The sequence below is a fragment of the Hevea brasiliensis genome, chromosome 10, assembly GCF_030052815.1.
Source record: "Hevea brasiliensis isolate MT/VB/25A 57/8 chromosome 10, ASM3005281v1, whole genome shotgun sequence".
Lineage (NCBI taxonomy): Eukaryota > Viridiplantae > Streptophyta > Magnoliopsida > Malpighiales > Euphorbiaceae > Hevea > Hevea brasiliensis.
Genome location: NC_079502.1, coordinates 6,569,490 through 6,641,177, shown reverse-complemented (window position 1 = coordinate 6,641,177; position 71,688 = coordinate 6,569,490). Strand labels below are relative to the sequence as shown.

At 33.0% G+C, this 71,688-nt stretch overlaps 5 protein-coding genes across 12 annotated transcripts in view; 1 reads left to right on the top strand and 4 right to left on the bottom strand.

Moving 5' to 3' along the window:
* LOC110666266 (myosin-6-like) overlaps positions 1–12,700 on the bottom strand; it is a 14,870-nt gene extending 2,170 nt beyond the window's left edge. The window contains exons 1-32 of the mRNA XM_058129081.1: positions 12,288–12,700; positions 9,967–10,095; positions 9,559–9,702; positions 8,889–9,034; positions 8,631–8,787; positions 8,459–8,517; positions 8,198–8,357; positions 7,596–7,745; positions 7,376–7,512; positions 7,146–7,292; positions 6,899–7,000; positions 6,302–6,359; positions 6,107–6,208; positions 5,637–5,674; positions 5,385–5,511; positions 5,110–5,280; positions 4,899–5,030; positions 4,683–4,792; positions 4,539–4,599; positions 4,041–4,218; positions 3,731–3,936; positions 3,492–3,611; positions 2,766–2,864; positions 1,976–2,188; positions 1,709–1,848; positions 1,465–1,570; positions 1,334–1,378; positions 1,153–1,236; positions 891–1,061; positions 627–782; positions 284–475; positions 42–170 (exon numbers count right to left, since the gene is read on the bottom strand). Of these exons, the coding sequence (XP_057985064.1) occupies positions 42–170; positions 284–475; positions 627–782; positions 891–1,061; positions 1,153–1,236; positions 1,334–1,378; positions 1,465–1,570; positions 1,709–1,848; positions 1,976–2,188; positions 2,766–2,864; positions 3,492–3,611; positions 3,731–3,936; positions 4,041–4,218; positions 4,539–4,599; positions 4,683–4,792; positions 4,899–5,030; positions 5,110–5,280; positions 5,385–5,511; positions 5,637–5,674; positions 6,107–6,208; positions 6,302–6,359; positions 6,899–7,000; positions 7,146–7,292; positions 7,376–7,512; positions 7,596–7,745; positions 8,198–8,357; positions 8,459–8,517; positions 8,631–8,787; positions 8,889–9,034; positions 9,559–9,702; positions 9,967–10,095; positions 12,288–12,290 (3,972 nt within the window). The 5' untranslated portion in view covers positions 12,291–12,700. The remainder of the gene's footprint in view (positions 1–41; positions 171–283; positions 476–626; positions 783–890; positions 1,062–1,152; positions 1,237–1,333; positions 1,379–1,464; positions 1,571–1,708; positions 1,849–1,975; positions 2,189–2,765; positions 2,865–3,491; positions 3,612–3,730; positions 3,937–4,040; positions 4,219–4,538; positions 4,600–4,682; positions 4,793–4,898; positions 5,031–5,109; positions 5,281–5,384; positions 5,512–5,636; positions 5,675–6,106; positions 6,209–6,301; positions 6,360–6,898; positions 7,001–7,145; positions 7,293–7,375; positions 7,513–7,595; positions 7,746–8,197; positions 8,358–8,458; positions 8,518–8,630; positions 8,788–8,888; positions 9,035–9,558; positions 9,703–9,966; positions 10,096–12,287) is intronic.
* An 11,017-nt stretch (positions 12,701–23,717) lies between these two features.
* Positions 23,718–30,918, bottom strand: LOC110666267 (receptor-like serine/threonine-protein kinase ALE2). 4 transcript variants are annotated; one of them, XM_021826690.2, is made up of 9 exons: positions 30,518–30,918; positions 29,242–29,322; positions 27,391–27,492; positions 27,197–27,310; positions 26,744–27,112; positions 26,398–26,658; positions 25,404–25,793; positions 24,998–25,238; positions 23,718–24,707 (listed from the first exon to the last, which is right to left on the bottom strand). In XM_021826690.2, the coding sequence occupies exons 1-9, from the start codon at positions 30,579–30,581 to the stop codon at positions 23,996–23,998; spliced, it is 2,334 nt and encodes a 777-aa protein (XP_021682382.2). In that variant the 5' UTR covers positions 30,582–30,918; the 3' UTR covers positions 23,718–23,995. The 4 variants fall into 4 exon arrangements, with proteins under 4 accessions (XP_021682382.2, XP_057985057.1, XP_057985059.1 ...); XM_058129074.1 differs by lacking the exon at positions 29,242–29,322; XM_058129076.1 differs by lacking the exon at positions 29,242–29,322 and having other exon boundaries at positions 30,634–30,918.
* Positions 30,919–32,332: 1,414 nt separating this feature from the next.
* LOC110666268 (protein WHAT'S THIS FACTOR 1 homolog, chloroplastic) lies at positions 32,333–35,553 on the bottom strand. Of its 5 annotated transcripts, none has more exons than XM_058129078.1 (3): positions 35,360–35,552; positions 34,366–35,065; positions 32,333–33,835 (listed from the first exon to the last, which is right to left on the bottom strand). In XM_058129078.1, the coding sequence occupies exon 3, from the start codon at positions 33,818–33,820 to the stop codon at positions 32,546–32,548; it is 1,275 nt and encodes a 424-aa protein (XP_057985061.1). In that variant the 5' UTR covers positions 33,821–33,835; positions 34,366–35,065; positions 35,360–35,552; the 3' UTR covers positions 32,333–32,545. The 5 variants fall into 5 exon arrangements, with proteins under 5 accessions (XP_057985061.1, XP_057985060.1, XP_057985062.1 ...); XM_058129077.1 differs by having other exon boundaries at positions 34,366–35,029; XM_058129079.1 differs by having other exon boundaries at positions 34,366–35,004.
* An 11,842-nt stretch (positions 35,554–47,395) lies between these two features.
* LOC110666270 (uncharacterized) lies at positions 47,396–54,349 on the top strand. The gene is made up of 14 exons (XM_021826697.2): positions 47,396–47,668; positions 47,999–48,160; positions 48,227–48,343; positions 48,426–48,510; positions 49,622–49,730; positions 49,846–49,913; positions 50,044–50,169; positions 50,247–51,301; positions 51,607–51,807; positions 51,919–51,979; positions 52,651–52,764; positions 52,966–53,079; positions 53,158–53,247; positions 53,934–54,349. Exons 1-14 carry the CDS (start codon positions 47,571–47,573, stop codon positions 53,958–53,960), a joined length of 2,427 nt encoding a protein of 808 aa, XP_021682389.2. The 5' UTR covers positions 47,396–47,570; the 3' UTR covers positions 53,961–54,349.
* A 4,316-nt stretch (positions 54,350–58,665) lies between these two features.
* LOC131169478 (uncharacterized) lies at positions 58,666–59,580 on the bottom strand. Its single transcript, XM_058128706.1, has 2 exons — positions 59,207–59,580; positions 58,666–59,051 (listed from the first exon to the last, which is right to left on the bottom strand). The coding sequence occupies exons 1-2, from the start codon at positions 59,287–59,289 to the stop codon at positions 58,778–58,780; spliced, it is 357 nt and encodes a 118-aa protein (XP_057984689.1). The 5' UTR covers positions 59,290–59,580; the 3' UTR covers positions 58,666–58,777.
* Positions 59,581–71,688: the final 12,108 nt, after the last annotated feature.

Below are 71,688 nucleotides of genomic sequence, written 5' to 3'. Positions count from 1 at the left end.
ATTTAAAAGACAATTAGAAGAGAAAACAATGAAGCTCATACAAAATTTTGTTTCAACGTGCTGAGAAGAATGTTGAGACTATCGATTATGCTCTGCCAATGACTTGCAGGAGAATCTTTACTGAAGGAACGCCCAGATCTTAGTACACCTCCTTTAGATGTTCTAGGGGCCTAAAGTTGGAATTAAAAATAACACGAAGTTACAGTTGTCGACATTGGCATGAAGAATTGGGATAAAAAACACGGAGTTCAACTTCAACAGAACAAACTGAAGTGCAATATACCTGTATGCATAATGAAAGCAAAGATGACAATTCCTTCTTCAAGTTGTCTCGAATAATTCCATAAATTTTCTCCACATATGCCGCAAGCTGTTGCTTGAAAAGCAAGGCTGGGTATTTTGCCTCTACTTGGCGCACTACTGATAGTGCAGCAGCAGCAGCAAGATTGGAAGATGAGGGAGAAGAACGAAAACCCTACAATTGACCAAGAACTACTAAGCCTTAATTCCAAACTAGTTGGGTTCAGCTATATAGATCTTTTTTCGCCATTCAACTCTGTTGGACACCAAGCCCACATCAATATCCAACATCATAAAAAACCTGAATGAATAAAAAAATTGAATACCATCGTCATCCTCCCAAACAAGGATGCTGCAGAGGATGACTTCCTATTTGGAGTTGCACCACTAGCACCAGCTGCCTTCAGACTTCGTTGCAGCAAAAACAATAAAGTAGATGTATTTGATAACCAGTAAGCCATATGATCATTGTTATCTTCATTCTGCAATCAAGAAGTGAGCTATCATTGGCATTCCTTGTTCAACAGATCATTGTATTCCATTGTGCTTTTTCTAGGAAGAACTACCAATAATATAACGTGGCCAGTTACCTCAATTGCAGAACCAATCATTTGAATTAGACGATCAAACACACTAGTCTTTTCTGCTTCAAAGGATTTCCAGTGGAGAAGACATTTGTATATGGTAAATGCTGCCACAGGCTTTCCATGACTATACCCAATGTTATTCGCAACACAATTGATAAGAGCATCAATATTCTCCTGTTGCAAGAATAAGATTCAAAATGCTGGAATTTCACAGCTACCGTTGAACATATTAGATGAAGCAAATCCTAATTTTGTAAGCACATACATTTTGGCGTTCAATGTGGGATCTCCTAAACTTGCTATCTGACTCTGTGCCAAACATCTTTACAGGTGTTGTACTATGTGGTTCCTGCAGAAAGAAATCCAATCAACAATCAGTAAACAGAAACAAAGTATGACTGCACAAAATCAAATTGCTATATTAAGATATCAATGAAATAGATTACATTGGTTTTGTGCTCTTCATTCACATGGTGACCATTTTCCAAAATCTGCAATTAAAAGGACGGTTAACATGGGAGAGGGAGGGAGGGAATGCTGAGATCTATATAATTTTTCTTTGCAAGAAGTAACATACATGAGTTGCTGGAATAGGTGGCTTCTCGGATGTCTTCTTAACAGGTGTCTGAAACTGTTTAAGAATTTGGTTCTCAATTTCCATGTCTGAAAATTTTTCTTCCAGCCTGGAAGCAAGTCAAGAAAAGGGGGGAAAAAGAGCATCATTATTAACGCATTAACAGGAACAACCCACATTGCATTTAATTAGTCATCTAATAATATCATTGCCCATCTCAGCAGTGTAGCTTAAACATGCCAACAACCTATGCATTGCAGTCTTCAGTTCAACTATCCTCGACTCTGCCTCCAAAGCTTGCTTCAATCTTTCTTCGCTTATTTTGTTTGTCTCTTCAAATCTTTTTTCTGTTTCATCAATTTTCTGTTCCAGTGAACTAACCAGAGCCTGAAATTTATCAGGAGAGCATAATTAATAAGTGAGAAAAAAAAATCCAAAAGCTGCTCTCCCAAGTTTAGAGAACACTTTCTAGATGTCTGCTACCAATACATGGTACCACTAGTCAGACTCCTACCTTGAGTTTCTCATTTTCTGTAGTAAGCTTATCCAGCATCGCAGGATCAACTACAGGAACCTCCTGTATAACAGGGACAATCTCTTTGGCCTTCTTGGTAGCCTCCCGTTCCTTTATGAGCATTTCTTTAGTTTCTTTGAACTGAAGTTGCATTTCTTGTAAAGCAGACTGCAGCTTTGCATTCTCTTGTGTTTTAGATTCTTCTATATCGGCCTACAAATATGATATCATATAAAAATTTGAGGACAAAACAAGAGAGACTAAAAGAATTCATGATGAACTATCATGAGAGAGGCAAACAATATGAATTGATTCAGTGTTAAAACTAAAGAGTGATCAAATATGGTCTCTCTTTCACAGAGTTCTTTTAATTTTATGTTTCTCAAAGCTCTATGCTTAATAATTATTATCTCCTATGCATACTTTAAAGATACATAATGTCTTTCCCAGGTAAAAGATAATAACAAAATTGTACTCTTACATGCCCACACAAGGAATAGAGGACAAAAACAAAGCAAAATTTTTTGTTAGAAAAACTAATCTATTTCTCTTCGTGATTCACTGTCTATACTTCATCCAAACTTAAGCATGTTTCAAAAAAAAAAAAAAAAACTATTGAAAAATATTGCTATGATGAAAATACTAAATAAATGGTTTAAGAAAATAAATAAACGGTTTAAGAAAATAAATAAACCAAAGCCGATAGCTAAAACCAAACTAATGAGTTTTGATGAGATAAACGTTGCATAATTACTACACCACAAATTTCCATTAATGTATTTATTAATACCCTCATGCGTTTCTCCAGCTGAAGTCTCCATGTCAATTCTTCAACCTGCTTTTCCAATTTATTTTTAGCAGCTTGAAGAGCACCAGTTTCTCTTGCAGCCTGTTAATAAAATATAACAACGCAAAGATCACATAAAAAACAACAAAGATAGCCCCCAGTTTAAACTGCAGAAGAACTGAATAATTTCAGAAAACAAATTAAAAAGAAAAAATGAAAGGGAATTACTAGCAGGCAAAAGGCTAAATAATATGAACAAGTGCAAGCAACTTTCACTTAATAATTTAAAAGAACTGAAAGCAAATTATCATTCTAAACTATACATATAAATGCACTTTCAATCGTATGCAAGTTTCCCTAAGCAAATGTTCATAGTCCGGACAAGTTTTTCCCAAAGAAAAGTATATACAACACCACATGCCCATCCCTTGAAAGTACTAGATGAAGTTGAATTTTGGGGTCATTAACAAGTATTCAAAAAATCTTCCTATTGGCGTATCAACATGTAAATTGATCATTACAGTTTAAGAGAATCAAAGATAACTACCAGGCACTTTCCCTAAAAAATAAGAAGAACAAGAATCTTATTCCATGGACCCTATTCAGGCAAAACAATTGCGTTCAAGTAAAAGACAAGACATGTACAGAAGAGATTCCATCCAAAGCTGTTTCTCAAACAATTTCACAACATCAATGAGAAATGAAAGAAGAAAAAAAACAGAAGCTGACCATTTTAAGTTTCCGCAGTTCTTTTCGAGCAACTCTCACTCTCCATGCACATTGCGTCACAACTGCTGCTTTCTTTAACTCCATATAATGTAACCGGGCCAAGTATTTGCGACATTGGCTCTGGGCAACAAGGGGAAGGGACATCAATTCATGCACAGAAAATTTGAAAAGAGCCCCAAAAATTGCTGAAACAAACCCTTGCAACATACAGAAGCACAAAAAACAACAAATAATTTTACCTGAATTACAATTGCTGCTCTAGTCTGCCTTCTGAAGCGTAACTCATCCCTAGCAGCCATCCCACGCATACCCGTTTGAATACAAATAGCAGAGCAACACAATTCAGTATAAGCTTTCCTAGCAAAATACATTCGCAAACATCTTTGGATCCTCAGAGAAGCAGCCTCTCTTCGCATGTTCTCGTAAACTTGCCGAGCAAGTTGTCCTGAATTGAGCACAGGCAGAATCAACAGAGTTATACACAATCCTCATTGCCTAAGCAAATAGCACTGCCAACTAACACAAGGAACCAAGAATGAAACCAAGCACCTCTGCATGCTGCTTGAATCTGTACTGCAGAATGACGGACCATGATAAAACTTCTGCGAGACAAATAAGACCGCACTTTTCTCTGAATAATGCTCGCTGATCTTCCTAATATGTCACTCCTACGAGCATCCAGTTCAGCCATTTGACCAGCCCTAAGGAATACTTTGGTTTTACCAATCTTCAAAATCAAATGGAAGTGTAATATTAGCATAAAAAGGAAAAAAAGATAGATGTCCATCTCACGTGACAATTTGGCAAGCAAAAGCAAGTTAATTAAGAAAATGATGGGCTCATAAGGCTAGATACTATTATAAGATCAACAAGGAAAAACAACAGCGATAAATTCCGCAGCATTACAGTGCAATAAGCATGGCATAATGCCTGGCAGTCGAATGAAAATAATATTTCTCCTTTGAGTTTGATAGGTACACTAATAATGAATCTATAAATCATACAATTAAGCTTAGAAGAGGAATTATTCACTTCTCAGAAAAAAACCTGATAGCCTTTAAGTTCCACTTTCTCCAGAAGCCTTTTGCATGCAGTAACTTCATCACAACTAACACAAATGATATTACAAAAGAGTAAGAATCTCCAATGCTTGAATAGAAAAGCTCTCTGCGAAGAGAAAGAATGGAATACCTGCCATCCAAAACTTCCGGTGCAAGGATTCCAAATCGGTCTACAAATTCATCAAATGGCCTTCTAGTAGGGTATCCTGCACAACTAATCCTAATTGCTTCCATAACTCCCTGAAATGAGACACAAGATAGATTAAGATTAACAAATATTTAGGCAATTCTTGTCAGAACTTTAGCATAGTGAAGAACCAGATGTAATGGACATTAAAAATCTCACCCCACACCGTAGTTGTTGAAGAACATTTTTATTCTCAAAAATTGCTGGCTTAAGAAGATTGTTGGGCTTCACACAACGAATGTAATGCGGCTCAGTTGAACTGAGAGTTTCAAGCAATGCTTGTAGTTGTTGCTGCATGAAGTAGAAAACAGCAATTCATACCCACAAGCACATAAATTGGGGGGAAATACGAACAGAAAATATATAATACCTTAAACCGAGAACCGATTGAAGAGAATTTTGACTGTTTAGAGGATTCTTCAGCTAAAAATGGAAACATTCCCGAAACAAAGGAACATTCTGAAGCACTTAAGAGTGCCTGATGTTCAGCAACAACATAGTCCTTGTTTTTGTCCAGAAATAGTTCAGTTTGATATGTAACCTGATTAATAAATTAAAGTTTTTAAATATACTTCAAATTCCAAAAATTATTATTTTTTCACAACACCATTACTGAACCAGAAATTAAAAAGAAGAGACACTTACATCACCAGCATAATGGCAAATTGTGAAGTCACTTCGAGCTAATTTTGGTTTGGTGAACCGTTTATGATTTTTAAATGTCTGGTACAACTTTTGAGCAAAAGTTTCATGGGTTGATCTTGGAAACATGCTATGGAAAACAAGTCACAGCTATGTTACCATGCAGAGTGGTTGAGAAGAATTGAAAAGAACCCTTGTACCAACTCAAAGAATTATCCCACTAGGTTTCTCAATAGTAATTGATAATATCCTTACCATGATTCATCTAGCAGAGCAATTATACCACCAGGTTTCTGAAAATTAATAGGAAACAATAAATCTCCAAAATAAGTCAAACAAAAAATGACAACCACGTGAATGAACATCATAAGGGGGAAAAAAGGAAATCTTGCAACTTCATAGATATGTATAATTTGTTTTATCAAAATCCAGAAAAATAGTAAGCATGTGATTTTTAACACAATAATAACATTTTATAAAAACTTTAAAGACAACGTTGAAAGGTAAACTATCATGAGTACAATGAGAAGAATGTCACCAAGTAGACTACAGTTTTAGTTGTGACACGAGCTTTACCTACTGCATTGCAGTTAATAATATATAAAATCAATTACACGATGTCTGGCCAGGATTTACAATATCATTTATTACTAGATAAGAGAAAATTACAACAGAACAGACTAAATAACCAGTAATACTTGATGCAGACGTAGGAGAAAATAAACCTTTTCAATGAGATCCAGAATATCTTGATTATCAACAAAATCAATGTAGCTCCAATCAATTTCTTCTTTTGTATATTCTTCTTGCTCCATTTTGAAGACGTGCTGCCCAAACGATATTTATGCATCAAAAAAATGCAGTAGAGTGAAGAAATGCTAAGGCATCTAAAGGGAGTACCACTGACTTTCCAAATATACCTGATTAAAATGTTGCTGAAGTTTCTCATTTGTCAAGTTGATGCAAAACTGCTCAAAACTGCAAGAATGAAATAATACCAACAATCAGATGAAAGAATCAAACAAGCATCCACCAATGCTCATCTCACTGTGACTGACTCAATTAGTACAAACCAATCCATTGTGCATCATGGAAAGAACTATGACCGTTGTACTCTCCACAAGATCCTCCAAATAGTAGGTAGCCATTTATGTTCTAGGACAGCCTAGAGTGGCAAGGAGATTAACTAGGTGATGAGAAATTCACTTGATGCCCACACCAGGAAAATAAACCCCTCTAACAATGGCACATCAAAGAACCCAATATACTCAATGGAGTTTCATGAACTGGTATAATCATAAAAACAGCAATACTAAAAGCTGCATAGTAACAATCTCAAACTGGCACACACTAGTATTGTACTCAACTAATGCACATGACTAGAATCAGTATTGATAAATCCAAATTCTCCTCCTTCATGGTAAGCATCCAATTAAGACAGTTAAAAAGAACAATTGTTCTCTTGAAAGAACAAATCCCTCTAAATAACGTAAACAAAAGGCATACCGGCTAAGCACCTGTTTGTCTTGAAACTCTCAAATCCATAAATATCCAGCACGCCAATCAAGAACTTTGACTCAGGGTCTTGACCAATTGAACTATTAATTTTACCCACAAGCCTGCAGAAAGAAGGGAAATATTAGAGCAATGCTGAACAACATAGTCCTAATGCTCTAAACATGTGTTCATTATTTAACACTGTAACAACTAATTTGCAATCAAGGAAACAAAGGAGCTTTCATCAGACAATGGAAGTGAACTTACCAATCAAACAACCTTGAGTACAAAATTTTAGCCAATGCATCTCTACTAACAGCGGCAGATTCTGGATCCAACCACTTTGTAATGGTTTCATCACGAGTTACAATTACACGTTTGCAGATAGAGTCTTCTAGTGCCTTCACATTGCACCTAAACAAATCTGATTTCAGAAGCCGCTTATAACAACAGCATACATTGAGTGTGAAGAAGTGTAAATAAAATTGCTCAGTTACATTAAAAGCTCAGCAGCAGTTTTTAGATGAAACCGAGACTTTTCATCTTTAGGCACAGAGGAGTCTATTTCCTTTCCTTTTGCAAATTCAATATTTCCAAGATGAAGGATTGCAGCCACAACTCGAAATATGGCATCCTGAAAAAGGGAGGAGAAAAATTCACGAGATTTTAGAACTTGAATAACTACATTTTTCATCTAAAATAATCATTATAAAATACCTGCTCATCAGAACTTATTCCAACAATATCCATTGCCCTCCTTGTTGCAATGTACTCCTTAGAATCATCAACACCATCCAATTCATAGCAATTTGATTGATTTAGATAATGAAATGTTCTTGGGTTTCCCAATTTGTATCTCTGAAGATCCTGATAAATTATAAAGGAAAGGAATTATGAGACAATGAAACAGGTGTGGAAGTAAGAAAATGAGCATTGGAAGCTCTCTGTTAGCTTCTGCTAACTTTGCTGATGCAATACATGGTTCCATATTGTATTGCTACCATCAATCAGCTATTCATGAACAGTACTGGGCAATGCTGACAAGGTTTTTACCATGATGAGGTTCACTATGCACAGGGGAAGGAACAGCAAGAAGAACATTATTCTTTTAACCATGATGAGGTTCACTATGCACAGGGGAAGGAACAGCAAGAAGAACATTATTCTTTTAAACGCTAGCTGCATAATATCCATTACACACACGCACACGCACACGCACACACAACCATTATAAATCCAGCTCATAAAAGCAACTAATATTGACACTTGATATGGATCCTTTATCCATGAAGTAACAATCAGTAATCTAGGACTATTACCTCGAGTGGTGCAGCACAAAGCATGTAGAAGCAGTGATAATTTCTCTCAGGATCAGAAACCTGACACACACGTGATCTTTCTAGCAAATAAGTTCTGATTGCAGCTCCTGAAATCCTTCCCCTCTGATCAAACTGAATCTCCACAAACTTACCAAAACGACTGCAGGGGTCCAACGCATGCAAATAAGAACACAAGCCAGTCAAAACAAGATTCAACATTTGCAACTATATGAAGAAAGGATTTATCATAGATCTTCCCACCTCGAGTTATTATTTCTAACAGTCTTGGCATTACCAAATGCTTCTAAAACAGGATTGGACTGCAAAATGATGAAAAGATACAAATGCAAGTATGTTGTCAATCATCAAATGGCATCAAATTTCCTGAATTTTTATATCTGCCAGTCACAGACAAATCATAAGACAAGTTCACCTCCAGGACTTGCTGCTCAACAGTTCTCCCCTCAGCAACAGCTCTCCCTCCCATGTAGGCAAGATAACGCATAAGCAATTTTGTGCTTTCCGTTTTACCAGCCCCACTCTCACCACTAACTAAAATTGACTGACTGACTCCTTCATTGATCATTAGCCTACATCCACAAGCAGTGGCATTTCCTGTTGTCAGATTGATTAAAGAGAGGAATAAAATGGACAACTACTAATTGTTAGGAAAAAAAAAAAAGAAAAAAACCTGTATGCAGAATCTGCAACAGCAAAGGGATGTGGACTCAGCTCACCAAAGGCTGCACCTTTATATTGTGCCATCATATGACTATCATAGAGATGTGGCAACTTTCTAAAAGGATTCACGGCAATTAATATATTCCCTGTGTAAGTCTGGAGGCACCATTTAGTACATCAGCCTTTATAGATCAGAAAGTAGAAAATGTAAAGGAAAACGATACAGATATCCAGCGGCAGATGTAGCTTAAAAAAATGAGGGGGTCAATTATTGAACCTCATAAATTTAATTAGAGAACCCTCTTTTTGATAAAAGTTAAATCTGAGTTGCTTGTTTGTGTGACTTGCTTGAATCCAACTAGTTCCTTCTCTTCTTTTCAGATGAACAGGTTGGTTAGATTGGCTTAATTTTATCCTATTAAGTTTTTAGATGTTGAGCCCCTAATACTTGAAAATCAACTTGAAAACTTCACTTTTTTGATATGCATATTTTTTATATGTTGACCCTTGAAAAAAAAAATTGTATCTGCCACTGAAGTTATCTCAATATCCATCAAAACATAACACAATAGTATAGAAACCATAAAAGTGCACATCCAGACAAATCTAACTACCCCACATCCAACCTCCCAACATGGAGCATAAGAAGGAAAAATTATCTATTGCTTGCAAATACTCACATAAATTTCATTCATATCATATCTTGATCTTAAATTCTGCAAGACTCCTGGTTCATGCAAATAAGCCAGTTTTGTCATATCATCCACTCCACAAGGTGGGGCTTCAACATCTTTAGCATAAACATTGGAAGCTTTAACAACAACCTACAGTTTTCCAAAATTACAGGGAAAAAAAGGATACAAGGTCAGCATCTCAGCATATCCTCCTTCATCGTGTTATAGATTCTCAGACAAGAAAAACAACATTAACATAAGAATAAAAGATGATGCAATAAGAAGAAAAGCAACTAGACACAACGAGAAGCTAAAAATAGTGAATTGTCTCTTCAACAGTTGACAAATATAAACAAATGAAGTTGACAACTACATTAAACATAGCCATTGAGAAATGTAAATAAAAACACCCACCGTCTTTCCTGATGTGCAAAGGACCTTAATATCTTCCCCCTTAATGTCCACAACTTCACCATCAACCCAAGCTTCATCAGGATCTTCTAGCCAAACAGGAGATCCAACCACCAGACCAACAGCAGCAGCCTGCAAAGCCAAGAGTTTTTAGAAGTTCTGCTTCAATGTAATTGTATTATTTTGTGCCACACATATAAGACTTGAGCAAGCTACAAATAAACACTTTCAACTATCCAAATCAACTGTTGAAATGGAAAATATATGCCAAAACTTGGGAGCAAATGTAAGACACCAGGGACCAATCCACCAGAAACACATTGAGCATAAATATCATGACCAATAAAATAAGAGACATCTTACCAACAAAGAAGATGGTTAGTACTAAGAAATGCTGTGATGAACTGTGTCTTTATTAGAAGGAAAATAAGTACCTATTAAATACCCCTGCCACAGATCTTCTATTCAATATTTCTGAACTAATCAGTCAGTTTGCCATGAACATTTCAACTTAATCAGTCATTTTATTACAGAGGGGTCACCTGAATTCACACTCTTTTGAGTTTTGTTGAATAACTTGTTGAAAATGGGGGAAGCAAGTAATATTTGCAATTTCAAAAGCATTGATCATGATTTTGGAATTGTAGAGAAAATGAAAAATGAAAAATTTTTAAAGAAAGGTGCAAGATCATTCACGTGGCTTGCAGATGTGGTTGGAATTGCCTCAAGTCACAATTGAGTTCATTTGAATTATCAAAGCAATTGAATTCACTCGAATTATCAAAGATAAAGCATATAAAATTATAAAGACTACTAACTTTTGTGCAAATTTCAGTCATGGCCAATGCTTTAATTTGTATTATCTCTATAAATAATTTTTTAATATTGGTTTCAAATATATCTAAACTTGGGAGCAAAACTCCCAAATTTCTGACATGGCATATATTTATTTTAAAAAATTATAGTAGCAGATGATAGGACACATTTAGGAAGAGAAAGGACATAATGAAACTATCTAAAATTTTCTTTTTTCCATTTTACTTTTAAATATTAAATAATAATTAACATCTTTAACATATGACTTATCATTTCAAAAGGGGCCATTCATTTACATATGCCAGAACAGATGCTAATGTGAAATTGTTCCAAATAAATTATATGCCATGTTAACAATTTGGGAGATTTGGCACATGCCCTCTAAGGTTTGGAAATAATTAACAATGTTAAACGAATTATATTATTGACACAATTTAAAGCTTGGGCCATAATTTAAAATCAAACAAAATATTTGGATTTTTCTAGTCATTAACCAAAATTGCAATGGTAAAGGCCATCAATTCCAAGTTTCCATTGCAAGGCTCTTCTATCATGCAATAAAGCATAATCTTATTCATATTTGATGCCTAGTGAAGCTATAAAACTCTGACCAGGCAATAGACTAACATCATCACAAATTGCACATCAATAAATTCTAAACTCGTTGGAAGTAAATCCTTAGGGCTAAACATTTCAATGTCATTGACTCATTCTATAAACACCTTTACTCAACATAGCAAAAAATAGAAGTTCATTTCCTGTATTGCTACTTGCAAAACTAAAACAGTCACATCCGAAGAACCGTTTAAGCACAGGAATGACCAACAAAAATGTAAGCATAAGCCATCATTGAAAGTTGGACATTTCCAGCCATTAACGCAAATCATAAACATAAATGATCTCCATTTTCATTTCATGACCCCAAATTTTTTGGATAAAGGCTTAGTTGAGTTGAGTTGAGTTGACTCCAATATAACATAATTGAATTCATACTTGATGCCTGGTGAAGCTATAATCATGAATTGCTGACTAACACTGGATGGGAGCAGAAGCTATAACTACACTATCATCAGCAACCCACAAATTGTGCAGTGATAACTAATAATCTGGCTGGAACAAAACGACAGGACTAACCATTCCATTGTTCTGTAAATAGCTTAGCTTGATAGGACTAACCATTCCATTGTTCTGTAAATAACTTAGCTCAACGTAGTTAGCATAGAAGTTCAATGTCTGCACTGCTACTTCTAGAACTCAAATGGGCACATCCACAAAACAGCATAGGTGCAAATATACTTAAGCACAAAAAAAAAAAGAGAAAATGGCAATGTGAAATAAGCATATAATTTAGCTTCAAGTTAAGCACAGATCAGTCAACCAACGAAATAAAACAACCACAAGCCACCAAATTATCAATGAAAAAATAAAAAATAAACATAACAAGGACAAAAATTCCCAGAAAATAAAAATAAAATGAGATAAAAACTAAAAATCAAAGCACAATGTACCATTTCCACCGAGATTGATCAGATCAAAACTTGGGTTGCTCCTCGATCTACTTCTACAGTCTTCAATAACAACCATTCAAAGTCCAGAACCAAAAAAAAGAACTTCCCTTCCCTTTTCCCTTTCCCTTCTTGGGTGCAACTTAAATCGATTTACACTAACAACAACAACCAAAAATGAAAAACTTTCAAAAAAAAAAAAGCAAAAAATTGAAAAGCTGAAACCCAGTACAAATTTTTTTTTTTTAAGAAGAGAATAAGCTCTGTCTCTCTCTCTCTCTCTCTCTCTCTCTCTCTCTCTAGGGCCCTCTTTGCTCTGGAAATCCAATCTTTTGTCGTTTTTTTATTTTCTTGTTTATATTTTTGTGTTCCCTGTTTCCTTAACGTGTGTGAGTGTGTTCCTCTCTTCCCTCCCAGCAGATTTGGGTTTCGAGTCAAGAATTTTATTGACTGATTGCTGAATTAATTAAGAAAATTAAAGCGTTTTCATTAAATGTGGACGGAATTCCGATGCTGCCCTTGTTTATCGGCTGTAATTACGAGATGTATGAGTGAGAAGCTGACATGGGTCCCATTTGACTCCATTTGTTTGGAGCTGTCCGAATCTTAGACAAATCAAAACGCCCATAGCGCCACCGTTTTTACCTGACTTTGGAAGTTATTATTACAACAGAAAAAAAATATGGTTACGTTCCTGTAAGAACTTCCCTTTCCATGCAATTGCAATAATTAATTTATTTATTTATTTATTTTCACTTTACATATTATGAAAAAGGGGAAAAAGGTTTCACTTTTATGAAAGCAATTGATAGGGTTGTTGAGGGGAAATAAATTATATTTTAATTTTTTAATGAGTGTTCTTAGGAAACTAATTTATTTGCTTAGATTTTACTTACATGATAAATTTTTATCATAAATATTATACATTGATTTACTTTTAATTATGATAAAATTCTATTAATATGAATAAAATTTTAATAATTATTTCTTAACTTTTTAAATACACTCAATAAAACCATCAATGTCTATTCTTACCATTTTCCATAACTATTTGTAATGAGACAACTTTTGATTTCAACTTTTTTTTTTTTTTCCATAAACTATATTGTAAGTTACTTAAAAGTGAAATTCAACAAAATAATTATAAATTTGGTGAAATTTCTTGTTTAAATTTAATTTATTATAAATTTAAAATATAAATATGTGAGATTTATGTATTTAATAAATGAATTTTATTACAGGTCTATGCTAATTATTACTTACTCTAATGGGATTTTGAGCCTTTATTAAATAAAAAAATAACAAAATTATAATAACAATTATTTCTGCATAACATTTTATATCAACTTATTATCCAATGGACAATGATTAATAAAATATTATTATTAAAATTAAAAAAAAAAATCTCCAACAATAATATGTATATAAACACACACATGTGATAGGAAGCAATCATACGATTAAACCAAAATTTTATAATTTACTTTTTATATTTTTTTATTAAGCTAATGATTTAATTATGAAATTTCTTTTAGTATTTATAATTATCAATATTTTTACTCAATTTTTAAATATTAAAATTAAATATCTTTTCTAAACAATTTTAAAATCTCATTAAAATGAATAAACTAACTGAGACACATATAAAACTAGTCTAAACACATAATATATGATCATAACTAAATAAATGAATATACTTATTTTATTTCAAGTTTCGCTATAGGAAGCAATTATGTGATTAAATAAAAAATTTGTAATTATTTTCTTTTTATAATTTTAGTAATATTTTTAATATTAATTTCAATATATATATTAACAAATATATGATAACTGAAATTTTTAAGAAATATAGAGAACTGTTGTGGTATAAATTTTGATGCTTTGATGGGAAATTATTGTTTACACTCGAATTATCATAGATTTAAGATATAAATATGTAAAAGTCATATATTTAATAGATGAATATCATCATATATTTTGTGTCTTAGGTCTAAACTCGAAAATAAATTTTATAATTTTTAAATTAATTATTTATATTAAAATTTGTGTAAAATTAATTAAAATGTATATAATAAATACATAAATATAAATATTTAATATTAGAGCTATTAAAAATATTAAAAGAAAAAAAGGCTACAGGCATAATAATAATAATAATAATAATAATAATAATAATAATAATAATAATTTTATTCATTTTCACATGAAAATTTTCACTATTTTAAGATTGATATTAATAAATGAAATTAAATGTTATACATGCAAGTTTTGTGTTTTAATAAATTAATTAGTAAAATATAGTGTTAAAATAATTTATTTTGCAAAAAATGTGAATTTCAACAAAAATAAAGAAAGAATAATAACATTTTTCAGATAATTGTGATGCTAAAAATGGAACAAAGAATATATATATAAAAATTAAATAAGAATATATTCTCATCATATTGTCATGTGACATTCTCTTCTATGGTATTATAATATAACATTTTCCATTTAATTATTTTTTACTCCTTTAAACTATATAACAAAATTTTGATATTTAAAATGGTAAAAATAATATCATATGATTAAACAAATTTTAAGTGATTTTATATTTTTAAGCAATATTATGACTATATTATTAAATTTTTATTAAAAAATTTTGATATAAAAAATTAATAAAAAATATGAAATAATATTAATTGATAAAAAATGAAATACATAGAAAATAACTATATCTTTAAACAATGTTACCATTATATTATTGTGAAATCTTCATTAAAAAAAATTGAGAGATAAAAAATTGATAAAAAATATGAAATAATATTTAATGAATAAAAAATAAAATATATAAAAATAAATAATTAATAATTAATAAAAAATAAAAAATATTATTTATTTTTCATATATTCAAATTAAAAAAATATAAAAATTAATATTATTTATATATTAAAATTATTAATAATTATGTGTATTATCACGAATAATTCTCTAATTATCTAGAAAAGTTAAATATTATACTAATTGATTAATTAATTTTGCGTATCAACTTTTCATAAATGTACTTCAATTGCAAGTTTTCTCTCTCTATATATATATATATATAATTAAATGAGACACAATAAATTAAATAATAATTAATAAGTTATACAGTAAAAAATATAATTAAAAATAAATAATTTTAAAATAAATTAATAGAGATTAAAATCTAAAATTTTCTTATTTATTACACCTTAACATGTAAAGAAAAATGAATCAGACTACTCTCTTATTAATTGAATATTATTCTTTTATTAAATCATGACTTTAAAGAAATGATATTTTCTCCAACCATTTATTAATCATAACTAATAAGTCTAATATGGTAATTAATAATTAAAATCTCTTATTTTTCAATAATAATGAGTTTTCTCCCAAAAACAACTTGCCCTATTATTATTTTTGTTTTTTTTCATTTTTTAGACTCTAAGGTAGCACAATCGTAAATCTCTGTTAGAAGTATGGGCATTAAGGTAAAAACGCATAAATTATTATGGATTTAGTCTAGAAAGAAAGGAATAATAAATGATGACTCCATATTTAAAAAAAAAAAAAAAGATAAATCCAGCGAGAAAATAAAGAAAATATACTCTGCAGTTTGTCACATAAATGTGGAGAACAACCCAACCAAAATAAGCCACGTATCAAACCCATATCCTTCATAGCCTACGTGCCCATGAGTAACGCCGCAAGTTGCTCTGAAGGCGAGCCGCACTTTAACAATCACTCAAATTGAGAGTATCTAATGAGACTGGAATAGGTCGTTTATTCTAAAACACGTTGTAAGCGCGTTAAGAACACCAACACTATGTTTGGCAATATTTTAATGGGAGGAAAAAGAACAAGGGAATAAAATAAAGAAGAAAATTATTATTATTATTATTATTTTTTAATCGTATTATTTGGATAAAAAATAAAAAAAGAAATAAAAATTAATGGTGTTCTATTTTATTTTAAAAGCTAGGAATAAGAAAAAGGAAAATATTATTTATTAAATTTATCTTTTTATTTATATAAATTTAAATTATATGTGGACATAATTATAATTTTATCTAAGGCTGTATTTATTTGATGAAAAATAATTTTTATATGAAAAATATGTTTATGAAAATTGTTTTATAAAAAAATATTTTTCATGAAATATTTTTTATTTTTTTTATTACAATATTAAATTTTGATATATATTTTTATTATACATATATAAGTATTGTCACATTTTAATAAGGTTCTCAAATATGAAAATAATTTTCTCTTAAAAAAAAAGAAGTTATTCTTTAATTAAAAAAATATTTTTCATTTATCTATTTTTTAAATATTTAAATGTTGAAAAATATAAATTTTTTTTGATAAAAATATATTTTATAAAACAAACATAGCTTAAATAATATAATTTTCTTTATTTTAATTTCATTCTAAATTAAAAAAATTTTACCAAATAAAAATAAATAATTATTTTCTTCTGTCCCTTTATTTTTCTTCCCTTTACTTTTTACCTATATTTCCAACTCTTATTTTCTTCTCTCTTATTTTTTACCAATCTAAACATACTGCAAGTTTTCTATAGATATTTTATCTTAAACAATATGAAATTATTTTATTTTATAAAATTTATATATTTTAATTTTTTAGGCAATTGATAAATACTTTTTTTTTTAAACAATTCCTATAAAAAGTTTGAGAAACTATTTATTAGATTAATAAAACATAACGAAACTTTATAAAAATATATATATTTTTTATAAATCATATAATAAATATTATTTTAAATTAATAGTAATGACATTATTGTTTTATTATTAGAAAAGTAATTCCATTAATTATTATTCTAATTATTATATCAATTTATCAAATTTATTATATTTATAAATATATTTTTCATTAATTTAATATATTCTCTCTAAATTAATTATTTAAATCTTTTATAAAAGAAAATAAAACAAAGTGAAAAGTAAAATGACGGCTCAGATAAGGGGAGGGTGTGTACGGCGAATGATAGCCGTTGGATGGTGAATAGACTTGTGATGGGGTTGCGGAGGGAGACATTGGGCATTACCGCCTTGACGTGCGGAGTCAAATGCTTAACAAAGGGAACAGAAAGGATGGAAATAAAAAGGCGAAGGAGAGAGGTGGGCCAAGAAATTGCTACATTTTACCAATCCATTTTTAGTTTTGAATTATTTTATTTTAATGTTCTTTTTGCCCTTTCTTTCCCTTTATTTGAAACTAGTGGCCCCTCTTCTCTCTCTTCAATTACAATTTTGTTAGGAGAAGTCACTTTCTCATCTTCCTTTCTATTTTTTAAGTTCCCTCATTTTATTTGATTGATTTTTTATCTCAATTTCTTAAAAGTCTTGCTTCCTTGACTTTATAGACAGTAACTTACTTATCCATAAAGAGTGAATTACTTTTTGAAAAGTGAACTTAAAAGTAAAGAATTTAAAAATAAGATCTTACTTTTTAGGAAGTTTTTTTGAGAAGGAACTTACGCTATAAGATAAAAAATAGTTAATAACACAACTCATTCATGGCAATCAATTTGCACATTTCTGAATAAAAATTGAACACACATCTTAAACCAACATACTTAATTATTTAAAGAAAAATATACTATTGTCATTGATCGGAGATAATTCAGTGGGCTAGCATTTTACCTGATTATTTTCGGCTCATGAGGCTTGGGTTATTATGTTATAGGGAGTTGGAGTTGCGTCTCTACTATCAGCTCAAACTTTTGGCATGATGGTAAGCTTGATCTTGCAATTAGTATTAGAGCCAAAGTCATAGGTTTGAATACCTGGCAAGTGTTAGGGATTGTTGACACTGAATGAGATAACTCAGTAGGTGGTCTATAGTGTTTGGGCTGATACGTTATAAGAAATTGAAGTTGTGTCTCGGTTAACAGTTTAAGTTTTTGACACGATGGTAATTACTCAATCTTACCGGTACACATCATACTAAAATGGAACAGAAATTACAAGGGTAAATAATTACATAAGAGTAGCATTTATGTCACGACCCAACCTATGAGCCGGACAGGCACTAGGACCTGGGTCAGCCTAAAGCCCCCGAGACCCGTAGTAAGCCTAACTATTCTCCAATCCTACTTTAAGGCCCAATTCAACCGGACAGAGTCCGACTATAAAATGGACTATTTAACGGAGAGTTTTTGACTCGCTCAACCTGTAAACACAATATAATATAAACTGGAGAGCTCAGCTCATCCTCCACATAATCAAATGTCATAAAAATAAATGGAAGTTTGGCTCCCTCATCCAATCCAACCATACATGCATTTAATAAGTTTACAGGTCCAACATGATAAATATATTACAGACCTAAATCAAATAAATATTTCTAATACATGCAGAAATTCTAGGAGTTAACCGAACTATACAAACATTACAGACATTAATAGACGACCTGCGAAGAAAAAAAGCAGGTTAACCACAACAATAATCCTCCTATAGCCTGAAAAAATAATGAACAGGAGTGAGCGTTCGACTCAGAGAGTAAAATATCAATTTTAACCATAATCTCTATAGCTATCTAAAGCTAATGCACCCTATGGAGTGAAATGTAACATCGTCATAAATTTCATACAAATCACATCAAAAAGGCAATTTAGAGCACTCACACACCCAATAATGTCAAACACTACATATATCTCTTAATCCAACCTCCATAATCTCTATAGCTATCTAAAGCTAATGCACCATGTGGAGTGAAATGCAACATCGTCATAAATTTCATACAAATCACATCAAAAAGGCAATTTAGAGCACTCACACACCCGATAATGTCAAACAATACATATATGGAAGCTGATCCCCTATACAGCTCTCTTAATCTAACCTCTGCCAGCGAAGATCTCAGCCGGACTTTCGCTTAATAAATCAAATACGGGATCCCAGCGAAGAACTCAAGCCGTGTCTACCCCGAAGGACCGGGTCCCAGCGAAGATCTCAAGCCATGTCTACCCGTCCTGTCCATATCCAACACTATATCACACGCACGCCAATGCACACACACTACTCCAAATCACCACAAACAACATCCATGGCACTTCAACATTTATAAATGCAATGTAAAACGTGCTTAGTATTTAACTACATAGATATATACATATAAGTGATGCATGGACATGCTTGAACATATAATAATATCGAAATTATAATTAAAATTAATATTTTACTCACAGACTCAACCAAAGTCACTGTAGCGGCTGGGGGGAGGAAGAAGGCTGTCCCGGCTTAGCCGATAATTTTTGTTACAATTATTTATTACATTTGACTCAATACAAGCTAAGAAAAAACTAAAGATGTCCTAAGTCGTGTCAAAAATCTGACAGAGTCTCCCCTATACCTAGGACCTACCCAACCTGCAAAGGGGCTTAAAACACACTTCTATATCCACAAACCATATACCCACAACTCAATCACATCATACAGCTCCTCCTAGGCTCATCCAAACAGTCATCAATTACAACATGTAAAATTATAGTTTAGTCCTTATAATTGACCCTTTTGCAAAAACTACCCAAATGAGCTCTAAAAATTCTAAAACTTTGCCCTGCGGTCCTTAGCAATATTACTAAGCTAATGCAAAAGGGATCATAGTTTTATGAGCTACCATGAGTATTTGAAGGATTTCTAATCCAATTCAAGCACTAAACAATTAAGAAAAAGTAAGGTCCGGATTCCGACTCCGGGGACATGCTCGAGACGTCTGACAATGGTGGGGTAGCCAAAATCTCGACCCAATTCCGAAACTTTTTCAGTAGCTTGTTTGTCTGGCCGGAAATTCACAGACCCGGGCACCCGTCGAATTTCCACGAATTGAAGGTACCTACATGAAGCCCACAACACGGGGGTTAGTACAAAATTTTTACAGAATTTTCTAAGCTCATTTAGTGCTCAGAAAAACACTACGAAGTTTCATAGGACCCACTGAAAAACGATGTCAAAAAATTTTGAAATTTATATTGCCGCGAAGCTTTCAACGAGTGGAGCGCTCAAATATTCTCGATTTTCTCGTGGAATTCACGGTTTGCGAGAAATCTAGCCCAAAAGTCGAAATGGGCTAAAACTTTCTGGACAAAAATTGGACAAACCGCTCGATGGATTTTGGTGTTCTTGGTGTCTATGGAAAGCTCTAGAGGTGTAGATGAGTTTAGATATAAGACCCGACTCAAACGGTGGCCGGATCGACCGGATTTTGGCCGGGAAGCCAAAACGGAGCGCTGCAACGTTTACGGCCCCTAGGACGTTGGCGGCCGTGCGTTTTCGGCCCTCGATGTCGGTGGGGAGGCACTGGGACGACACGCCGGCGAGGTGAGGAGGGCTGGGTGGAGGCGGTGCTGCCTGGGGAGGAGGGAGGAGAGAGAGAGAGAGAGAGAGATACTGGAATGCGCGGGGAAGGGAAGAAAAGAAGAAGAAGGCCGGTCCGATTCGACCGACCCGATCCGATCAGTTCGATTCGGTCAGTCCGATTCAAGATATAAAATTTTTGTATTTTTACTCTGCCTTAGAACCGAAAATGAGGTCAAAAAATTTCGAAAAAATTCTAAAAAACTTTGAAAAATTCGTAGTGTCCAAATATATTTTTAGTTTTGCCACGTGGTCTTTAAATTAATTTTTAAAAATCATAAAAGTTTTATATTTTTTGAAAATCGAACCCGATTTCTAAAATTCGAAAAATTTCAAATAATTTCCTAAAATTTAAATAAAATAAAATATTAATATTTACTCACAAAATAATAAATTTAAAAATTTGGGGTGTTACAATTTAGATAGGAGCATTTGTTGTTTATAATTACAGAGCCATTTGAGGAATACTTGGCGGTTTCTGTTAAGGACCATGTTTGAGCAGGAAGAGAGGAGACAGCGGACAGAGTTTTGCTTCCAATGACTGCAATTAAGAGACGTAACCATGACAAACAAACAAGTGGTTTCTAGGTGGTTCAATCTTGATAATCATTTTAATAGTGCAGTTGAGTCGAAAATTATGACAAGATTTGGATGTGGGTTACCGTGTGCTTGATGAGGCTACAATGTGTTGTAGTGATGTTAGACCAACTGCAAAATAGTTGTGGAAGATATTATTATACGATTAGGGAAGAAACAAGCGGGGATCTGAGCGGTATGGAAGACCGGCTCGAGCTCCCAAGGCTCTGCAGCCAGCAGCTGTCTACAATCAGCCCCACATCCATAGGGTCAAAAATAACTTGCTAAATCAACTATAGAAAGGTTTTGGAATGTTGAGGGCATTGTTTTTGAGGAGCATGATCTGCCTCTACATGGAAATATGCTTACCACTTGAGCAGCAAACGGCAACATTTTCTCTGCTGGCATGTTTGCACAGATAGCAAGAAAGAAACATTAAAAATGAGTTCTAAACCCCTCAGAGCCAAATGTATGTTAATAAAGATGCATGCGGGCATGCACATATTTAAGGACATATGTGGCGCGCACACACACAAAGAGACCAACCCTTCACAAGACACATATGCACAATTGCACATTCGTTCATATGCAATGGTAAAAAAATACCATAAAGAACTGATCCAATAAAGGCATCTCCAGCACCAGTTGTATCAGCAAGTTCTGGTGGGGATATCTTTTCTGCTGTTCCTGCATACAATTTCCCTTTCATTGCTCCTATCCCATTTGCTCTTACCTTTGTCGATGACTGGAAAGAGAAGATGGAAAAGCACATTAGTTCCAATAAATTGGAAACACCCTTCACTTTAAATGCTAAATGGGCTTATCAGAAACATAAGCAAGTTTATGACAGGCATCATAGTTTCTTTGGCTGGTTGAATAAGCAAATCGCTCTGCTTCTAAGCCAGGAAAACACATTATTCAATGGCTTCCACTGCTCCAGCAAATGCTCAAACAATATAATATTGCAGTTAGCATTCATTTCAGCCTTTTCAGGTTGTCCAGACAGTACAAAATTAACCATGGATTATAGTTGAGTAAAACATCTATAAGCACAAATAGGTGAAAATCGACGGCATATAGTTTTGTGCTTATAAGCTAGTTTGATCAAATATTTTACTATATTATCTTTATTTAATTTTTAAAATTTTATTATAAATCTTATTTAATATTATTTTTATTCATTTTAATAACAACTGTGCTTATAAGTAATTTTTTATCAAACATATTAATTATTTGTCTGTTCAAGTATTTTAACCAAAAGTATAAAAGTTTAAAATTTTAAATGTTTATAAGTTTAAATTAGCTTATAAGTTTTAAATGCGTATAATCTGATTTTCATTGAGTTAAGCCAAACACCTTCTAATTTTCCTCAGCATTTGACCCCGTTAAAAAATTGTTCAATTGAAGAGCAAACATCATCCTCCATAATGTAACAATAGGTCTGAAAGAATAATCCCGTCATTCTGTCTTCTCCTGGCTCTTTGAGAGGGCGAATGGCAAAAGCAGGATGTGATTGATTTCTTCTCTAGTCACAGGTCTGGTTAGTTGCTATTCAACAGTATAATTACATGACTTCATAAAATGCCAGCTTAGTTTGTCATCTCTTTCTGTCTAACTTGTTTGAAGGGATGAAATATGGCCTGCATCCGTGGGAAAAATCATGCTCTTATCTAGGCTGAAATTCCAACATCTCATATCCTGATCAATCAATTGAAAGATCCCATCATAATTTGCTTTTCCCCAAGGTTTAAAAAGATATGCAGAAGGTAACTAAGGATCTCACCTTCCATGCAAGCTATGGAATTACCATTCCTCAATTTCCATCGAATTCCCTCCTTTTTAAAAAGATTCGCAACCCCTAAGAGAGATTTCCCCAATCTCAGCTTGCATAAAGGAAGTCTTCAGGATCTCTAAATAAAAGGGATTTGGCATGTGAGAATTTCTCCATCCATATTTACTAAGGATGGTGGATTTAAAACTCTCTAGATCCTTGAAGGAAGCCAAGCCCTTCCTCCATTTTCTTTATACATAACTATTTCCACGCAATCCGATGTTGTTTTCTTTCTCCACTTTTCTGCCCACAAAAATTAAGCTTTCATCCTCAGGGTGATGATCAAATGGAACCTTTAATTTAAAATTTTAATTTAGTTTATTTAAAAAGTTTGATTCAGTTGGATTCTAATTTATAAAAACTATGGTTTAATTGATTCGATTTTTAAATCAAATCAAAATATTTTGATTCAATTTGATTAATTATCAAAATTTTATAAAAATTTAATTAAATTGATTTTTCTAGTCCCTGCGCTTTATGGATAAAATAGAAGGCCACAAATCGGTCAATTCAGTTTTTTGAAAATTTTTACAAAAATAATCGAATTGAAAATCAAAGTCCCTTGAAATTACTAACCTAACTAAAACGTATAACTGAAACCAAACTAAATTAGTTCAATTAAAACCATGTACAGCAAAACCGTAGTCCCAGAAGGCAGTTGTTAACAATTAGAATTGATTTCCAGTTCAATAAATGGGGCCAAATGTCATTCTGCAAAGTTGGATACAGCAGCAGACCATGAGAAACTAATAAACAGATATACAATACAAGGTGTATTCAGCTTACATCTCCAACTTCGTGTATTAATGAATCAAGATTTTCAAAATCAGAAGCAAATGTCTCTCCAAACATGTAAATTAACATGAAATCCCCAATGCCTAAACCAACTGTACACTTGGAAACAACTCTCAAAAGAAACCTCATACCCAATATCCACCGTTCCAATTTCGCTTCGAAAGGAGCCCACCATGCTCACTCATGCTCCCTCTTAATCTATAAAATGCTGTTTTACTTCGTACTGTTCTCAAGGGACCTGATCTGTTCCCCTGCCTAATAGCTAAAGACAACCGATCCCCAACCAAACTTGAAGCTGAAAACGGTCTGTTTTCCATCTCTTCAAGTGGACCTGAACTGTACTCCATTGTGATGAAAGACGAGGCTTGCCCATGAGTTATTCGAGGGGATATCCCACCAGCATTCCACCAACTACCATAGGAAGGGGCAAGATCAACTTTAAAGTCAGAATCCGGAGCAGAAGACTCCTTTTGACTACAGTTGTCTCCACAAGTCTCATCCATGTCATTGTATATTAGCTTTAGAGCCTGAACAACTTCACCCATGAAGGGTCTGTTAGTCACCTCCGGATGAACACACATAGAAGCAATGGCAGCCACCTTAGCCACGTCATCAAAGCCATAAGTTCCTGCCAAGGAAGGATCCACCAACTGCTCCAGTCCTTCTCTACTGGTTAGCAATGGACGTGCCCAAGTTACTAAATTTTCCTCCCCAGGAGGCTGGGACATGTCCACAGGTTTTCTTCCAGATAGAAGCTCAAGCAGCACAACCCCATAACTGTAAACATCACTCTTGACAAGCAGATGCCCTGTCATTGCATATTCAGGGGCAACATACCTGCAAAAGGAAAACTTCAGAATTCAGACAGGGACAAAATCGTAGGTAAATTTTGTACATTTATGATTTTATAATTTAGAAAGGTATCATTTGTTGTTGTCAAGATCATAAGGCTTCTCAAATAATACCCATTTTTTCAAAAAAAATAATAATAATAAGAAACTGGTAGTAACATTCAAGGGAAAACTTGGGAACAATATATGTATAAAATTAGAATGCCACAAAAAAAATGGTGATATATCAGGACTTCTAAAGAAAGAAGTATGATGTGATGAGACTAGTACAATTACCCAAAAGTCCCCATGACCCTGGTAGAAATATGATGACTTCCTTCAGTTGCTTCCCTTGCCAGACCAAAATCAGAGACCTTAGGGGTGAAGTCATCTTCTAATAAAACATTGCTAGCCTTGAAATCTCGATGAATTACACGAGGGTTAGAATCTTCATGAAGATAGGCCAATCCTCTAGCTGCTCCAAGGGCAATCTTTAACCGTGCATCCCAGTCAAGAGGTCCGCTTCTCTTGTCAAGGCCTGAAACACAAATAAAGGGTATTGCATAAGATTTAAGTTTATAGCATGCTGGTTTCTGTGGAAAATATAATATAGACAGGAGGCTTCTGATCAATATGATGAAAAGGTAGAAGCAAATTTACCAAAGTATTACACCATAAATTTCAAAGTTCCTATAGAACATACCATGCAAGTGGGATTCAACACTGCCATTGGGAACAAGTTCATAGACCAAGCACCGAGTGCGTCCTTCTATGCATATACCAATCAACTTCACGAGATTACGGTGATGCAATCGACTTAACATCTCAACTTCTGCAATAAATTCACGGTCTCCATTCTGATTATCTCGTGTAAGCAGTTTAACTGCAACCTCAGTCCCATCTTCCATAATCCCATGGTAAACACGTCCAAACCCTCCTTCACCCAAAATCCTCTTTGAACTGAACTTCTCTGTTGCTTTCTCAAGCTCAGCATATGGAAATGTTTTAACAGAAAGCATGCAAGTAGCCATGGTTGACACAAGGGACATTGATGTTGAGCTTGCAATACTAGTCGACATGAGAGACCCAATGCCTGCATTAACAAGTGAAGATCTAAAATATAACAAACTTGGCATATGATTTGTTTCATTTGATTATACTTGTCTAGAGAACATCATCAATCGACCAGCATAAAGCTCCCTATATCATACAAACTAAACCCAACAAAGCACGACTACTAGAAATAATATTGTGTACCATTCCAAAAGGGTCCTCTGTGAAATAAAGATTATGGTACCACATGTTTCTGTAAACTTTCCCAACTGCTTTCTTTATCAGAGACTACAAAAGAAGCTCCCATGCTCAACAAAACAAAAAAAAAAGCTATCAATGCGAACAAATCAAGAGATGGAAGCAATCTAATAATTATTATTATCTTATACCACTGGCCTAATAGGTGTTAAAGCAACCTTCTGACATTAATTCACTGAATTCAAGTTCATATTAGTGATGATAAAAAAGATGTTCAGAAAAAAATTTCTATTGTGGATGATTGAGCCAAACAAATTAGCAGGAAGTACTTTGGTCCTAAAAGGATGGACATAAAAAGGCTGCCATGAGGAGCAAAAACATTGCATGGCACTCCTCCATAACATGTACATGCAAAATACTATATAAGAACATAAAAATTGACATACCAGATCTTTTGTTTATGGATGATGCAAATGTAGGACCAACTGCACTTGATGGTCTTCCAAACTTTCTCCATCTTAGGAAAATGAAGACAGCCCCAATGAAAACCAGTAAGACCACAAATGCTGATAAAGCAACGATTGCGATGGTTCTAGCATTCATCTTCTGGCTCTTGCTCACAAAATGTGCAGTGATGGGAAGATCTCCAGCACTTCCACTAGGACCACTCCCCATGTAATCTGAGTATGGTGGTGAAGAAGGAATCCCTGGTGCATACTCTCTAGTCATGACCATTGCACAGTAATACAATGGTAAAGCAGTAAAGACTTCAGGGATAAATGAGGTTATTACCTGGATAGCTAATTGATATAACTTCATAATCACCAAAAAGAGTGTTATTTAGAGGTACCTTCTTATGCCAAAATCTATCATATGTCAGTATTGCAGTAGTATTATCAAACTTATCTCCCAATGGAACCAAGTTAATATCCACAACAGTTTTTCCCTGATTTTCACTATCAGCACTGGCCCCCATTATTTTCACTTGACTTTGCTTCAAATATGTGCCTGCTGCAACCTCAATTTCTAGCTGATTCATTAAAGGAAAAATAGCATAAGGAGCCATGCCTAAAAGAAGTCTGACTTTCATAGGAAAAACACAAGCACAGGGTGAGCCAAAGGGAGCTGCCGTAAGTGGCTCACTGCAAACTTGACCACAACCTGCCAATGATTCTTTTTGTGAGCATCATAAAGTCAAAAGTATCTGACAAGGATAGAGAACTAAGATTAATGTCCGAATTTTACTTTGGTCTTCGGAAGGGGAGGAAGCAACCACAACAGGTTTCACACGGTGATGATGATGACGATGGAGACGATGGTGTCTTGGCAAGGGAGCATTGCTGGGACCAAAAGCAGATGCTGCAATAGAATAGATAATATGAGCAAATTCCAGCAACAATAATATGGAAAAATGCCGCAATTGTGACTATGAGTAATACCCTGATAAACTGGAGAAAGTGCAGGTGCAAGAGAAGGCTTAACCATGTGCATTGGAGGTGGCTGTGATTTACCAAATGGCACACTCATTGAAACCAACCTTGCTGAAAGAAATATAGAATCTCATTTCTGTTACGAGTTACCATTAACAACAAATATTACTGTAAAATGAAATTAAAATAAGCTTAGAAATGATATATGATGGACTTAATGATTCCTGTTTTACAAATGATGCTTTTTGTTGACATTTACTGTTAACATAAATCAGCTAGCTGAGCTCACAATAGAGAAGGGATTAGCAAAGCATGCACTGGTCTTGACTTCATAAAATTCAAATTAAGCCCCAACAGAGAAAGACTCCAACAGTGCCTCGGGTCAAGCTGACCAAAAAAAAAAAAAGGAAAAGGTAAGGAGATTTAATTTCATGAGTAATACCATGATTGATAAGGAATGCCTGTTTATTGTTCAATAATGTTCAAAATTTTTATCCAGTTGTGGAGAATTAAGAATTCCTCCGTTAAAGAAAGATGATGGAAGGAAGACACTCATATATGCTTAAAAGCACATGATTTGTTATGTTAGCATCAAGATCGGATTTATAAAGCTGAGTAAAACTCCTGTTTAACCTTTGTCATTTTCTGTCATTTGAAGGATATCTCAGCCAAATCATTTGTTTAACGTTCCCTGATCCCCACATATTCATATTACACTTCACTCAAAGGTGCCAATCCGATGATATATTACATGTTATGCACAAAATACTTATTAGTAAATGATTTTTAGAGCGCACATTACTGCCTGCAGTTAAAGGCCATATGAGTGATTTGGATATACAATGCCGAACAGATTACAATCTCAGACTGTTCAAAAAGACGATTGCAAATAATTTAAAGAAGATTGTGCCTATATGAAGCTATACAGAGATATCAAAGTTCTATAGCTCGTGATAAGCAGTTCATTTGAAGGAATGCAACATCAAAGATGTGCTACACAATTGGGAAAATAAAGAATGAACAAAAGAAAAGTAAGGGAGTGTGACTTTAAAAAGCAAGACGATATGGTACAATAGTGCAGATTATTGCAAGATTTCCAAAAGCTCATGTCATCTAATTTCACTTTCAGTATAGGGTACAAATTGCTGTCAAAATGGTATAAGGTTTCCCAGGTTTTAAACCATTTTACCAGAGAATCATCAACTGTAAGCCCCAAATCATCCACAAAATGTTCCATTCTAATTAGAAAGATAACCCATCCAGCAGCACCTGGTTGTAAAAGTGGGAGCCCATTTCCCATACCAACCAGGTTTGGACTTAAAGCTAAGACATGCCTGGTCAGCAACATGACTACTGACTAACCCTAACCAGAAGATAAGCATTCAAACTCTTATTTTGACATAAAAGAATAAGTTCATTCCTATAAAATTTCTAACAGTGAACAATTTGTAATGTCCTATAAATCTAAAAATAAAGAAAAAAAAGGGAAATCAGCAACATCCAAAAATGAAAAAGGAAAAAGAAAAGAATGGAAGAGCACATGGAGACGTTTATCTTTGTCAAAGCTTGCATACATGCCACAGTTCCAAGAATTGCAACCATAAGCGAACCTTGATGGCATCCGCCTTTCTTTAGCCAGCATTTCTAATATCCCTAGTATGGTTGTAGCATAACTGTATGCTATGGCATGTAATACCCAAAATCTCTTCGGAACCACATCAGTAAGCTTGTATGGGTTAAATTAATACCATCTCCTACCCTAAGCTATTTAATCAAAGTTAAACTAAAGGAATCACCAGCAACAAGCATAGAATAAAATATTTTGCTGTCATCTATAATCCACAATATTTGTAACCTTACCATGTTCCACCAAATTTTCCTTCACAGATAATTGCCAATTTGGCTGAGAAGGAGACAAGTGTATATGCAGTAGCGGATGCCCTGAAAAATGAGAACTAAACTGTCAGTTTTTCCCAATGAAGCACATGAACCTTGTGATGAAAATTTCAGGGCATCATATATGAAAAATGATAAGAGGTAATGATATGTACAGCATCATGAACTTATCTAGTCATGCATAGATATGCATATGACGAATGCAAAATAAGAAACTTCAAAAAGTTAGTAGAGGAAATCAGTTTCGATCATTTATCGAATTGGGGAAAAATACAAAAATTAAAACAAAAATACAAGTGATATCATTAGTGTACTTTAAGAATGTAATTGGCAGCTGCAATTTCATTTTTTTTCCACAATTTCATTTTCTACTGAAATCCTACAAAAATAGAACTTTTTCCCCGTTTGGAGCAAAACTGTTCAAGCAGCTGACTTGTTTTCTCCAAGTAATACCTCATCACCATACGTCTAATTTACATTCAAGGTGCATAGTATTTTGGACAAAAGTCCAAGCTTAGACAAAACCAGTTGTAGTTAAAACTTGGACCTAGAAATATGGGAACTCATTACAGCTACTGACTTATCCTACAAAATCATAACAGCTACCCGATACACATTGGGCATGTGAAACAGATGGTGCTAGTTGCTCATTGGAAGGAGTAATACATTTATTAACTTAAAGTGTAAAAAGACGAGCCTACTGCCTACCTCATCTAATTCCAAATTTAAGCCATCAATTTGTTAGTTTCCTTAAGTTCAGGGGCAATTAACAATTAAACATTATCCATTGTGCCTTTTCTTACGTGTTTTATATTATGTTCCAACTCTGTATGTATCAAGTTAACTCATCATTTAAAATCAGCAAAATCATTTTAATCTGAAGAAGCAGAAATATGAATGCGCAATTAATAGATTGCTCTACCATGTCTTTCCAAGATTGCTAAGACAATCCTCCACAACTCACAATGGGGGCAAACATATAATCAATGGTGGGTATAAGTAGGAATTTCAAGGGCATTCCTTCAATTGAAGATAGTTGAATGACAAAACAAAATTGCGCAACTAACTCATTGCGTAATAACTCCAATCTAAATTTTTTGCGGGCGCAGAATCAGCAGATGCTTAGGCAAAAGACACAATAAGCTAAATAGCAATTGCATCAAAATAACAGTCTAAGATTAACCTCTGAAAAAGCTTCAAAGCACTTGTTTCCTAGAAATGCAGGAAATTAAAGTGATACCTAAACAAGTAAAAACGAAGGTAAGCAAGCCAAGGAGGAGCAGCAGTGTGAAGAATGGCATCATCTCTCAAGCCAAAGCAGAATCCACAAAGACCATTGTCAGAAACCAAGACGACCTCGAAGCAGAACAGCAGCCTGATCAGAGATGCACCAAAAGTTGCTAAAGTTCCGGCTAGCCACTCCATGGCATTTTGGAGTCACATTGAGAGATTGCATAGCTAAGAGTAAAACAGCAAAAGAGAGTAGCAGGAGTGGGTAAAGCCGTAAACCCTAGGAGAGAGAAAAGAAGGGCAATGCGCGTATGTGGGGCTGCAGATCCACAAAATGAGGTAAAGATCTAAAAAGCCAAATCCAAACACACGTTCTACAGTCCACAGAGTGTGTGTGCGTCGAAGAAAGACGCAGTGGAGCTTCCAGGGGTACAGAGAGAGAGAGAGAGAGAGAGAGAGAGAGAGAGAGATGCAGAAGATGGAGAGATTGAAACAAGAATTTTGATTTCGGAAGCTTAAATTTTGGTTCAGAGAGAGAGAGACGCCGGGGGAGAGAAGGAGAGCAAGAGGGAAGGAGAGGAGCCTTTAATGCTAGTGAAGTGAGGTAGTGTGTTGCAATAGCAAATACACGCTGCTTTTCGAAAATGATGATGGCTGTCTCCTTCACGCCTGTCTCGGCCGCGTGATTCCCACGCCCGTCACTGGGTGAAATGTATATCCGCGCCAATACGTTCCCTATGAATTTCCCAAAATACCCTCTGCCGTTTCACCAGATGTGCGCAACTGAAATTATTTGGGAAGTTAGCAGGATAACTGATGCAGCACGTATTTGTCGTCAAATTAAAGTATGGGTAAATAAATCGAGCCGCTCACGTATTGATCGAAATTTAACTCAATAAAAATTCAATTTGACCTGATTTATTTTTTAAGCAAGCCGGTCTTTAACGTACTTTTTGAGCATATATGTTAAAACAATTAAATTTATGAAAATATTTAATTTAATTTATAGACCGATAAAATTTATAATAAGAAAATTATAAGTTATAACATATTTGTGTTTATTTGTGTTTATAAATTTAAAAATTATTTAAGATAAAAAAGAAATAATAAGAATATAGTATTATTTATAACTTATTTATTAGTTTTAATATTATATTTTGATCAAATAAAATACTATATTATTTTAATAACATTTAAAAATATTAATACTATCCTTATTTTAATAATCATAATACTCAATAATATATTATTTTTTATTATTTTAGTAAATTAAATTCTTTTTAATAACTTTTTATCTAGATACTTAAATTACTCAATTACTTATTTTTAAATAAATAAATTTATAGATTAAAAAGTATAATTTAAATTAAAAAATAAATAATTAATTACTTATTTTTAAATAAATATATAAGTCGAAAGATATATTTTAAGTCAAAAAAATAAATAACCAAGCTAAATTTCCTCAAAATCTCATTTGTTTTAAAATAATAGGTTGAAATTGGAAGGATTGTTTATTGTGATGCGGAGGCAAGGAAGTGCTTTTCGGGTGGCGGCCTCTTTCAAACTGTTCCTTAGTCAAGTTACCCAACAAAAAACAAGGCCTGAATCTCAAAAACACAATGGCTAGGATGGTGTGGAAGCAATTTTGCCTAGGTAAATCAGATAGATGCCTTGGTAAAATGTCTTTCTAGGAATGTGAATGAATAACCCTCTCGGACAAAAACTAGCTTTGGTATCTTCAATTGCTATAATCTCAATTACCATTGCAATATTCTTAAACATATTGACAGAAAAAACATTCTCTCCTTCGTAGACTTGAAGAAAGTTGAGCTGTTCAGATCTTTGGGTGATACTTTTATTCAACACTACACTATATAGTACATAATGCAAGTCATACAGAACTACAGAATATGAAAAATATTAGCAACAACCTTTCTGAATATGGATTACTAGCAGCAAATGACCCAAAATAGGAATCCGAAAGGGTAACAAATTCAGGGTGAAATGTGGTGAAAAAAAAATAAATATATGATTTATTTCATGGGGCATCACCCAAAAGAACTTTATAAAACCGTTTTCTTTCCTCAGGGTTGAACAAACCCCCTACATCTCCAGTATCATCTTGTTCTGACACTTCAATGCTATTATCCTTCCTTTTCTCTGATCTTACAGAAATCATTCCTTTCTTCTTCATTTTTTCTAGATTGAGTAAACGGTGCCTTTGATTATACTCATGAAGTCCCTCCTGCATTAATTCCCCAAATTTATCCTTCACAATAACAAGTGGATCCTTGTCAATCAATTCTGCCCCATTATATCCTTCTCTTAGAAGAACCGTATAAATCTGATACTTATTTGAGACGTAAAAGATGCCAGGATGCTTGAGCAGCAAAACATTCAATTTCTCTGGTAAACTGAACTCTCTTCTAAAATGACCAAGTTTCACAATTGATACCTTCTTCCATAAAGTCAGCGAGAGCAGCTCATGTACTAAACCAATAGTTCTTTTCTCCATCTCTTTTGAACCTTCCAGTAAACCTATTGGATCCGCGTAAGGTGAAATATAAGGAGTAGAATTAAATTCACAAAATCTCTCCCATGATTTAACCCAAGTTGAAGGCAATGTGCATGCAAAACACGGCTCACAACCCTGCTTTTGAGCTGATGCTTCAATTGCAGAAATTGCAAATTCTGGATACCATGATACAAGCTCAATCTCCATTGAGCTCCTTCTCCCACTATGGTTAATAAGTCGAAACATATCAGGATACTTTGGTAGAATTCTAATCAAATAATCATCAGGAAATCCAAAATTTCTTTTCAGCTCATTAAGTTTGACAACATTAAGTCGTTGACTCGTGCTCATCATCAACAATTTAGCTAACCGCTCAACATACACAGGTTCCTGCTTTTCTTTCACATATTCTTCCTCCTCCACCAAAAACATCATCGGCTTTGTTAATCGACAATAATACTCATCATTCCCAAGAAACACTGAAAAGCAACAAGGGTACTTCTTAAGCCAATTGAGAGCTTTTCCTTGAAGATCAAGAGTCTTGAACTTCTTCTGGAGATAATTGACAGGTACCACCTGGTTTGGGTATCTAAATATTATGTTCTTGATTTGATTATTGACTATCCATCTTCGGTTTCGTGAAAGGGCTGACTCAAGATCAGGATCCTTCTTCATGGACCAAAGTGAGAAATTTCGAATAAGATAAATAGGTGATGATGTTGACTTCAACCTATGATTGCAATGATTAAGGTTCTGGAGAAACATCCTCACAATATGGAATTTGGCATATTCTTGCATTTTTCAAATTTGAGCCTGTGAAAAAAATAATGTAAAGAAATAAGAATAGCAGAAAGAATATCATAATGAACTTTCATTGCATAAGATGAGAAACACAATGGAAAATTCAGATTCTCAGTTTTGTAATATTGAAGCAATCACCAATTCATTATTCTTTCATATCAAATTAGAATATTAATTTAATATGCTGCCTGCATTTTCAACACATCAGAACACATCTTAACATGAGCTATCAAATGACTGCAGACACCAAGCATCACTTGACAAATCACACACAGATGTAGTAATCATCTTCTAAAATCTAGTTAACTTGACAAATCAGAGAGCAGTGATGATGTTAAATTAGTGATTGCTTCAATATCAAAAAGCAGAATGAAATCCCATTTTTACAAGAGAGAGAACTGGGGAATACTGAATTAATATCTATCAAATTAGTATCCAGTAGAACTGAGAAATTACAAGTAATACTAAAATTTCATACTAGCAAAATAGTATCCAACAAATTCAAACAGAAACAGTAGATATCTTAGCTGGGACGATATTACCTTAGTTGAGACGAGAGGAAGAACTGAGTAAATGTCAGACCCAGATGCCAGCTATTGCCGAAGGGAATAAGCGAGGACTATTAATAGAGAATCGAAACAAAGGAGAACAGAGAATCGAATTGAAGGGAAAGGTTGTTTTGAGTTCGAGGAACTGAAGGGAAGAAGAGAATCCAAGAAGCTCCGGGGTTAAGGGAGGAGATGAACCAAAGCGCGGCCGAACGGAAATGGTGGAGATGCTGCAGGCTGCGGCTGGGGAAAGAAACCGTAGTTTTGGGGTTTTACTTTTATCTAGAAATTAACAGTGAAATGCGAAGTAGAATTGCAATTGATTAGGAGGATCTTCAATGACATTTCTGCCCTCATCGTTTACCTTACCGTGCAGCATGATATGGGGTGAATGTGTAAATTTCCTTTGTAATGCATTGCTTACGAACGTTACCAGATTGCTGCGATTACATGCCTGCATTTGTACAGGGCCTCCTCTCCTCTTGCATCTGTGGGCCTATGTGTAAATCTGCCACAGGCTTCTGCTGCGTCTTTTGCCGTCTTCCTTTAGCGTGTTTGCCAGCGGCCTTTGATCAAAAGGGCGCGGGAGCCCTATAGTGTTTTCTCTTTTCTGTTTCTTCCCATCTCCCTCTTCTTTGCGAAATAGTAGGTGGAGAATCTCATCAATAGCATATGAATAAAATGGAAGCCAATACTCAAATTCTCAATGGCAATGAAATAAAATCCATCAACAACACAAATAATTACAAAATAAATAGAATCAAAATTGAAACACACATAATCAAAACTCTCAATCAAATACAAATAACAGAAGCGAATCAAATGTAGAATCAAAACAAAAGGGGAAGACTTTATATTGCAGTAGGCGAATAACCATGAAATATTCAACACATGCAAACCCAGATTGCTAACTCATGAAGGGGAGGCAAATTTTCAAACCCAGACAGCACATCTAAGAAACTTATATTCAAATCCAGATCACACTCACAGAGTATTGGAGAAAGCAGTCAGATTTTGGTTCATCGTTGCCTAGCAGGCCCATGTCATAGGCGAGGCTTCGAGAACCAGAGGCGAAGGCTCTGAGATGAATGCCCTATTTTATTTCATTGTTTTTGGGAGAACAAGATATAGGGCGAGATGGAGAAGGAAGCAGAGGTAGGAAGTGAAGAGTGAAGGTCAATGTTTATGGACATGGTATAGTTTACTATTTAATAATTATTACATATACATATAATATTTAATTATAATATATAAATTATGATTTTTATTTATTTAATTTTAATTAAAATTTAAAACACTAAATTTTATAGGTTTAATGATAACTTTAATATTATTATGTTAAATCTCATTAATATAAAATTATAACTTTGAAAATTTATAATAAATGAAACATACTGCTACCCCACATTTTATTTTTCTTGCTCTGCTAATGTTAATTGTTATTCCTACAAAAACAGAGCATGTAAACCATAATAGAATTTTATTCAGATTGAAGTAAAAAATTCATCTCAAATTTCCTTTCTCCTTGTTTACTTTTTATTAAGAAAAAACACTAAAAAAATCCTAATTTTTGATAATTTTTATAATTCTACTCTATCATTTTTTAATAACAATTTCATCCAAATTTTTGATACTTGATTTAATTATATCTGACCGTCAAAATTAATTGTTAAACTTAAGAATAACACCATGTCAGTATGTCTAATAAGTATTATAATATCTAATTAACTATTAATCATGTTCTTAATTTACCTTAATAATCCTTAAATTGAAAAGAAAATTCAAATCTCTAACTCAAAATCGATTCTAACCATATTATTGCTCGTGGAAGAATGAGCCAAAAGAGCATAATCGATTTTGGATGAGGAATCTTGAGTTTTTTATTAAATTTATGGATTATTAGGATAACTTAGAGACAAGATTAGTGGTTGATCAGATATTATAATACTTATTAGATATGATAATGTCGCGTTAATATTAAGTTTAACAACTAATTTTAACGGTATGATAGAATTAAATCAAGTATCAAAAAATAAGGTGAAATTGTTAAAAAAATGATAAAAATATAAAAATAGTAAAAATTGAGGTTTTTTTTAGCAATTTGCCCAAAAAAATTTATATGCAAAGATTAATTATAGAGCATAAATTATGGGTATGTATTCTCTTCACACTTGCAATTCTAATTAAATTTGAGAAATTTACAAATTTGTCTCATATTACACTTTAATTTTCAAATTTTAAAAAATTAATTATTTAATTTTTAAAATTTATACTATATTATACTTTAATTTATAAATTTTTAAAAATTAATTATTTAATCCTTATAATTTTAATAAATAGAATAATTTAATTCTTATATCAAATGATGAAATTGTTGTAAATATTAAAATTATATGGACTTAATTATTTCATATATTAAATTTAAAAAGAATAAATAATTCATTTCTTAAAATTTATAAACTAAAGTGTAATATAGTGCAAAACTCATAAACTAAATAATTAATTTTTCAAAATTCAATAACTAAAATATAATATAAGGTAAAATCTAAGAACCAAATTATAAATTCTCCATTAATTTTTCCTTTGTAAATATCACGGATGGCATAAAAAGCAAAGTATAGTTTAGACTGTAACACCCTAAATTTTTAAATAATTATTTTATGTGTAACTATATGATTTTTTACTATTTTGGAGGGCTCAGGAGAAGCCATACGATGTTGATGAGATATGATTATGGGAATTTGAGATTTAGAAGTGTTATTTAGATCTTTTTGCAGGTTGGATAAATCCTAGGTATAGGAAAAATTCTGCTGGATTTTCTGCAAAACTTAGTATTGTCCCTTGATTCTTTAAAATTTTGTTTTAAGTAAATATTGATAAAATTTTTTATATAATGTTTAGGTGAGCTGAGTCAGCCTTCCTCCTCCGCGCCAGCTGCCACAGTGACTTTTGGTTAATTTGTGAGTAGATGTTGATTTTATTTATAATTTCAATATTATTATATTCAAAGCATGTTCATGCATCACTTATATATATATATATATATATATATATATATATATATATATATATATATATATATATTATATTGCATTTGTTCTTGATGATATTGTTGTGCTTGTTGTCTTATGGCGATCTGGAGCTCTGTGTGTGAGTGGGTGTGTATGTGGTGTGTATATGGATATGGGTAGGACGGGTAGATGCGGCTGGAGCTTGACTCGCTGGGACCCGATACTTGTTATGAATAAGTCGAGGTAGGCATGGCTTTGAGTTGATCTTGCTGGCCCCCACATTTGGATATTAAGAGAAAGTTCGACTTTGAGTTGATCTCGCTAGCAGAGATTGAAACTAAAAGAGATGTATAGGGGATTAGCTCCCATATATATATGTGTGAGTGTGAATGTGATACACGGGTGTATGAGTGCTCCAGATTGCCTTTGATGTGATTATGACTTGCTTTGTTTGAAATATGTGAAGATGGTGCATTTCACTCTTAGGATGCACTAAACATGGATAGTTATAGAAATTGTAAGTAAAATCAATATCTTACTCTATGAGTCGAATGCTCACCCATGTTCACCTTATTTTTTCATATTATAGGAGAGCTTATTCTCGTGTTTAACCTGCTTCCTATCTCAAAGGACTACTAGCTGTTATTTCCGTATCTTGTATTGTTAAATTTGAAATCTAGATCTTAGCATGTGTAGAATCATTTTATTTAGCTTGGGACTGTAAGATTAATTAACATGCTTCCTACCTCGAAGGTCTACTAGCTATTATTTCCTTATCTTGTATTGTTAAATTTGAAATCTAGATCTTCGCATGTGTAAAACCATTTTATTTAGCATGGGATTGTAAGATTAATTATTTTGGGGTTGTAATCTTATTCATCTATGTATGTATAAATGTGTAGATGGATGACCTGTTGGATGAGGGAGTTGGACTCCCATTTAATTTTATATTGATTTGTGAATGATTGTAAGGGTGAGCTGAGCTCCCCAAATGGTTTTATTTTGAGATTACAGGTCGGGTGAGTTAAAAACTCCCAATTGGATGGTCCATGTTATGGTCGGACTTTGTCATATTAAATTCTTAAAATTGGGCTCAAAATATGGGTTTTATGAATGGGTTAAAGATTAGTTAGGCTTACTATGGACTTCGGGGGCCATATGCTGACCAAAGTCCTAGTACCGGTCCGGCTTGCAGGATCGGGTCGTGACAATAATGGTATCAGAGCTTAGGCTCCAAATTCATGGGAATTGTATGTTTAAGAATTTAAAAAGAGGTCTTGTTAGGAGGTCACATGTAGAGTGTAGGTTCATGTTTCCTTGTTTCTATATTCTACGTTGTTTCTCAGGTAATATAAGAGTGGTTCAGTTAGTGTCTTAATTTTTGTGAAGTACGTGGAGATGTGAAATAGAGTTAGCGGACATGTTGAGATCTGCCATGGGGATACGTATTCCAAAGAAATATTGTGTTTCCATCATAGTGGTGCTAAATGGTGTGCTTGTCGAGTGCAAGGCCTAAGAACATAAAGGTGAGTTTTGGTAGTATAGCTACCCTAAATTGGAGTGAGGGTACCACTGCTGACGTCATCGATAGATAGTCTAGTCATAGTAAGTTCATGGTGTCAGTGGATTCAAGAGAGATAAGAGATCAGGAGATCTGCTATGTCGGGACGTACCATAGTAACTATACAATATTCTTGATATTTGTGTGGTAAGCTGCAGATTACAGTATCAACATGGGATTATTGTGTAAAACTACGTGCTTTCGCGTGGTGCACCATGATGAGGGTGTTTGTAGACAGTCTTTGTTTTGGTATAATTATGTCAAGATTGAGTTATATTTTTGCAGAGGAGTTAGGAAAACTCCTAGTTAGGGTTTAAGACCCTTGAGATAGAATATCAAAAGTTGCACTTGGGTGATAACTGGAGTCAGTGACTGAGCGCAAAGTTATAGTGTAAGTGGCACGAGGCTAGAGATTTTTTGCACGGTTGCAGTGTAATGATGACACCTACTTAGTGGGATCATCTGGTCTTCGATATGGGGTCTTTGATAGTTTAGCATTACAAGAGACGTTTGGCCTAAAGTTTAGTAAGAATAATATATCCTTCGTGTGTCAGCAAGATACAAAGTACAACCTTACTACCTAGAGAAGATCGGACGCTAGGAATAAATTTTATAGCCTATGGAATGATAATTTAAAGAGTTGTGATATGATAAGAGGGTAAATGATTTGACATGATTTTGGCAAGGTGGCAGATGTAGTATCCCTATTGCAGTCAGTTATGATGTAGGGTTTGATCTAATGTCTTCTCAAGAGAGACAGAAAAGTACCACTAATATAATGATCTGTGGAATGAGTCCTAAATGGGACTGTAGCGTGATAGAAAATAGTTGGCTTCGTACACCCCCCCCCCCCCTCTTTAGGGAGAGTACTATTTTCATTGTAAGGATTATAAGTGATCAGATCATGATGGATGTAGAACTTTTGAGTAGCAAGGGAAAAAGGAAATTTTGTAGATTCCCTCCTTGAGGTATTTGGGGGTAGTTTGTAGTTAAGCAGAGGAAAGGATAATGACTGAAAGTCAACAAAAATAATTCATAGAATATCAGTAGATAAAAAGAAATCTAGAAATAAAAATTTAGATAGTTGGTTTTAGATGTAACAGGAGAGAAATTTGAATGGCAGTAGAAGTGCTAATCAGAGTAGTCGACAGACCAATTCTGAGTAATACAAAGGTGAAGATGACCTAATAGAGATACTGAAAAGTATAGTTATCTAGCATAGCTATCAGGTCAAAAAGAAGGATGGAGGTAAGGAACAAAGTAATCAATGTTTTAATTTGGGTAAGATAAAAGAGATGAATTAAAAAGCAAATCGAATAGCCAAGAATAGGACAAGATTAGGAAGATCAAAGTGAGATATAAAGTACATAAAGTGTCATCTTCGGCAAGGTAAATAGGATGTACTGAAAAGTAATATTAGAAAGCCCAGAATGAGATTACATGAGTGAGAATAGTTGTCAAGATATAGGATCTAGAAGTGTAAGACTTAGAGTAGGTCATAGTTCAGACAGTGTTAGGAGCCAAAACATGGAGTTCAAAGTTATAAGATATGGATCAAACTCTGTCTATTCCTATTCCCAAGATGAAGTAGGTAGCATTGGGATAAGATCCATTTAAACTTCTAACAGTGTGAGGAAAGTTAATTGAGGAATGCAACCAGAGCAAGCAAAGGTTATAGGATGTGCAATGGTGTCTTGAATTGTCCTATTAGGCAAAGGAGTGAATTAATAAGTAGTAAGTTAAATAAAAGTAAACCTAATGGTTCAAATAAGCATGACGAACAAAAAGGATGGTGGAAAATGGCACATAGGCTTAGGTCCTGAGTAGAGATGGTGAGATAGCAGTTATGGGGTCTGCGATCAAGGATTAGGTAAGCATTTTCAGTATGACCAATAGGGTTATTTTATAAGGAAACATGAATAAAAATAAGTAACAGAACGATAGTAAAAGATAGAGAAGGGAGAGATATGTATGAGTGGTAGTCACAAGTCACTGAGAAGTACAAGGATAAGAGTTATGGTAGTAAGTATGATTGGGATCAATTCTGGAAGAGTCTGTTAGTGAGAGATATCTTCTAGAATACAGTAAGATGTAGGGATGCAAAAGAATGAGGGTAGGCATAAAAGGTAAAAATGGAGTATAAGTAAAGATAGTAAATCTTAAGATGATATGTCAGACAAATCGATGGTATAACAGAAGGATTGTTGCAACTGATATCTTATAGAAAGAGATGATAAAATTTCAAGAAAAAGATCAAGAGACATGGGTTAAACATTATTCTACAGACAATAATGTGGTGTTGACTATAGGAGGAGATTTCTCCTTCTTTTCAAGTTTAGCTCGCACTTTTAGCTCTAGAAGACTATGTAAGTAAGGGAAATGTCATTGAAGTGACCCAGTATTTAAGAAATTGGTAGGCACCAGTCCTCACTCATTCTCCTTAAAAGGAAATGATGGTAAATGTGTATATAATGTTAAGTAAGAAAGGACGATCAGAGTAGTGAGAGGAGTTAAATCAAGTTAGTTATTAGGGCTTGCAACCCTTCTGAACTATAAGCTAGAGGAAGTGCTAACTGTGGATGAAATTATTACTAATGGTTAAAATTTGAGGCTGAAGTTTGGAGAGCCATGGGCAGTATATGTGGTTATAATAAGAATAATGAACACGTGAAGTATCTTGTCTAGAATTATGGCATAGCACGCATTTCTCACAGCCATGTTAGTTCGAGTGGAACTTATAGTTTCAAGGGCTCCTATCTAACCATAATGAGCAATTTCTTACAAAGGATAGTAGGAGACGATAATGTTTTAATGGTCAGTTTAGGAAGGAGGAACAGGAAGAATCATCCATGGTGAATGGCCTGTGTTTCATAAAATGAGTAGTAGGTTAGTACTATAGTATGATACTATATGATGGATGTGCTAGTGAAAACCAATCACAGAGTTAAGATTAAGAAATAATAAAAATGTGTATTTCTATATTCCTGGAGTGAAAGAGTTTAGCTTTGACGGTGACAGAGTATAGCTCCATACAACTCAGTGTCAGCCCTTAGTGCCAGAAAGATGTTGAAGCATGAATGTCAGAGATATTTGGCACTAATGAGGGACACATTTGTTGAAGGTACTAATGTAGAGAATGTACATGTTGTCAAAGAATTTGTAAATGTGTTTCCTAAGGAGCTTCCAGGATTGCCATCTGATAGAGAGATAGAGTTTTGCATAGATATTGTGCAAAGTACAAATCCCATTTCTATGTCACCTTACAAGATAGCACCAGCAAAGCTAATGGAACTGAAGGAGCAACTACAAGAGCTACTAGATAAGGGTTTCATCTGGCCAAGCACTTTGCCTTAGAGTGCTCCTGTTCTATTTATGAGAAAGAATGATGGAACTTTGAGATTGTGTATTGATTATAGACAATTGAACAAAGTGGTTGTTAAGAACAAATATCCACTTCCTCAAATTGATGACTTATTTGATCAGCTACAAGGTCAAAGGTACTTTTCAAAAATAGAATTGCGGTTAGGTTATCACCTACTAAGGATCAGAAGTGAGGATGTGCCAAAAACAGCGTTCAGGACTAGGTATGGTCATTATGAGTTCCGGGTGATGTCTTTTGGACTCACTAATGCACTAGTGGCCTTTATGGACTTAATGAACAGGGTGTTGAGGCCATTCCTAGATCGCTTTGTCATTGTATTCATATATGATATTTTGGTGTATTCTCGAATTGAGGAAGAGCATGTATAGCATCTGAGGATGGTATTAAGGGAGTATCAGCTGTATGCAAAATTTTGAAAGTGTGAGTTCTGACTAAAAAGCATCTCATTCTTGAAACATGTGGTCTTTAGTAAAGGTATTCGGGTGGACCCTAAGAAAATTGAAGCAGTAACTGATTGACTTAGGCTTACTATAGTCACCGAAGTGCAAAGTTTCCTAGGCTTAGCAGGTTACTACAAGTCTTTTGTGTAGAATTTCTCCAGAATAGTAGCTCCTCTAACACAGTTGACTCGAAAGAATGTCCCGTTCTTCTAGTCAGATAAATGTGAGGAAAGCTTCTAGAAGCTTAAGAACTATTTAACTACAGCTCCTGTGCTAACTTTGCTGACGAATGGAGAAGGGTATAAGTGTACTGTGATGCTTCTAGAGTTAAGTTGGGGTGTGTCTTGATGCAGCGTAGTAAAGTAATGGCTTATGCTTCAAGACAGTTAAAGAAGCACAAGCACAACTACCCCATTCATGGTATAGAAATGGAGGCTATAGTCTTTATACTAAAAATCTAGAGACATTACCTATATGGTGAAATGTGCGAAATAAACACCGACCATAAAAGCTTAAAATATTTTTTTTAATAGAGGGATTTAAATTTGAGGTAGAGGAGATGGATGGAGTTCTACGCAGCTGGTTACATAAGACAAGCAGGAGTTGGTACAATTACCTCATGGCGAAAAGTAGACTAAAAACTCATAATATCACGAAACTAAGAAGTACAGGTGCTTTTATCACGGAGAAAAGTCTTGCTAACGCTTCAATTGTCAAATAGGATCAGCAATGATTTTCGATAAGGTGCATGCAAAGGTAGTTATTTCAGAATGATGCTTCATTAAACATTATATGACAGAAAGTGTAGATCTCCTCTGTATTGGACAGAAGTTAGAGAGGCGAGAGTACATTATTTAGATTTGGTGTAATACACTTTGGAGATGGTTTCTTTGATCAGGAAAAGTTTAAAGACAACTTTTAGCAGGCAGAAAAATTATGTAGATCCCTATGGTTAAAGTCCTGTGGATGAGTCAATCTGTGGAGGATTCACTTAGGAGTCAGAGTGGGATATGTACAATAAGTACTCATATTTATTTGATATGTAACTTTGTGTTATTGTTCTACCTCGTGTAAAATTTGAGGGCGAATTTTTTTATAAGAAGGAAAGAATGTAACACCTCAAATTTTTAAATAATTATTTTATATGTAACTATATGATTTTTGACTATTTTGGAGGGCCCAGGAAGGGCCATATGATATTGATGAGATGTGGTTATGGGAATTTGAGATTTAAAAGTATTATTTGGATCTTTTTGCTGGTTTGATAAGTCCTACGTATAAGGAAAATTTTGCTGGATTTTCAGCAAAACTTAGGATTGTTCCTTGATTCTTTAAAATTTTATATTAAGTAAATATTGATAAAATTTTTTATATAATGTTTAGGTGAGTCGGGTCAGCCTTCCTCCTCCGCCTAGCCTTCACAGTGACTTTCAGTTAATTTATGAGTAGATATTTATTTTATTTATAATTTCAATATTATTATATTTAAAGCATGTTCATGCATCATTTATATATATATGTATGTAGTAAATATTAGACATGCTTTATATTGCATTTGTTCTTGATGATATTGCTGTGCTTGCTGTCTTATGGCAATCTGGAGCTCTGTGTGTGAGTGGGTGTCTATGTGGTGTGTATATGGATATGGGTTGGACGGGTAAATGCAGCTGGAGCTTGACTCACTGGGACCCAATTCTTATTATGAATAAGTCAAGGTGGGCACGACTTTGAGTAGATTTCGTTGGCCCCCGCATTTGGATATTAAAGAGAAAGTCCAGCTTTGAGTTGATCTCGCTGGCAGAGGTTAAAACTAAGAGATCTGTATAGGGGATCAGCTCCCATATATATATGTGTGAGTGTGAATGTGAATGTAATACACGAGTGTGTGAGCACTCCAGGTTGCCTTTGATGTGATTTATGACTTGCTTTGTTTGAAATATGTGAAGATGGTGCATTTCACTCTAAGGATGCACTAGACATAGATAGTTATAGAAATTGTAAGTAAAATCAATATCTTACTCTACGAGTCGAACGCTCACTCCTGTTCATCCTATTTTTTCAGGTTACAGGAGAGCTTATTCTTGTGTTTAACCTGCTTCATACCTCGAAGGTCTACTAGCTGTTATTTCTATATCTTGTATTGTTAAATTTGAAATCTAGATATTCGCATGCATAGAACCATTTTATTTAGCTTGGGACTGTAAGATTAATTATTTTGGGATTATAAACTTATTAATCTATGTATGTATAAATGTGTAGATGGATGACCTGTTAGATGAGGGAGTTGGACTCCCATTTGATTTTACATTGATTTGTGAATAATTGTATTGGTGAGCTAAGCTCCCCAAATGGTTTTATTTTGATATTACAGGTTGGGTGAGTTAAGAATTCTCATTGGATGGTCCATGTTATAGTCGGACTCTGTCCTGTTGAATTCTTGGTATTGGGCTCAAAATATGGGTTTCATGGATGGGTTAAAGATTAGTTGGGCTTACTACGGGTTCAGGGGCCTTATACTGATCCAAGTCCTAGTGCCGGTCCGGTCCGTGGGATCGGACCGTGACATAGACCTTGGAAGTTAGAACAAAAAAATTGGTAAATCACTTAAAAAAAAAAAAACTTGAGCATTTAATTTGAAAAGTGTTATTTATTACTCCATTAGTCCATAAATAATAACTACATTTGGCTTTTTATTTTGTTTAAAATTATTTGCCACATTTAGAGGATTAAGAAAAATTAAATATTTTTTTTTAATTTTACCATTTATCTCTATAAAATACAATAAATATTTATACAATTTTCTATAACTAATATTATCACATCTTTTTTAATTAAATCGATTATTTGTTATATTGATATTCATTTTTCAGATTTTTAAGAAAGAGTAATTAAGTAAATTACTAGTATTCTTTTTTATAAATATGAGATTATTCAATCATCTCCTTAATTACTATAGAAACTCAAAATGTAACTATTATTTATAGACAGAGGAGTAGTTTTCAACTAACTAAAATAAAAAAAATTGCACCTTAATGTTAGGTCAAAATACAAGTCCAACATTTTTAAGTTTATAAATTTCAAATTCTAAAATTTAAGTTAAATATTTGAAATCCAAAATCCAAATCTAAATCTTAGAATTTAAACGCAAGCATATTGATTTTTATGAAGAAAATACAAACCTTAATAATAAAACAAGTTCTCTTATAAAGTTTATTTTGTATAAGCCAATCAATCATTCACAAATATTAATATATATTTATTTCATCAACTTATAACTTTATATAATATGGACTTTTTTTTTTCTTTTGCACTATATTTATACTTTTTAGATCATTACCATTCTTTTTTTTGCAATAATATTAATAGAATTAAATAAGATAATATTTAATATGTTATATAAATGGATATAAGAAGTTTTGATATTTTAAATGACAAAATAATTATATAATTTAATTAACTTTAAAATAATAAATATATAAACTAAAATTATTTATATACTAAACTTACATGTGCAAACGTACAAGTAAATTTTTATAACTAAATTCGTAATTTTAAATTCAGAATGATTGATTAGAAGATGAATTAAATTTTAAAATAGTTTAAATTTATAATCTTATAAAAAATATTATAGAAATTATCATTAATTTATGTATTAAAAATAAATAAATTATTTTTAATTAATTAAGCAACAAAATTAATTTAAAAATCATCATTAAAACAGAAATTTTTTTTAATATATATATATATATATATATATATATATATATATATATATATATATATAACAAAAAGATATTTGAAAGAGTTTGATACATAATATTCTTTTTTTTTTTGTATTATAATGTAGCTAATATATGATTATTATCCATAGTACTATCATATAAAATTTTCTATTATTATATGTAAGTTATAAATTATTTAATAATTATCTTATTAATACTTATAATAAGTAATAATTATTATAAAGTAGTTTATAATATATTAATGTATATTAATTACATATATTTATATTTATATTATATATATTAATTATTTTTATTATGAAATATTTATTAAAAAATTTGATGAATAAAAGTGATAAAAATAAAATTTGAAATAATTAATAAAAAATTTAAAACATTATATTATTTTTATATATTAAAATTAAAAAAATATATATAAATTAAAATTATTAATAATCATATATATTAATACAAGTAATTTCTCAATTTATATATATAAACCGTATATAAATAGGCATTTTGTTAGTTATAATAATTATTTTTAAAAATTATTTTAATAAAAAAATTTATATAAAAATACAAAAAAATAAAAATAAAAAGCCATCCTACGAAAAAAAAAATGAGAAATTTGATTTACGTAATGGTAAACAAGTTTTATTACAAGTTTCTTTTATTAAAAAAAAAAAAAAACTGTTTTATTACAAAATGGATAAAAGCAGATGACGCACGCGGCAAAAGTGCGTTTAGGAAAGGAAAAGGCATCTTCCCGAAGAAGTATTATGAGAAAATGCAAAATCATATATTATTAATTTATTATTTTTATTATTATTATCTTTCAATTAATCCTTCCTGCTCTCCGCTGGGCTTTTGGATTTAGGTCTTCTCGCATTTTCAAATCCAAAAATCAATCTCTATCCACACTTGACTTGATCCATCCTTCTTCGTTTTCTTCTTCGTCTTCCGAGGCTTAATCTAAAGCAATCAATTAGGGTTTTCAATAATCTGTTACTCTTTTCTTCAATTCTCTGCCATTGGCGACCTTGTTTTACAGCTTTTACTAGTTAAACTTTAATTCCTAACTTTATGAACTTCAATTGTGAAAACAAGGAAATGACGGGTCGTTCCTTATCGCATGATCGAAATTCTGTTCAATCCCATGCTTCTAGTAATTCGCTTCGAAGGTCAGATATCTAATTTGGTTTTTAGATGCTTTGTTATTCGGCTAATCTTCTTCATTTTGTTAGGATTTTTGAGATTTCTTCTGTATTTTGTATCCGATTGTAGTGATCATTGTGATTAATGGTCTTTTGCTTTGATTATAAGGAGCACTTCAGATCATTTGTAATTTTGTTGATGCTTGATGATAGAGAAAGGGAAATTCAATAGATTCAATCTCAAGTTCTAATATTAGCTTCATTGGAATTATGGAACTTTTTGAATGTTCATTCATTCGATTGTAGTTTGTCTCTGATTTCGTGTTATCTGTTCATTTTTCTTTGTTATCTTTTCAGTGGTAGAAATGCTTTGTGTTTGTTAGTGCGGAGAGAGATTTGTCCCAAGACAAAGCATGTACCCAAAAGGCAGTGGGGAGAAACTTCTCGATGGAATGCTAATTCTTCGTCTTTGCCCAAAAGCGAACCGGCAAGAGATGCAAAACGTGGTCTTATTTCATGGTACTTACTGTGCATCATAAAATTGGTGTTGTTTCATGTTCGTTTATTCACTTGTTTATATTTTAGGGTTGAGGCTGAATCATTGCAGCATTTATCTGCCAAGTATTGCCCCCTAGTGCCTCCTCCAAGGTCAACTATTGCAGCAGCATTTAGTCCTGATGGGAGAAAACTTGCTTCTACTCAGTAAGTTTTCCTACTTTCTGTTGTTTTTTTTATTCACTCGTGAATATGTTTTAGTACCTAGCTTGCTTTTCAATTCTTGCAGTGGTGATCACACTGTGAAGATAATTGATTGTCAAACTGGAAACTGCTTAAAGGTGTTGACTGGTCATCGGAGGACTCCTTGGGTGGTGAGTTGGAAAGTAGATTTTGCCAAGTGAAGCACTTGTTAGTTATCAATTTGCTAGGTCATTTCCATTTCTGATCAGTAACTTAGCTAAATGGATGGTAATTGTGATTTGCTTGAAGATAAGTCTTAATTCAGTTATTTGACATCGCCAAATATAATTTTTCAATAGTTTGCTCCACTTAGGAATATATTGTCCTTAAAAAGCTAAAATAATGGGACATGTCTTTTTTACCTTGCTCCTTCAGCTTTAGAATTTCTAGCATGTGAATTGTGAAAACAATGACCAACAGGCAAGTGGTTATGTAGTTGCCTCGTAGAGTGGATTGGTAGAGGTTCATATTCATGTTTCTCTCTCCACTGTTTTCCTATGGGGGGAAAAGACCACACTAGGTGGCATTTTTTATCATCTGAGGTCTCAGTTTAAAGGTCACGAGTCCATATGCAGTGTCATTTTATGCAGTAGAATTTAGTGGTTGGCTTAATTGTGCATTTTTGCTTATTCTATTTTCAATATATGTTCTTGCTTATGCTGATGTTATTGTATGTACCCTTGAGTTGGTAACTATTGAGCTTAATAATGGTATACTTTGAACTTTCTGTTCTATAATATTTTCTTGCACCTTTTGTTTATTAAATACGTCTAATTTACTCACATATGTTCGGAGGTACCTTTGGGAAAATTTTATAATTTTATCACTTGTGGGTAGCTCCTAGTCAAACGAATGAATAGGTGTTCAATCTTTACTCCCCTTTCAGTAGGTGCTTTTGAACAGTTTTTTGAATACGTGGGAGATTTGCTGGAACTAGAAAATGTTTGTAAATCTTTTCATGAACTGCTTCTGTGGCCTGGCTTTTATAATTGTTCATTTAGTAGGATAGTTGTAATGTCTGACTGTTTGATGATACAAACAGTTTCAATTGTGGCTGAGCCTTCTTTTCTATTTGTCAATCTCTCTCTCTCTCTCTCTCTCTCTCTCTCTCTCTATATATATATATATATATATATATATATTTCTCTCGTTTCCCTCATACTGAGATTTCATTCCTGCTCATCTCAATCCAATGCATTTTTTCCTGTTGGTAAATTACTTATTAAAGTGCTCCTGTTACAGGTTAGGTTCCATCCATTGCAGCCTGAAATTCTTGCTAGTGGGAGCTTGGATTATGAGGTTCGCTTATGGGATGCAAACACATCAGAGTGTATAGGATCTCGTGATTTCTGTAATTTCTACTCCAAATCATGTTTGGTTACTTTTATTTTTTTTTCCTGTATTTATTTTTAAAGCATGTATGACTTGCGGTGAACCTGTTCTTACTGGATTTGTTCCTTTAACAGATCGTCCTATTGCTTCCATTGCTTTCCATGCTGAAGGGGAATTGCTTGCAGTTGCATCAGGTCACAAGGTGTTGAATCTTACTTTGTATTGTAGTTGGTCTTGCTTGCTTCTGTCTTTTCCTTTCCTCCCATTATGTTGAAGATTGGGAGACATTAATTTGTAGATTAACATTGCATTGGCGTTTGATCATGTGTCAGTTGTACATATGGCACTACAATAGGAGAGGGGAGGCTTCCTCACCAGCCATTGTATTGAAGACAAAGCGTTCTCTTCGAGCAGTGCATTTTCACCCACATGCTGCTCCGTTTCTCTTGACTGCTGAGGTAAATAATTCAAAGGGCATTTAATTAATTGTTTATTCTTACTATTATGTATATTACATTATTGGACTGATATGCAGGTCAATGATCTTGACTCTTCAGATTCCTCGATGGCACGGGCAACATCTCCAGGCTACCTAAGATATCCTCCTCCTGCTGTTTTTATGACAAATGTTCAGTCTGGTGATCGTGTTAGTTTGGCTGCTGAACTACCTCTCATGTCGTTGCCTTTCTTATTCATGCCTTCATTCTCTATGGATGATAGTAGAACAGATGTAAATAGACATGTTGGTTCGAGCATAATGCAAGTTGAATCATCTGGTTCAAGGCAATTGCAAACAGATGCAAATGCAGCTGATAACTATGATACTTCAGTTTCTCCCATGGAGACCTTCCCTGCAGTTCCTTGCAGTTCATATTCCAGTAGAGAAGGTAGAGTAATTAATTCTTTTCCTACTGGAACGAGAAGTGGTGTTGCTGACTCCACAGTAGATGCCATGGAGACTGATGAAATGCAGCCTTTAGGAGGAAATTATACTGACCCAGAAACTTCTGCTGGTGCTAATAGTACAGTGGATGGAGTATCTGGAAATATTTCAGTTAAGCAGCATTCCTCAGAGGTTGGGCAACTTCATCAATACTTATCCACTAGAGAACCAACTTGGTGGGAGCTACGCTTTTTGCAAGGATGGTTAATGGGTCAAAGCCAAGCTGGTGTTCCATCAGTGCTTCCTCTTAACAGTGGTGGTCGTGACTATTCATCCCAGTTTACAGGTTCCTCCTCAACATCTTATCTTTCTAATTACAATATGGAGACTGCAGCGGCTACTTTAGCAATGCCTGCCAGCACTAGCCTATCTGGGGTTTCTGGGAGACCCGGCTTGCAACATAACTATTCACCTTTCCGCTTTTCTGGGGAGAATACAGCAGCCGTGAACATGCAACATGATGGCGCTGATACTCAGCCCATATTTAATAGAATCCAGTCTGAAATTGCCACATCACTGGCAGCTGCTGCTGCAGAGTTACCTTGTACGGTAAAGCTCAGGGTTTGGTCACATGATATGCAAAATCCTTGTGCCCCACTCAATGGCGAAAGATGTCGTTTAACCATACCTCATGCTGTCCTATGTAGGTATGTGCAAGGTTATGATTTCCCTTTATAGATCCTTGATTACCTAAAATGTCAGGGTGTTTCAAATTATCTGCTGATTTATATTAAAAGTAGATCTTGTGGTATGCTCTGACATGGCTGGGGTGTACTCTAGGTTATTTAATGCATTAAAATTTTTGTAATTGCATCTCGTTTTGAATTTGTTTTCAAGACATATAAACCTCAGCATGGCCAAGTATTGTATTGTTATGTTTTACAAATTCTTTTCTGGGTGGACCCTTCAATATGCTTACTTTGTCAGCTCTGGGTTGCAATTGTGTTTGCAGTGAGATGGGTGCTCATTTTTCACCTTGTGGAAGATACTTAGCTGCCTGTGTTGCTTGCATGCTTCCTAATATGGAAGCTGACCCTGGATTACAAACTTTAGTTCAACAAGATACTGGGGCTGCAACTTCCCCTACCCGACACCCAATCTCTGCACGCCAAGTTATGTATGAGCTTCGCATATATTCCCTGGAGGAGGCAACGTAAAATTAATTCCAACTCCAACTCATATTATATGTTCATGCGATTTTGTACTCTTCTTCTGAAGGATAGTTTATCTTATCTATAATTTTTTCTGGTTTTCTTTTATGCAGTTTTGGTTCAGTTCTTGTATCCCGAGCAATCAGAGCTGCTCATTGTTTGACTTCTATCCAGGTCTGTGGCTTGTTGGTAGACGGAAGTTATTGTCCTTGTTTGATTTGTGTGTTGACTAGACTATTCATTTTCATGATATTAACTTCTTGATGTGTTCTGTTATGCTGTCACCAGAATAGCCTTTCACCATGATGCAATTTCTTTTTGGCCTTATGTTATTGTGTTCATATATCATGCATAGTAAGATAAAAGCTTGACCATACTCTTTTTGTTGGCTTATTTCTGACAGTGTATTAGATTCCTCTGCATTTTTACTTTTGTGCTTTCTAAACTCATTTGTATTTAGTTAGAAAAAGGAATGCTGGTGCTATTGCTTCTTGGGTGTTAATTCTGGTATATTTGATTGAACTGGTAATCAACTATGGACTTGTCATTTGTGTTAGGTCAAGGTATATTAGCCATGCCTATATATTTGGGGTGTTCTTTTTTGAGGAAGAGGAAAAGCTCAGTATGCTTGACGCTTTGTTGGCTTAGATGCTCTGATTCTGATTTCCAGAAAATATTGGGATGCGTGATGTACTTCTGTGTGCTCAAAAAGTAGCTTTGAATATGTTGTTTTAATTCCTTTGGATTTCACTAATTATGCTTGTGTGAATGTACAGTGTTGTTTTAGTCTTGCTTTGTCATTTACTATTTTAGGTTTGTTGTCATTCTTCATGTTGTATGTGCAGTTTTCACCCACTTCTGAGCATATATTGTTGGCTTACGGCCGACGTCATGGATCCCTTCTTAAAAGCATCGTTATTGATGGGGAAACAACGTCTCCTATTTACACAGTTTTAGAGGTGAAAATTCTTTTTCTTGCCCCTTTCCACATAGTTTGTTTTATAACATGGCGATGTGTTCCCCCTCTCTCTGTTGTTTTTTTTTTGGGGGGTTGGGGGGAACCAATGCTTATGCCATGAATGCATCATAGTAGAGTGCTTTAACTTGATACCTTTTTGGCAGACTTGCTTCTCTAATTATATCCGTCTCCAATTGTTCAGGTTTACAGAGTTTCAGATATGGAACTGGTGAGAGTTCTTCCTAGTGCAGAGGACGAGGTCAATGTTGCTTGCTTTCATCCTTTTGCTGGGGGAGGTCTTGTTTATGGAACTAAGGTGCATTTTTTTCTGAGAATTTTCTTTTTCATCATTCTATATTCTTTAATTGCATTTCTCTTTTTGTGTGAATTTCAGGAAGGGAAACTTAGGGTCCTCCAATATGATGGTGCTCATGGTGTGAATTGCACTGGACCAAATTATTCTCCAGAAGATAACTTGGCTGAGGTAGGATAATCTGAAAGGTTGCTGCATTTTATTTATTCTTAATTTTCTTACTGCATTCTATTTTTTTCGTTCCTCAACACATGCACAAACACCAATGCAAGAAAATATTGCATACTTTTTTATGATAAAAAAATAAATGTGTAAAATGCAAGGGAAGTATTTCAGAAACAAGTTGTGTTTGGTTAGACTGAAGTTCCATGATAACATGTTTAAAATATTGTAAGCAATTCTTTTTTTCTTTTGGAAAAAGGGATAAATATAGACTACAAAGAACATTTATTGGATTATAAAAAAACACTTTCTGAAGATCTGTTTTTTATTCATTTCTTGGTAAGGTTGAGGCTAGAGTAGATTAAAAAAAATGCCCCCCACACTTTCCCCAGAAAGGAGGGAAAGAGCAAGATACATGAAAAATGTTCTTTCATGGATATGGAAGTTTTTATTTGACTTGAAAAGTGGACTAGGGTTACCTAATGTGCACCCTCTTGTTTTTATCTTGCTCCCATGTATAGTTTTGTTGTTGATGGTAGAAATATAATAAACAATTTTCAAGCATTTAGATTATCTAACTCTAGCCAACCCAAAATTTTTTGGATAAAAGCTTAGTTGAGTTGAGTTGAGTTGAGTTAGATTATCTAACTCGAGACGAACTACTAGTTTTAGTTATGATTTGTTACTGATTGCAGGTTCAGACATATGCAGTGGAGGGTTAGAAACCCACTGTCATGCTTCCATTGTGTGAACCGTGAAAATCTAAACCTTGTTTCATACCAAATCCAAATTTGAAATATTGGCGGATTAAATATTGTCAACGTTTTCCATAGTTTCTACACATGCTTCATATGACAGAAAAAGAGTCTTGGCTATGGATGATGCACAAAATTTAACATATGGGCGAGTTTGAGTGCACTTGACCACGGCCTTCGTTACTGACAGGAATCTTGATCATACTGGTTTGAATCAGATGTGACTGGTGGGTTCTTCACTTATTCCCAACCAGTCTCCAACAGCAAACCCTAGAAATGTATTCTAATTTCATGTTCTGAAACTGTAAAATATTGTGGTCCAGTAATGAACTAACTCAAGTTTGCTTGCTTTCCCATTTTCAATCCTACTTTTCATCTTTACCATTGAATTGTAAATTCAATCAGCATTTGGCATTGAATCAAAGTGCTAAAAAATGGGGTGCATGATTATACGTCCATATAGATGCGGACTCATTTGTTTGAAGGGAAGTTAATATTTAACATTTAGCTAGTATTCGGTGTAATTGAATTTTGTAAAATTTATTTATAAATATAAAATTTTAATATTTAATTTAAATAAAAATTAATTTAAAATTTTTAATAATTAATTTTATAAAATTTATTATAGTTAAATTAAATTTTATTAAAATTATTAAAATTTATAAATAAATTTTAAATTTATGGTTATATATATTTCAAGTGAAAAAATTATTTTTTTATTATATTTTATTTTATTTTATTTTATTTTAAATATAAAATTTATTTAATTTAAAATAAAATTTATATTTAATATAAAATATATTAAAAAAATTATTTATAAATAAATTTTATCATGAAATTTACTTATAAATGAAATAAATTTTATTATAAAATTAAATTAAATAAGATCTTAATATTTTTATTTTAATGAAATTAAATATTTAATTTTTTTTATTTTAAAAAATATATTATTTAATTATAATTTTGGTTTTTTTCTGATTAATTTAAATCAAAATTTTTTTTAACTAATACATTTATAGGAGAGAAATTAATGTTATGAGGACTATATTTCACTATTTAGAAAATAAAGAGATTAGGGATTGAATGAAATGTAAATCAAAATTGAAAGAATTAAATAATAAATAAAATAAAAAAGTTTATTAATGTATTTTTAAAAAATAAAAATTAAATAATTAATTTTGTAAAATAAAAAATTAAACATCCAATTGAATTGTTTAACCAAAAGCGGATCCTGAGGCCTGAGTTGAGGATTTGAAGAATAGATACGGAATATTCCTCTGCGCCGAACTTACAGTTGGCAGTGTTGAAGCTGACCCCAGTGATATGGCAACCCCCAACAACTTCTTTTATTCTGTTGTCCTATTTTAAACCCTACGTCGGTACGTCCTTTCGCTTTACGGGGCAATTTTTATAATTAGTCACTAAATTTTATTTGTGTTTTATTTTTATTTTTTAATTTTAATTTATTATTAAAAAAATTTTATTCTTTGTTTTAATTTCACTTTTTCTAATCTATAATAACATATTTTTATATTAAAATTTTTTTCAAATAACACTATAAGGTCTCCAAATGTTATTTTAACATTTTCTGATGAAGATTAAATTCTCTTTTTTTTTAAATAAATTATGATAATAATATTAATATTTTTATAATAGATTTATAAAAAAGTTGAAACGATAGATTTTTTTTATTAGTGTAAAAGAAAATGAGATAAAAAAAAATTTTTATTATTTTTTTAATTTATAATTATATTATAGTAAATTAGAGAGATTTATGTGAAATAAAATTTAAATTTTTTTAAAAAATAGATTATATTACTACAAATAAAGTTCAATAATGACAAATTATAAAGCTTACTTGGTCATAGCCCATTATTTCTTTTGTATGACTGTTGAATTAGTGTTTCCCTGCATTCAAGGTCCTGTATTTAATTTTCAACCATAGATAAGTCGTATTTTTTTAATGATTTAATTTAATATATTTAAAAAAAAAGTTTGAATAATATGACGAAAATTGCTATTAGGAGTATTTCACTCTATAATGAACAATTATAATTCTGTAGACTAAGAGATACCTATTAATTATTAAAAAAAAAATGAATAACATTTTATATATAGATAGGCTAAGATGGGAGAATTTAGAGTAATCATTCTCATTCTTTTTTTAAAGATTGAAATTTTTTATGTTATATTTTATTTTTTAATGTACAAATATTTTTTAATATTTTGTCCTTTTTGCTCTCATTATTTAATTAAAAAATCACAAGTAATTAATAAAAAATAAGTTATTTATTTTGTCATAATTATAATTTATTTTCTGTCTTACCCATTTGTATAAAAATAAATTATTTATTTTCCCTTCCCTTTTCTATTTAATTTTTAACATCTAAAATAAGATAAACATTTTTCCTCCTCTAATCTCTTCCATGATTCGATATATATATATATTATAAAAATCAAGAAATTAAATTAAAATATTTTTTTAGATTTCTTTTAAGGTAAAAAATTTGTAAAAAAATTTAATTAAATTCTAAACAATTAATTTATTTTTTTTTCATTTAAACATAAGAATTAATTAAAATTTGTAATTACATTAAATTCTTGCATTTTAAAGTAAGGGATTGAAAAATTTTTAAATATAAATTGAAAAGAAAAATTTCATAATTAATCTCATGCAAGTAAAATAAAAAGTTAGAAAATCAAAGTCATGAGCATTATTCACCTTTTTTTTTTTTTTGGTTGCGTTTAAAAAAAAAAATCCCTCAATTATTTTTAATTTTATACTTAAACGTCATTTGGCTAAGGACAAAAAGCACTTTCCCTCTCTCAATTGAACAAATGGGGTAAGTTATATTGTTAAAGTATGTAACAGTAATATATTTTAATTTTAATTTTTAATATAAATTATATAAAATATTTTAATTTTTAATTTTAATAATATAAAATTTCTTATAATTATTTTTATTAATATGACATTTATTAAATTTAAAATTTATATTTCCTCAACACTAATGAAAAGAAAAAATTTAAATTATTTCTCTATTCACCGTCGTCGATGACTTAAATTATATAAATTGATATTTTAATAATCAATAATTATATATTTAAAGCTATCCATCTATGTAAATATAATTTTTTTAATTTTATAAATAACATACAAGTATAAAATAATTTAAAGACCAGCGAAAGCCATAAGAGATTTATATTATATAAATTAAAAATTAAAAATTTTATATTATAAATTAAAATTTATATATTACACTGATAGGTACCCTTAAGTTGAGGTAGTAACCATGTAATTTACTCGAATAAAAGCATATAGCAGAGGGAGTTTTTCTTTTACCACATTAATATTATCGATAAATTATTACATCTTATATTAAAATTGTTTTCTTGATTTACAATTGTATATGAAAATGATTTTTTTTTTAAATTAATGCAGATTACTTATAAATATTAATATATTTATTAAAAATCTTAAGAATAAAAGTATAATTATTTGGCAAAAAAGATATGAAACTGTAATTATTAAAATTGCGAGTTTATTTGTATAATTTCATGATTTTATAAGTTATAATCAAGATGTATAAAAAAAAATAAAATTCAAGTAAAATCATATTTTTAAATAATAAAATTAATATGAAATTAATTCACAGGACCTTATATATTTGAAATTTAAAATTTTAAAATATTACTTATTTATTTATTAAAATCATTGTTTATTTATTTTAAATATAACAATAAGCTAACACTTATATTACTATATAATTATCATATATGTATTTTGTTTTTTTATATTATTTTGAATAAATTTTACTATATATATATGTATTAATAAATTTCAAATAAATATTACAAATAAATTAAAATAATTTGATTATTAAACTTAACAAATATATTAAAAAGTTCATTTTCATAAGTTTTTATAAGAGTATGAATATTTTAAAATTATTTTATATCATTCTCATCAATTACTTATTTAAGAAATATTTCAAATTTATTCATTTTAAATATTATAAATTAATGTAAATAAAATTAAAATGGCTTCATACAAAAATTTAATTTTAATATATAAAAAATGATTAAAAATATCACTCACAAAAAGGATACAGTTAGAAAAGTTATTTCTTTTCCTACACTAACATGTGATTAAAAGCAATAGTTAATTATGAAATACTTTAAAAACATTTTAATTTTATTATTTAATATTAGTAAATTCACATTTTAATTTTTTTGATAAAATTATATATTTTTTTTGTTATACATCAAGTTTTAAAATAATTATTTAGATTAAATTTAAACTTTAGTTGTATATTAATTTTAAATTATTATTTTATAAAACATTTAAATAAAAAAATTTATTTTTTTTTACTATAAGTGTATAGAAATAAACCTTTTAGGCAAATTTCATGGGAATTTTTTTATAATTATATTTTATAAATAAAGAAAATAGAGAATTGACCAGTCAAAGGAACATTGAAAGATTATTCTAAGGAAAAGAAATATTAATTGGTTTGAATGTGACATGCATTGACTAAGTGTTTTCTTTCCCTTTCTTTGACCAGAGAGAGAGAGAGAGAGAGATCACTCCTTCCTTCTAAACCAGAAGAGAAGAGAGAAAAAATCTCAACAATACAACTGAGAGAGAGAGAGAGAGAGAGAGAGTTGAAGCTTCAGTAATCAAATTCCAAAGAATATAGATTGATAAATAGAAATTAAATCAAGATTGAAGATAAGAATACTACTGCTAGATACTAGCTATACAAAGTCTAGATCAGTACTAGCTATGAAGAGGAAGATGAAGAAGAATACGAAGAAGAAGAAGGTGGTGGCGGTGGTGGTGGTGGTGAAGATGACTCAAATTTGTAGTATTTATCGACAGCAACAGAAACATCCCAAGTGCAACTGAGTCCTTTAGGTATAGTTACAAGATCTCCTGCACCAAACTCCACAATTTCTGATGACCCTTTTGGGTATACTTTCACCTTCCCTTTCAACAGATAGCATGTCTCTTCTGCTTCAAATTTTAGCTGATATCTTCCTGGAGAGCAACCCCATCTTTTTTTCCCCCAAACCCAGAAAAGATAAAAGCTTTTAGATTTAATAATCCCATACCCACATCCACAAAACTCACAAATATATATATAAAAAAGAAATAGAGAGAGAGAGAGAGAGAGAGAGAGAGAGAGAGACAGAGAGACAGAGAGACTCACTTGGGCCAGCACTTGATGTTTAATTCATTGAGTTTGGACTCTGAGGGATTCTTTTCAACTACGATTCTTAGGTTTTCAGCCATGACCCAATGCTTCAAAGAAGAAGATAAAGAAGGTTATAACTAGTAAAAAAAGAAATCAAGAAACTGCAGATAGCTTCTTCTGTTCTTCAAAGTTTCTTGAGTTAATATATCAAGAAGAAGATGAAGAGCGCTATGATTTACAAGTAAAAAATTCAAAGTTTTTTGAGTTAATATATATAGAATTGGTGGGTTTTGGAGGAAGGAATATATTAATGTATTTAACTTCTTTCTATGAAATTATAAAAGAAAAAAATAAAAATTGAGAGTGGAAGGATAAGATCACTAAACACACACACACACATATATATATATATATATATATATATAATATAATATAAAGTAAAGGGATATTTATATTAATAAGATATGGGTCCTCATTATTAATCATTGACTCATGGCATCAATGCTATGTCATAATCACCATATAGGTTAAACCGACCACGCTGCTCTTAATATTATATTTTTTCTTTGTAGGGTTTATATTACTATTGAAATTATTGGAGATAAATTTTTTTTAAATATATTAATTAAAAATATAAAAAATTAATTTAAATTTAATTTTGATATATTCTGATAACAAGAATTTTAATATAATAAAATTATTTTTTTAACAATATTTAAAATAAATTTTTTTCTAAAAAATACTTGTTTATCCAGAATTTCAAAGCCAAACAGGTTCACTTCTTATAAAATAATTTACTTTCATAAAAGTAAACAAATTGTTTCTTATAAAGTGAAAGAATTAATTTCAAAAATTGATATAATAAAATATCGACTAAACAAATTGAATTTATCAATTTCCTAAGATATTGAAACTTTTAAATTAATTTATTCTCGACCAAATAACACCATAATTTTGATATTTACCTTTTCTTCTAAATAAATGTTAAAGATTTAATTTTTAATCTTTTATATCTAAATAAGATAAAGGATAACAATTAAATGTGTTCAATACGAATTTCAACGAGTGGTAAAAATTAAATAAAAATAATAAAAATAAATGTTTAATAATAATGATAATATAATTATAAACAAATTTATATAATTATACAATTAATTTTTTTATTGAAAATATTCTTCTCCCATTCATTTCTCCCTTTTCCCTACGATGGTAAATATTATCCCTTAATTTTTTACCTTTTAACTCTTAACCTTTTACTAAATGTATTTTAAAGTTTGATGATTTAGATTTTTATTGGTATATTTATTTTGATTTATAATTATTTTTTATTAAAATATATTATATTTATTATTTTTAAATAATTATGGGCATATTTTTATTAGTTTTTTATTAATTAATAATATTATATACATATAATTTTTTAATTAATTCAATTATGACTAATTAATAAAAAAATTAAATATTTTTTATTTTGATTATGTTAAACTTTTTTTAATTTAGATTTGATTTAGTTATTAATTTAGAGATTATTAAAAATTTTAATAAACTACAATTCATTCTAATCCCTAAATTATTCAAGAATGTCAAACTTGGAAAAGGTTTCAGAATTTTTTTCTTGGAGTAATTTTATATCTAAAATTTAGATTTCATTTTAATTATTTAGAGATATTAATGAACATATGATATTTGAATTTTTTTTAATTTAAATTTAATTTATTATAAATTAAGAATATAAAATATATAATAAAATTTATTTATTAAATACGTTTGAAATAAGATTAATAATTAATTAATTAATTAATTAATTAATTATATGATTATGAAAAATTGAATATTGAATGGAAGCCATACAAGTACAATACAAGAAAGATCGACGAGGAATGGAAAGATCAATAAACCGCCAGTCAAAGGGTTGACCAGAAAATAAATCATGCAAGAACACGTGGCAGATGATAATTGGAGAGAGAAAAGATGAATGATGACCTTGAAGATACCGACAGAGCATTGTTTGTCAGTGTTTGGATGTAACTATGATGTTTTGTTTTTGGTTGGTCCTCTCCTTCCTTCCTGCCTGCCATTAGATTAGAATGTCGCACGTGCATAGCCACGTGCCAAGACTGGATCAGAATTCAGATTTGCCATGTGATCTTCTTCTTGTTCTTCTCTTTGGTTGTTTCTGACTGTGGATGTTTACCTCTACTTTTGGGACATGTGGATGTGGCAGCTTTTGTTACTCTCATGCCTCTTTCCATTCTCCTAAAAGCAGAATCTTTTAACTCTTGAATTTTAGCTTGAAAATGGTTTGATATTCTCTTATAATTTATTTCAAATTTAAATTTTATAAAAATATAATTATTTAATTTATATGATAATAAATATGTAAATAAAAAATATATATATTTTTTATTATATTTAAAGGTAAATTTGGCGAGGATTGAGAGGGTTATACTCCTCAAGTCGCTCTTACTTAGATTTCGTTATTTAGAGATGATAATGAGTTAGATTTTTATAAATATTTGATTGAATTAAATTTGAATAAGACGGATTTGAGTAGTATATAGTCTAATTTGATGTAATTTTGAGTTTAAAATTTAATACTCATAATAAATTTAGATTTTACATGTTAAGTATTAATTACTCGAACTCATTTATATAAATATTTAATTAAATATAAAATATATATTTTTATAATAATTTTTATAAATATATATATATATATTTTTTATTTTATATAAATAAAATTAAAATATTTTATGAAATTATTAAATTTTTAAAATATAATTTATGAATAAAAATATTTTTTGTGTGTAAAATTTTAATTAAAATATATAAAATTAAGTGGATTTAGATATTTTCAAGGTAATAATAATCAGATTTAGAATAAATACAGATAATTAATAATAAATTTTAACCAAATTTGAGACGAGTTTAGATTTTTGAAATATTAACCGAGTTCGTTTTGTGCATATAATTTTCGCAGGTATCCTACCCTACCCATTGCCATTTTAACATCCACCAGACCAGTTCCAATCCTTGTCTAGTACAAATCAATTGTTTCAATTTTTTAAATTTTTTAGATTTTTAAATTAAAAAAAAAAAATCTGATTTGGCTGTAATCAAACCAAATGATTATGATTCAATTTTAGTCTAATTCATTCACAATTCAAGTTAAATACTGGTTTGATCGATTTTGATTCTGAATCAACCCATGATTAAGTCTAATCTAATCTCTTTAATTTTTTTTAATTATTTTAAAAATATAAATATTTATGAAATATATAAAAATTTATTTATTAGACATTATGAATCTAACTAATAAGTATAAATCACAATTAAATAATATTTATCATCTCATATTAATTTAATTAATAAATATTTTATGTCAATCATTCTCAATTTGAAATAAAAATATTTTACTTTATTCTAAATGTATTTCATTAAAAAATTTTATTAAATTAGTGAATAAAATAGATTAATTTAACAACTTGGTAAATTTATTATTATTTTTCAACTATAATAGTTTAGAATAAAAATAATTTTACAGAATATATTTTAAGTAAGTATAAAAAATAATGTATTTTTTTAAATTATAAGTGAATATAAATGATTAATAAATTATTTTTAACAATCTCATTCTTTCTCGCAATTTTTCCAATAAGAGATTCCTAAATTTATACTATTCTTCTCTTACTTAGCCTAATTATAAACTCCAACCTCCTCAATTTTTATCTTTTTACTCTTATTGCCACTCAACCTTAAAGAAGACAACGGATAAAGTACATGTAAAAATCACCATATTTAAAATCGTAATTTTTGTAATACTTAAATTTATTCTAAATTTAATTATATATTATCTAAATTCATCATATTAAAATTTAATTAGATTGGGTACCCATAAATACTTGTGTCGTTACTGTCCTTATTTAATCCCTTCACTTATACTCTAATCAATCTCCACAGTATGAATGAATTTGTAAACACTTATTATTAAAAAATTTATTTTGAAATTAAATATTTCAAAACATGTGAACATTAAAATCGAACCCAATTCAATTTATTATAAAAATCGATGATATTGATTTTATAATTTGATTTGTTGGTTTTGCTTTTTAACACTTTCAAAATCGATTTTGATCAGTTTAATTTAAATAAATATATTAAATCCGAGCAAACCAACCCATGTACTCTTTACCCACTAGTACTCATTTCATCCTGAATCCACTAATTATATATATATATATATATATATATATATATATATATATATATTCCGTACATGTAGAGTAGGAAGTGAATAGGGAGTTTCACGTGCCTAATCTTCCCTTGAAAATCGAAATAAAATAAATTATTTATTATCATTTAATTAATAAATATTTTACATCAATCATTATCGATTAAAATAAAATATTTTATGTTATTTATTTTTACTTTATTTTAAAATACATTTTATTAACATTTTTGTTAAGTTAGTAAAAAAAAAAGATTAAATTAATAACTTGGTTAATTTATTAGCACAATCACATTAAAATTCAAATCTTTTCAACATTTTACATTTTAATCCAATAATTTTAATTTTAATTCAATTAATTAAAATCTCTAAAAATTTAAAATATTATATCCAAATTTCAAATTAGATTCAAGGGTATATGTCCATTGCATGTGGCAAGCTAGCTAACATTTTTATTATTTTAAAAGCATATTATCAAATTAAATATTTTTAGTTTTTTATATTGAAATAATTATGATTATAAAAATATTTAATATTTTATAAAATACATAATTATTTAAATATAAAACGAATAATTATTTAATGTATGTTAATAAAATAAAATTTTAAAAATTAAATTATTTTAAATTGAAAAAAATTAATTGAATCGATGGAGTTAGTGATTAATTTAAGCAGTATACATTAATCTATTAATATAATTAAATTATTAAAATTAAATTATATCTTATAAAAAAGGATCGACATGTAATTTTCAACATTCATTAGAAAGTAATTTAGAAATTATCTAAAATATATGTGGTAAAACTAAATTTTAAAAGTTGATATTAAAGTGAATCATAAAAATAGATTTAGGAAGAGTCTTCACTCTTCGATTTCCTTAAAAAAATTTTGATATTAAAAAAATAAAATAGAGTTGGTGGAAATGTCGAAAGTTGTCGCCATGGTGTTGCCATTCGTAAGGCAATAAAAAGATGTCCTGCACCGCCACAGATAACAATGAATCCACAATTCCATCTCCAATTCCACTTCTTGTGTATCTCTATCTCCATCTTCAACTTTTCAATTGCCTTTCCTCCACATTTGATTTGCTGCCTTTCAATCATGTGTGTAGGAGGGAGGCGTGAGGCAAAATATCATCCATTAGAATTACATAAAATACACCAGATAATGTCCAGGAAAGATAGTGGAGTCACAATGGTCTTACTTAAGTACTACCTCCTTAGACAGCATTTCTTAGACATGCACTTCATACAATCCTAATAGAATCAAACCACTGGTAAGTACCGTATTTCCATAACACTACTACGGTACTAAGGATTTATGTCACGAAGGCATAGATAGACAGGAGTCGCCACCAGAGTAATAACGGGGACATATTCAATGTTTCTTCTGAGGGTCATGGATGGCAACTTACTCCTTGCAGAGTTTCCACAACCGTCATTACCATAGCTGTCACGACCCAACCTATGGGCCGGACCGGCACTAGGACCTGGGCCAGCCTAAAGCCCCCGAGGCCCGTAGTAAGCCTTAACTATTCATTAACCCAACTCTAAGGCCCATTTGGGCCCAATATCAAGAAAACAAACGGACAGAGTCCGGCCATAAAATGGACTTTCCAACGGGGAGTTTTCGACTCACCCGACCTGTAAACACAATAAACAATCCATTGGGGAGCTCAGCTCACCCTCCACATACTCATCAACATAATAATAAATGGGAGCTCAGCTCCCTCATCCAATCCATCAAACAGACTTAAAATATTAAGTTTACAGGTCCAACATGAATATAATATTACAGACCAATTTCAAATAATTACTGCTAACACATGCGGAAATTCTAGGAGTAATTAAAATTACACAATATTGATAAACAACCTGCGAGGTAAAAAGGCGAGTTAACCTGAACAAAATATCCTCCGTGGCTGTAAAAATTTTTGAACAGAGTGAGCGTTCGACTCGAGAGTAAAATATCAATCTTAACTATAATCTCTATAACTATCTCAAACTAATGCAACTTTGTAGAGTGAAATGCAACATACACAACATTTTCACATCATAACATCAAAAGGTAATTTGGAGCACTCACACACCTGTAGTATCAATCATAACATATGGGAGCCGATTCCCTATACGACTCTCTTAAATCCAACTCGTGCCGGTAATTACTCAAGCTCGGACTTCCACTTAATAACCAAATCGAGGGTCCCAACGAATTACTCAAGCCGTGACTACCCCTCGAAGGAACGTCCCAATGAATTACTCAAGCCGTGACTACCCCGTCCTATCCATAGTCCACACCACATCACACGCACGCCAACGCACGCACACTGCTCCAAATTACCACAACAACATCCATGGTACATCAACAGTTATGAATGCAACATAAATCGTGCCTAGAGTTTAACTACATAAATATATGCATATAAGTGATGCATGGGCATGCTGAACATATAATAATATCGAAATTATAATTAAAATTAATATTTTACTCACAGACTTGACGACAAATTACTGTGGCGGTTGGACGGAGGAAGAAGGTCATCGCTCACGACAATCATATTACATTTATTTAATACAATCGACTCAATACAAATAAAGAAAAAGACCAATTACGCCCTAAGTCGTGTCAAAATCCGTGAGTCTCCCTATACCTAGGACCTACCCAACTGCAAAAGGGCTAAAAACGCACTTCTATACTCACAATCCATACATCAACAGTTCAATCATATCATACAGCCCCTCCTGGGCCCATCAAATCAATCATCCATCACAATACGCAAAATTTCAATTTAGTCCTTATTATTGATCATTTTTTGCAAAACTGCCCAAACAAGCTCTAAAAATTATAAAACTTTGCCCCGCGGTCCTTAGCAATATTACTAAGCTATTGCAAAAAGAATCGTAATTTTCTAAGCTACCACGAATATTTTATGGATTTTTAATCCTATTTAAGCACTAGAAAATTACGTAAAAACTAGGTTCGGGTTTACCTTTGCCGATTCCGACTTCGGGGACGCGCTCGGGACGTCTGACAATGGGGGGCTAGCCAAAACCTCGGCCCAATTCGGAGACTTTTCCGGTCACGGTCCGTTCGCCCGAAATTTGCGAACTTGGTCAATCGCCGAATTTTCGCGAATCGAGGATACCTACACGAAGCCCATAACACGGGGGTTAGCACATAAATTTTTCAGAATTTTCTAAGCTCATTTAATGCTCGAAATTACACTGCGAAGTTCCGTGGGACCCACCGAAAAACGGTGTCGGAAAAATTCGAAATTTATGTCGTTGCGAAGCTCTCGACGAATGGAGCGTGCTGGTGGCCTCGGTTTCCTCATGGGATTCACGGTTTTCGAGAAATCTAGCCCAAAAGTCGAAATGGGCTAAAATCTTCCCGAGCAAAAATCGGACAAACCGCTCAATGGATTTCGGCGTTCTTGGTGTCTATGGAAAGCTCTCGCCGAGTAGATGATTTTAGACACAAGACCCGGTCCAATCGGTGGCCGGATCGGCCGGATTTGGCCGGAGAAACTGGAGCGACGCGCGCGCGCAGGGGAGGGGAGGAGAGAGAAAAGAAAGAGAAAAGAGAGGGACGACGCGCGCGGGAGAAGAAAAAGGAAAGGGAGCCGGTTCGATTCGACCGGTCCGATCCGGTCCGGTTCGATTCGGCCGGTTTGATTCAAAATACAAAATTTTGAATTTTTACTCTGCCTCGGGACCGAAAACGAGGTCCAAAAATTCCGAAAAAATTCCGTAAAACTCAGAAAAATATGTAGACTCCAAATATATTTTTAGTTTTGCCACGTGGTCTTTAAATTAATTTTTAAAAATCATCAAAGTTTATATTTTCGTAAAATCTAACCAGATTTTTAAAATCCGAAAAATCTCAAAAAAATTCATAAAATTTAAATAAAATTAAAATATTAAAAATACTCATAAATAATAAAATTTGTGGTGTTACATTCTTCCCCCTTACGTAAAAATTCGTCCTCGAATTTTTACACAAGGCAGAATAAAACACATGATTATGCATTGAACAAGTAAGGGTACTTGCTACGCATGTCCCGCTCTGACTCCCAGGTGCACTCTTCCACTGACTGACTCCTCCACAAAACCTTAACCATAGGGATCTGTTTGGATCTCAGCTGTCTCACTTGGTAGTCCACTATGGCTACAGGCTGCTCCTCAAATGTCAAGTTCTCTTTTAGCTCTATCACATCCATTGCGAAGACATGAGAAGGATCAGAATGTATTTCTGAGCATGGAGATGTGAAACACGGGATGAACGTGAGAAAGGTTGGGTGGTAGCTCCAACCGGTGAGGCAATCGCTCCACTCTATCAAGTAACCTCAAAGGTCCGATATACCGAGGTGCCAACTTGCCCTTCTTTCCAAATCTCATGACTCCCTTCATTGGAGAAACCTTCAAGAATACATAGTCGCCATCGCAAACTCCACATCCCTCCGTCTGGGTCCGCATAACTCTTACGCCATCTTTGAAAGCTGTCCTCAGTCGTTCCCTGATTAAAGGAACGACCTCTGAAGTGTACTGCACAAGGTCTACATCATGCACTTACGCTTCCCCCCTTTCTGTCCAACACAGAGGAGACCTACACTTTCTTCCATATAATGCCTCATAGGGTGCCAACCCTATCTTTGGAGTGATAATCGTTGTTGTAGGCAAACTCCACGAGCTAGTCGCTCATCCCATCGACCTCCAAAATCCAAGACACTCATGCGAAGCATGTCTTCCGATGTTTGGATCGTCCTTTCGACCGTCCGTGCTCGAGGGTGGAAGGTCAGATCAAGTTCAAGCGTGTGCCAAGTGCCTCTTGCAACTTTCTCCAAAACCGAAGTGAATCAGGGCCCTCTCGCCGGATATTATGGAAGCCTAACTCCATGCAATCGACTATTTCTCGAATGTAGAGCCGGGCATACTGTGCCACGTAGTATGTAGTCTTTGCGGTAAGAAGTGAGCTGATTTGGTCAAGCGGTCTACAATTACCCATATCGAGTCATATCCTCGCGTGATGCGAGGCAACCAGTCACAAAATCCATAGTAATCATTTCCCACTTCTATTCGGGATAGGGAGCTCTTGCAGCTTCCCCGACGGTCTCTCGTGTTCAAACTTCACCTTCGACAAGTCAAGCACTTGGACACAAAGTGCTATGTCTCTCTTCATGCCATTCCACCAAAGAGCTATCTTTCACATCATGGTACATCTTGGTGGAACACAGGTGGAATCTTGTCTGATGTATAGTGTGCCTCTTGCATGATTTCATTCTGAGGTTGTCCACATCGGGCACACATATCCTAGAACCTTGCACTAGGGCGCCATCATTGGCAAATCCAAACTCACCACCTTCACCTTGTCAGACTCTTTCTATGATCTTCATCAATTGTTGGTCTCTGTCTTTGGGAAACTCTAACTCTGTCCCTCAAGTCCGGCCTCACCAAAAGTGAGCCAACAATACCCCTCATCCGAAAGATCTAGGATTAGACCTTGATCCATCAACTCATGTACTTCCTGAATCAATGGTCTTTTCTCTGTTGAAATGTGCGCCAAACCGCGTAAGATTTTCTCGCTCAAGGCATCCGCCACAACATTGGCCTTCCTGTGGTGGTACCGATGGTGCAATCATAGTCTTTCGAAGCTCCATCCATCTCCTCTCTGTCTCAAGTTTAAATCCCTCTGTTGGAAGATGTACTTTAAACTCTTGTGGTCGGTGTATATCTCGCACACTTCACCGCATGTAGTGTCTCCGCATTTTAAGTGCAAAGACTACACCGCCATTTCCAAATCATGGGTGGGGTAGTTACGCTCATGCCTCTTCACCGCCTTGAAGCATAAGCCACTACCTTTCCATTCTCGCATCAAAACACACCCTAGGCCAACTCGAGGCGTCACGACACGGCGTATCCTTCACCACTCACAGTAGTGTCAACACGAGGCGGTGGTTAGACACTCCTTGAGCTTCGAAACTCACCTCACAATCATCTGTCCAAATGAATGGAACATTCTTCCGGTCAACTTAGTTAGGGAGCCGCTATCCCGGAGAAATCTTGCACAAAACGCTCAGTAGCGCCTAAACCAGAAAACTTCGCACCTCGGTGGATCGTTGTAGGCCTAAGCCAATCGATTCTGACTTCAATTTTCTTGGGATCCACTTGAATGCCGTCACTAGAAACCACGTGTCCCAAGAATGAGATGCTTTCTAGCCAAAATTCACATTTTGAAAATTTGGCATATAAATTGGTGCTCCTCAACGTTTGTAACACCATCCTCAAGTGCCACACGTGTTCTTCCTCGGTCCGAGAGTATACCAGAATGTCATCTATGAATACGATGACAAAACGGTCCAAAAATGGCTTGAACACCTGTTCATCAAGTCCATGAAGGTCGGTGCATTAGTGAGTCCAAAAAACATCACCAAGAACTCATAATGACCATATCTTGTCCTGAAAGCCGTTTTGGACACGTCCTCATCCCTGATTCTCAACTGATGGTAGCCTGATCGTAGGTCTATCTTGGAAAAGAATCTAGCTCCTTGGAGCTGATCAAACAAATCATCGATCCGAGGAAGTGGATACTTGTTCTTCACAGTCACCTTGTTCAGTTGTCTATAGTCAATGCACAACCTTAATGACCCATCCTTCTTTCTAACAAATAGAACAGGAGCACCCCAGGGTGAAGTGCTCGGACGTACGAAACCCTTGTCCAAAAGTTCCTATAGTTGCTCCTTCAGCTCTTTCAATTCTGCTGGTGCCATCCTGTAAGGTGGCATGGATATGGGGTTTGTACCCGGCACAACATTAATACAAAACTCTATTTCCCTTCCTGGTGGCAACCCTGGAAGCTCCTCAGGGAAGACATCCATAAATTCTCTGACAACAGGAACATTTTCCATGATGACACCTTCTACAGATGTATCTCTCACCAATGCCAAATACCATTGGCATCCACGCCTCAACATTTTTCTGGTACTAATTGCTGACACCAAGTTATATGGAGCTACGCTCCTGTCACCATCAAAGCTAAACTCTTCCACACCGGTATGTGGAAGTATACCTTTTTGTTCCTGCAGTCTAAGGTGGCATAATGAGTTGCCAACCAGTCCATCCCCAGGATTACATCGAAATCCATTACTGGTAGAGGAACCAAGTCTGCTGGGAGGATCTTTCCATCCACTACCACTGGGCTGCCCGGAAATACCATGTCTACATCTATGTTGTCACTAAGTGGGGTAGCTACCGACAAAGGGCATTCTAAGGTTGTAGGGTTTCTACCCAACCTCATGGCAAACACAGAGGAGACAAATGAGTGCGTAGCACCCGGATCTATCAAAACACGAGCCTCATAAGAACAGACCAGAAGAATACCTGCCACAACTGCATTTGAAGCTTGAGCATCCTGATGGGTAAGGGAGAAAACCCGAGCTTGACCCCTACGAGTGGCGTAACCACGATCATCGACTTCTACCTCTGATCCGCCTCCAAATCCACGTCCCCCTTGTCCTCGGCCTGTTGGCCAGGCGATTGCTCGCCATGTTGGAAGCACCGAATACAAGCCGAGGAACATTCGCAATGTAACCCGGTGACCCCATCTGTGGCTCGCTGAACATGGGGCATTCTCTAGCAAAGTGACCCGGTTGGCCACACCTGAAGCATACTCCTGATCCCATCAAACAAGGTCCTGAATGTCCTCTTCCACACTGTGCACAAGGTGCCAAGGAGGATCCTGAACCAGACCCAGAACTACTGTACCCCGAACTGTTACCACTGCTGGATCCGTACCCTGGTCTGAATCCTCGTGGTCGGTGTCTGAAACCACTTCTCTTGCTCCTACCCTTTCCTCTGTAATTACCACCGCCACCACCGTCGGAGTACCCATGGAAGGGAAACCTGAGTAACCCTCTGCTCTGTTTTTCTTTGCTCTTCCTGTCATCCACAAAGATAGCTAATCTCAATCATGCAGCTCGATCAACCACCACATCAAAAGACTGATCCGACATCATGGCCAGGTTCGCATACCTCCTGTCAAGCCCCTTTAGGAATCTTTTCACCTTCATAGTCTCTGTAGATACTGCTGTAGGGGCATATCTGCTCAATTCCAGAAATTCTGTAGCATATTCATCTACAGACCTGCCATTCTGTCTTAAGGCCTCAAAGGCCCACTGCTTCTGATCTCTGAAGCTTTCTGGCACAAACCGATTGATAAAAAGTTCCACAAACTGAGCCCATGTCAAACCCTCCATCCGGGGTAACACGTAGTC

Coding starts and splice junctions, on each gene's coding strand:
- LOC110666267 (XM_021826690.2), bottom strand. CDS start 30,581: ATGATGCCATTCTTCACACTGCTGCTCCTCCTTGGCTTGCTTACCTTC. Junction 27,493..29,241: donor GGAAAATTTGGTGGAACATG/GTAAGGTTACAA, acceptor TATTTCTTTCAG/CAAGGTTGGTTTCAATGAGT. Junction 24,708..24,997: donor AGGGTCATGGGGACTTTTGG/GTAATTGTACTA, acceptor TTCCTTTTGCAG/GTATGTTGCCCCTGAATATG.
- LOC110666268 (XM_058129080.1), bottom strand. CDS start 33,820: ATGCAAGAATATGCCAAATTCCATATTGTGAGGATGTTTCTCCAGAAC.
- LOC110666270 (XM_021826697.2), top strand. CDS start 47,571: ATGAACTTCAATTGTGAAAACAAGGAAATGACGGGTCGTTCCTTATCG. Junction 47,669..47,998: donor TCTAGTAATTCGCTTCGAAG/GTCAGATATCTA, acceptor TTATCTTTTCAG/TGGTAGAAATGCTTTGTGTT. Junction 49,731..49,845: donor TATAGGATCTCGTGATTTCT/GTAATTTCTACT, acceptor TTCCTTTAACAG/ATCGTCCTATTGCTTCCATT.
- LOC131169478 (XM_058128706.1), bottom strand. CDS start 59,289: ATGGCTGAAAACCTAAGAATCGTAGTTGAAAAGAATCCCTCAGAGTCC. Junction 59,052..59,206: donor AACATCAAGTGCTGGCCCAA/GTGAGTCTCTCT, acceptor GGGGAAAAAAAG/ATGGGGTTGCTCTCCAGGAA.